A 60,948-nucleotide genomic window follows, 5' to 3' on the forward strand; every position below is an offset into this window, starting at 1 on the left:
ATATCACCATTTTAAACTTATCTCAATCGTGATGAATTAATTAATGACCGATTATATTGATCAGTGTCTCTCATTTTGTGCAATCCAGTGGATATATTTGTGTGATTGTGTAGGTGTGCAGTTTTCATTTAAGAGAACAGACAACAAGTCTGGCTGGTATGCAGCTCTCGGTAACATTATAATAAGTACAGAGTATTAAGCATTAAATACTGAATTCATCATTTATAACACATGAATACTCATATGTAGTTTATAAACACAGTTAAAAATGGTTTACTCATCATTGATAAGCACTAACTGTATTTATAAACTACTAATGAGTAGTCATGCTTTATAAATGAAGAATTTGGTATTTATTAATGCTTATAATGCTTAATAGTGTGTACTTATTATAAAGTGCTACCCAGCTCTCTAATACATAATTGTGTGTGCTTGGAAAGGTCTAGTATTTGGCTTCACCCGTGGGAATTTCACCAAACTAATGACATTCAGAGTAATGAGTGAAATATTTATAACACATTTAGAGGACATGCAGTTTTTCTGAATTTCCCTGAGGGGATCGATAAAGTATATATCCACCTCTTCAGTTTGTCTAGTTACAGCTTGTTGCAGGCTTGACAAATACCACTGAGCACCAACGGCAACCGAGAGCAACTAGCTGACTTTATTCCTTCCTTGCTGCAGGCAATTAGCTGGGAGAGACTTAGTGGGCCCAAGACCACATCACTTAGGCTAATAAATACTTACATAAAACCAATCATAACCATCAATAACAACTAACAAATCTTAATAAGTAATGGAGCCCCTGGTTTCTAATACAGAAAATCTCTAATACGCAGGCAGTTTGCCCAGTGCTGTTGGAGAAAAAACTGTTTTGTAAATCATCTCCCCCGGTTCTCACGTCCTAAGCAGGTGATGGCTTTTCAACCGCCTCCGTCTGTTGAAAGGATTCATGAATTTTTCATGGCTGTTATGATGCCCTGGTCAGGAAAGCTTTCAGTGGAGAAATAAGGCGTATGTGAGTTATTCTGTGGGCTGACAAGTCTCTGGCTCCGACATCCTGACCTGACCCTGTATGTATGAAATTATTTGCCCAAAAACTGAGTTCATCATTGATGCCAAAATAAGAAACGTGGTGGTTTTTGTTGTGAAGCTGACCCCAGGCTGAGCTCTGCCCTGCTTTAAGCCTGTAACTGTCACTGACCGTCCATTCGTGTGGGACGATGCAGAGACGCAGTGCACACAGCTGCTAGCTTGTCATTGTGCATCTAATCAAAGTTAGCTAAGATGATTTCAGTTGTTTCAGTCACATGAAACCTCAAAAAGATTTTTTTTTCCCAATATTATATAGGCCTATAAAAAAAACATTGTTTTGTCTTTTTGGCTCTTAATGGTTTCAGGAAATTGCACTGACACTGAAAAATTAGGGTTGTAGCGTAAATGGCTAATCAATAGCTAGACATTGAGAGAAAACTACTAATCACTTAGCATTGAGTGGAAATGTTCATTATCTGTTAGGGTCAGAACGCAGAATTAGCTGTTAGCACTAATGATCTGGTCTGAACTCAGGAACTTCTAACCCTACACTTCAGGTTTACGGTGGGGCTAACTTAAGCTAGTTGAAATTTTGATATAAAGCCAGCATAAGCATTAAATCTGGGGTAGGCAGGATTTGTTTTAAAAACTAGATATTAATTAATTTTTATCAAGAAAATTGTGTTTTCCTATTCAGCTATCAATAAGGAAAGGTCTGTGTGTTTGGGGCAATCACAGTGTTTCTCTATGTCTCTATATGCAACAGCCTGAAAAGCCTACAGCTCCCAGTATCTTTGAACACAGACAGATAGGGCCGACCCTTCAACCAATCAGGAACCCCCAAACCACAATAGATTTGATTGGTCAAAGATACCGGTAGCTATAGCTAGGCTTGTTTTCAAAACAAATCCTGCAGCCTACACCAGCTTTAACAGCAATCTATGGAGCGGTGGATAACTGGAGTTGGTCCCCGGGCGCTGCACCGTGGCTGCCCACTGCTCCTCAGGGATGGGTTAAATGCAGAGAAAGAATGTCACTGTACTAGCTGTATATGTGACAAATAAAGTACCTTTACCTTTACCTTTACCTTTACCTTATATAATCATATACAATATGCGCGTTTGTGACGAGATCTGGGACACCGGGTCGGAGGCTCTGAACCCGCAAGGTTGGTTTTCGGCCAAGAGACGCTGGGTGGAAGGCAGAAGGCCTCTCCCTGCAACAAGTTACGTCATTTATTTAACCATTACTATTACTCAGAATCTGTTTAATTAAGGTAAAAATGTAGCATAGTTAAGGTAAACATCATGCATAGTTCCTCTTTAACATTAGGGTTTGGTTTCTTTCTGCCACTGCACACCACTCTTGGTGAGTAAAGGACACAGACACAAACTTACAGTTTTTCCTGCAGCTCTTAAGGCTGATGTTGGCTCTATTAGCAACAGCAAAATCTACATTAAGGTGTTTGGCTGGTTTGATTAGGGCTCTGTGTTTAATAATATTCAAATAGGCAAACAACTCTTTAGAATTCTGTGTGGATATCCTGCGGTGAAAGTTTGTTTTCAGCTTCCAGATGCAGTCAGAATTTAGGATAGACTGTTAATTTATGACATGCAGCACCTTTAAGATTGAGATGCATGTGTGGGTGACCAGCCTGCCCAAAGGTCCTGGTGAGACTGTAATGGATTATTGATCTGCAAGATTAAATGTGTCACTGACCTCTGGATTCACACAGGGATTTTCTGTCTTTGTCTTGTGCCCTGACCCTGAAGTAAACAAAGACAGTATTCCTCCTCCTCCTAATAGAGTCAGCTGAAGGTCAAGGAGGAGCAAAAAGGGTCAGTAAGACAGTTGGACAGAGTAGACCATAGCTGCGGTGAGGATTGAAGTAACAGCCTTTTGTCCACTAGGCAGTCTCCCAGGCCATCTGGTCTTCATACTGTAAAGCTGATGGATTAGAAAGACGTTTAGACTGGAGCCTGCAAATTTGAGAAATGTTCAAGAATAACACAGTAAAGTCCACACTTATACCAAATTTACCAAACTGCCTGATTTATGTTGTTCTTGCAGATTACTTCTCAAGCATTTTAGTGCATTTTGTTTAGTTTTTTTCTCTTTTCACTATATGTAAGAAGAAACCTTCCCTTCTATGTTTGGGCAGATAGAGACTTTTAAACATTTTTTTGTTGGCAGACAAATATTCTGTTTACCGCTCTACTAACAGCAGCCATGACGGCACAGTAGCGGAGGTAAACAGCTTAACTAGAATTAGAGGTAGACTGTGGACACTAACTGGGTTACTGAGGGACAATAATCAGTGGAACACTGGAGTGCTGCAGGGACTCACATTTGTGGTACATCTAGTTAGCATCACTCTGGTTCCTCTGATGAAAAGCCTATGAGATTTTTATATTGGCTTTTGAATAATTGCAGAGATATAAGATGTGACAACATATTTTGTTTGTGTTTGGACTCATTCCTGCAGCTGTCTCTTGTTGTGTCTGTATGGTTTGTATTGTGGATGTGAAATACAGAATTCAGAACTTAAAAAATATAACTTGCAATATAGAAAATGAAGCAGCGACGTCAGTTTAAAGGGATACGGCAACATTTGTTTTTCGCGTCTTGACGAAAGACGATTTATTTTTGTTCAAGCTAGCTACATCGAGGGTAGGTTATTTCAAAGTAACCTATTTCCTGGTTTTCTGTATGTAAAGGGCAACGGGTGTTTTGTGAAAGTAACCAGAAGTGCGTTGGTCACAACGGCTAGCTTGAGTGCCGAATTCGTCCGAACACAATTGTAAACAGCTGATATTTAGACAAATTAACGACACTGCTGATCTAAACGGCTACTTTCTCGCCTAAAAATGTTTGAAATGTCAATAAAGTGATATATTTACAGAGTTTAGAGCTAAAATGAAATCAGTTTCTGACTGCTGATTTCAGCTGGGGTAGGAGGCAGGCTAACACTACCTATGCACTTCCAGCGTTTGAGCTAAGCTAATTACGGGCGATACGGCTCTATCTCCCTTACTTACTGCAAGAGACTGTTACTGCACGCACAGTCGAAAGAATGGTGCTTGTCATGGACTCGGGAGTGAGGCAAAACACGTAAAAAAAATGTTGGCGTATCACTTTAACCTCTCGGAGACAGTTTCATTGGCAAATTGAAATTCTTTTCATCGCTGTCAAGTTTTATTCAGTCTTCCAACAGAACTGCATCTATGCTTTCAAGGACAACTTGATTGTGTCAGAATCAATAGAAGGAGCCTGGGTGCTCGTTGTGATCCCACAGTCAGAGAGAAAAGACGCCCACTTGTGCGATGGAATAAGTGTGTGGGCAGAAGTTGGCAGTTCCTCCTTCTCTGTGGTCTCTTTTACCTTAATAAAGTGATCAGATTACTTAACTCACAATTTCCCAGTAGTTTGCACGCCCGTTGCTCTGCAGGTTTTGCCGAGCCTGTTATTTGATTCTCTGCACCAACCTCTGATTTAGCACCCACGCCCAGTTTGAGAGCAGACTGCAGAGGTCGCAGCCTGTCAGACCACCACTGCTGCAGTCCACAAACATCCCTCACTCCAAACCGCACAAACACTTTCAGGTGGCCCTTTTTTATTTTTATTTTTTACCCTGATCAATCAGCTGAATCTTATCACATCAGGACACTGCAGTCTGTTTTACATGCAGCAGCAGCTACATCTATTTCCCTTGCCTCTCTGTTTTTCCAGTCTTTTTTAGGTGTTCCCCTGTCTTTCCTTATTTCTTTGTTCTTTGTTCCTTTGCCTTTTTTTTTTCCTTTGACACAACCATAAACTGTAGATCATAATCATACAATGTATTCCTTAGGTATCACTTTACATTAAGGGTCCCTTAATTAACATTAGTTAGTACATTATTAAGCATTAATTAACTATTTACAGATATATTAACAATCATTATTATGTATTACTTTGGATTAGGAAACACATTCATTAATGTAGCCTATTAGTAAGCAGATAATTAATGTTTACTACTCAAAGTTAGTTTTAAAAGTTGAATAATGTAATTATGTATGCATTACTCAGCATTAATTAACACATTAGTTTATATATTAATGCTTAATAATGTAACACTAATTAAGGGACCCTTATTGTAACGTGTTACCATTCCTTCTAATAGAATAGATTTTTTGTTAATAAAATAAATCACAATTATTGATGTAAAAAAAAGTACTAATCTCCAGAATATAAGAACTTGTTTTTCAAAACTAGAGTCACGCAGCACATTTTACCTTCCATCATAATTTCCACATGATAAAAGCACTTTATGCACCATTAAGTATTCTCCTGAGTAGGTTATTTGTAATATCTCAGTGAAAGATTGTGGAATATTAGCTGAGTTCATGTTTCAAAATGGTGAGAAATATTGCAAAATGCAAAATAAAATGTTGGCACCTGGGGTGTTACATTGGCAGCAGCTTATAAATTAGCACCGTGAACTACTTCTAGGAAGCCCTTTCAAAACAGCAAGTTTACAGTAGGTGTGATCCTCACTGAGATAAAGCTCATTTAATTTTAAATTTAAGTATGATCACAAACTAACAATAGAGACTTATACTGGACAAACCAGGCTGGGACAGTGGACCTCTCTTGTCAAACGCACACTGACTGGATAAGTTGTGTGTGTGTTGGTTTCCATTACTGCACATTTTAAATCAGACACTTTGCCTTGGTCCCACATTTCAGAGCAACATTGCATGATACAAAGATTCAGCATCTGGTATATTCTTCACGCATGACTAGCATCTTTCTGCAAAAGTAAACGGAGAGCAAACCAGCAACATAAAACAGGATCATCCCTATGTTCCCTGGGTTTTATGTTCCCCGCTCACCCGAAAAAGGGTTCTATGTTCCCCACTCACCCGAAAAAGGGTTCTATGTTCCCTGCTTACCAAAAAAAAGGGTATATGTTCCCAGCTTATCCAAAAAAGGCAGGAAACATAGCAGTAGCATTAATATATTGTTTTAACATCGCTAAACACACACAATGGAACATAATGTGGAGATCGGAAACTTACCCTTTGGACGATCTGCTATGTTTCCTGCCTTTTTTGGATAAGTGGGGAGCATAGAATGTTTTTTTTAGTAAGCGGGGAACATAGAACCTTTTTTGCAGGGGTAAGAGGGGGACATAGAACCCAGGGAACATAGACACACTCCCAAAAACATTTTTTAGCCATTGTTAGCAGCTGGATGTAGATTTTAGTGACATTTTCTCACAAAAAATAACCTGAAATTCATTTATAATGATAAGAAATCTATCACTGGAGTGATGTGCAACATAAAGAAAGGTTCACTGCAGATGAATGGTTTTTGGCAGCTTTTATGGACATGTTTTTATCAGTAGGACCATCCTATAAATACAGTGTGTACATGCAGCAGACAGAGAGTGTGTAACAACAGCAGCCTCCATTATTCTTCATGTTTGGATGTGTGTGTGATGTGTTGGCACCGCATCCATCTGTATGAAAACCTGATATGTGTGTATACCACTTATGTGCATACACAGTGTGTGTCAGCATATCATGTACCTGAGTTAGAATGTGAGTGGCTCAGTGTGTGTGTGTGTGTGTGTGTGTGTGTGTGTGTAGGGATAGTAATGGTTAATCTGTGTCTGTCTCAGTGTGCGGGCCTTCCTCAGTGAGCTCTGAGCTGTAGCTATATTTAGAGAACCTCGCTGTGGGGCAGCCAACACACACACACACACACACACAAACACTCACTGCACTCACACACACACATGCTCTCACAGCACGGTTGATAACTGAACACACACTGTACAAACAGAGCAAAACAGCAGCAAATACACAGATGTAGCCTACCTGCTTGTGTTCACTGGAGACGTTCTGTTGGCCAACACAGGTGTAACTAATAACAACACTAATTGCTGCATTGCAGTAATAACTGGCACAGAGCCACAATCAAGGCTGTTGGTCGCACCTGTGCATCGATCTGTCAGTGGTAAGAGCAATACAATACAATACAATACAATACAATACAATACAATACAATACAATACAATGGTATTGGTGTGTTACTCGAGATTGGAATTCTGAGCTGGGAATGACGTCAAGTTGACCACATCCCAGTCACAAACTGGTAGGCTAACAACCCTTTTGTTAGCTATTGTTGTTGTTGTTAGCACTGTTAACTAATGCTAGCTGATAAAACGGGTCCATGGCACTGGTCCGACCTCCCATTAGTCCGACCTCCCATTAGTTCAACCTCCCATTAGTTCAACCTCCCATTGGTCCGAACTCCCATTGGTCCGACAATCGGAGTAATGAGAGTTCGAACTAATGGGAGGTCCTCATTAGTTCGAACTGGACTAGTTATTAGCATTTAGTCCAACTCTCCATTCTTACCGTTCACTATGCATTTATATAATTATTCATATAGACTCCACCTGTCAATAAGACACACGTAGAAGAAGAGGTGCAGTTTATTGTGTTTCACCAACGAGGAGCTGTCATTACGCACGACTTTTACGCACTGCTGCGCACTCATTAGTGTCCATAATTAAACCTTGACACTCATATCAAACCAAACTTACATTACAGACAGGTATACAGACAGGTGGATTGGGTTCTCTCTCTCTCTCTCTCCCACTCCGAACAGACAGACGGACGCAATCAGAAAGGAAACGGAGGCTGCGCATTGATCCTTTTTTCCTTTCTGGGATCAAATCTTTGATTATCAGTTTACACATCTTGATCAGCATTTATGATGGTTGTGCGCGATCTGACATGATCTGGCTCCTTTCTGGGCCGCGTGTGTGTGTGTGATGTGCGTTTCTGTGTGTTTCTGAGAGCTCTCTCTCTTTCATTAATTCTCGTTATTTTGAGAGAGAGAGAGAGAGAGAGAGAGAGAGAGAGAGAGAGAGAGAGAGAGAAAGAGAGAGAGAAAGCTGCATGCTCGTATCAATGGAAGAGCTTGTCACAAAGTAGCGATGACAGTTTGAACTAACAGGACCACCCATTGGTGGTCCGACTTGTGGTTGATTTTGTCGGAGTAACGGGAGGTCGAACCAATGGGAGGTCGGACCAATGGGCAGTTCCCGATAAAACACACTACTATTGTGTGTGAAAGCGACATGATAACATGTCTAGTACTGATAATAATAATCATGTGGCTTGATATTTACATTATTCCTCAGCTAAAAAGAGAATTTTATATCAAATCTGTAGCCTACCATATCTAATTGAAACAAAGGATTGAACAGAAGAGCACAGCTCAGAACCTGCTAAAGTCTTTCCCACTTTTAACACTGGTACAACCAAGTTCTTCAGATGGTTACACAAGCAGTCCAGCTCGACCGAGGAGACACATAAAAATGTAGTTGATCTGAGACAAGACAAAATGTGGTCTCAAGACGGCTCTCGAGTACTACAACACTAGTTTCTGGGTTGGAATTCTGACTTCAGGTTGTGTCTGATTGACGTAGCCAACTGGAAACTTGGAAAATAAAAGTTCTGAGTTCTAATGAAACACACCGTATCGTCATAAAATTGTGATTTTAATCCCTATAGTGAATGTAACCATAGTGTATTGTGTTCGAGTTGGTCGGCTGTAGGCTACTTAAAACATTTGAATTTGAATTTGAATTTATTTATTCAGGATAGCCCCTTGAGATGAATCATCTCATTTTCGAGGGGGTCCTTCCGCAAAAAGATACAGTGATACAATTTACCACATTGTTATTCATTATGCAACTACCATCAGTTTTTAGGCGATCAAGACACTTCCTTTGAGGATACTAGCTGCAGCATAGCCTACATGTTCTCTGTTGTTGTTTATCTCAACGTACTACATGTGCCGTTTTGGTTTCCTGCAGCAGAGGCCTTTGACTTTGCTTGATACAAACTGTATTTAATGTGCCACTTTGTAAGTGTCGTAGTGCAGGTTTGGAAGCATGGCCACTGATACAATGTTCACTTCACTGACAATTTTAGGTAGGCTAGGAGATCAAAAAGCACTCCTGAAAAATTGGTTACACACCCAAAATAACTCCAAAGCCAAAGATGGCCACAGCAGATTATAATGTGTGATTAATGGTCCGTAGCCTATAATAATAATAGAAAACACTGCCCATTCTGGAACATCTTTACCTCATAACAATGCTGCTCTACAAGCCCAGGTATTTTTAACCACTGGGTTTGCCTGTCCTTTCAAACAAAAGTTTTTTATACTCTTTGATGAAGTGCCTCTAAATAACACTCTGTTATATCAAATTATATCTGACAGAGAAGCTTCATCGCTCCACTGAAGAGTCGCGGCCGCGTGTGCCCTGGAACCTTCTTCATTTATCACCATCCTCAGCCGCAGACTGCTGAGAAATTACTTAGTGTGATTTATTTCACTGAGAGGGAGTTGGCCCTTATATGCAAGTTATTAATTTTATCATGTGCTTAAGAAAGGGCTGATTACAGATATTAAATGTGTGTCAGGTGCCAGGCTGGAACTGGTCAAAGGGCTCAGAGTGGTTCCTGTCATTCGGAGCCTTGTTTGTGCTTAATTATGTTTATTCATGTTATTCTATAAATTCCAAAACACAGCTTAAGGTTTGACAATGCACACAGAGCTGATACATTTAACTGCAGAGCTCGGCTCATATTTCACTCACTTGGATGGAAATGTAATTGCAGTGAAGCAAATTCGTTTGGCATTGATTTCCCTCATATTCCGTGGCAAGTTCCCAAAGCTGAGCTGAGGGTCTGAGAGGCTTCACTGTAAGTGGCTAAGATTGAAAGTTTGTTTTTATCTCAGTTATTTCCTAATAGTGAAGAAGTTGAGCGTTATGTGTGCTTTTATAATGGATGTGCTTTCCAATTTGTGCATTTGGCCAGGGGCGGAGCTTCACAGGGGGGTGGGGGGGCTGGGGGGGCGGCCCGACCCATGGGTGTTGAAGCACGAATTTGTCACAGCTCCACCCACTAGCATTAATTCTCAACACAACTTTTTTTTTTAAGACTGGCGATGCTCTGGTCTAGAAAGTATTTGTGCATCACCAGCAGTGTTATGAGTCTGGTGGAACCTCTGTCACCCAGGCAAAGCAGGCTGCATTTTGTCTGCTGCATGATGGGGTGTCTGAAATGGGATAGTCTAGTCACACTGCAGTGTTTCAATCAGTCTTCACACGCAACCTCCAAAGGATGCAACTCTTGAATTGAGAGTCAGGTAAAGTTGCAGGGTTACAATGAATCTTGCAGAATAAAGAAATTAATCTTTAGCTGTCGAGCCTCACAGAGAAAGAGCATTCCACAAGTTAGATGGTTAAGATTCCCTAGAGGTCTCACCACAAGTCTTTAAATGCGTATGTGGGACAGACAGTGGATTAAACTCTGAGAGAGTGAGCAATAGAAATAGAGATAAAGCAGATAATTTAAATAAGCAGAGGTTTGATGTTGTACTGTATCCTGAATATAACATGGAGCTAAGGATGTAACATTTTACCTAGTTAGAGGCCGAGTGGGGGTATGCTGGATTTCTTATACATGATCCGGGGCAGATTTAACAAGGGAGGAGAAAAGTGCATTACTATAATGAATATGGGTGGAAAGAGTGAGTGTGGAAAATATGAGCGTAGAAAAACATGCACCTGGTTGAAAATAACCCTTAAATTATGCAGGAGGGACTGAGAGGCGATGGAGAAAATTCTAATAGGCTATTTTGCTTGATAAGGGAAACAGACTTTTCTGGAACAACACTCAAAACGTCTTTGAAACTGAAACGTCTGAGTTAAAAGACACTAAACTGTGAGAACTGAGGAGTTGGGTGACAGTGTGACCCATTCTTCAGCAGAACCATATATATTTATAGATTAGGCAGCGGACCCATCATCGATTGCCAGTGCAGACATCCCCGCAGGATGAATAATTCAAAGAGAGATGCTTGGAACCAGAGGAATATGTAGAGCGAGTTGCATCGAGTGACCGCAGCGTTCGTCTGCCACTCCCTGATGCTGCAGTTTCACACAGCACACTGACGAGTGGGAGGAGGCACTTTCTGAATAATAATGAAAGAGGTGAGAGATTTGTTACGCGCTCAAAGGAAGGAGGCGATACAGAGTTTTATAATGATGATGGGCCACCAGAGAAATTTTGCTGCAGATAACGACATTTGCTGAGGTGAGGCGGCGCATTGAGCTAAATTGATTTCACATGAAGCTCTGGGACAGTTTCTTTCTATGACCAAAAGACATGTGTCTCAAAACAAGCAAATGTAACTGAATGAAGAGTCAATGTCAGGCAATGTCAGTGATGTCCATTGAAGGGGCTGTTTGTACATTGAGCTGTTGCATAGTCAACATTAACATTAACAGCCGTGTAGAGGAAACGTTGCAAGTTCAGCATCAAACATAATTTCTTCCACATTCCCACAACAGCTGTGTCCAGAGGTGGAAAGGCTAACCAGCTAGCCCCTTACTGTCTTAATAATAAAAGCGTTTAACTTACTTAAAGGGATAGTTCAACATTTTGGCAAATTGGCCCATCATCCCTATAGTCTTAGGAGTAGGTTTGTTACTTTAATTGTCGGTGCAAGCTATTTTTAGAACGGCGGAGCAGAGCTGCGAGCTGCTCAGAGCTACGCCACGGAGGCTAATGGGATTCCTTGGTTTCCTTCATCAAACTCATCAAATACACAATCCAACAACTCCAAAACGCTCTGGTGGACAAGTTGTGACCTGCACATTCACCACGCTATGAGATTTTGTGTGAATTTACCTCAAAGACAACTCTGTTTAATAACATTACATTATTATCTCATATCGTGGTGATTGTGCAGGTCACAACTTGTCCACGTGAGCGTTTTGGAGTTGTTGGACTGTGTATTTGATGAGTTTGATGAGGGGAAACCAAGAAATTCCATGTGTTCTTATAAGCTATCCAGACAGTGCAGAAAAGGCGGCTGAAGCTGAGTTGTTTCAGTTAGTCAAAGAAACTTTGATCAGCTGCAGACAAACTGCAGCAGCACACCTAAAGACAAGAGAAACTGTTTCATAAATACAGTTTTTTCATTATTGAGGTAAAGAACAAAGGTGGGAATCAACCAAGCAATAAAAAGAGACAGCAAGAGGGAGGGACTTTTTTTTTTTAAATTGGGCTGAATTGACTTTATTGTCACAGGACAGTCAATGTTATGAGGTCCTGATGATGATGATTATGGGGAAAAGGAACATATTTCTGCCATAGAAATGACTGGTGTGTTTAAATGTTCTGATTAATGATGTAATCTCTGGTCTTTTATAGGTTCGGGTTCTTCTGCCCCAAGATTAAAGAAATAGTTCAACTATCACTGTAGTTAGCCAGGTTAGCTGTTTTGTGCCAAGCAAAATGAAACTCATCTACTCTAAGCTAGATGGATTTCGCCTTGGTTAATCTTTTTTATCCCTTGGGGGCAAATTGTTGCACAGACAGCAGTAAATACATTTTGTTGATGAAAGTTATCACATGCACCACTCTACACTCAAACTATACGATAAAGAGCTACAGAAAGCCAGTGGTAGCAGGGGCAGCTTTTGATTCTATTCTAGACACAATAAAGCTGGGGCCAGATGGAAACAGCACACCCACACACATGAATATGACAGGTTAAGCTAAGCTAATAGGCTGCATGCTCCAGCTACATATTGCAGATGCAGACATGTGAAAGTGGCACCAATCTTTTAATCTAACTTAACCAGATAGCCATAGAGTGTATTTCCCAAAATGTCACACTATTTCTTAAATACTTGAATTTCAGGCCAAGCATTCACGGCACATGAGAAAAAAAAAACCCTCCCATAAAGATATTTTATCTGGAGTTGCACAGCTGGTGTTGAACCAGTGTGTATCCCTCTTCTGGTCCTCACGAGGCAGCTTAGAGCTTCCTCGAGGCGAAAGGTAGACACGGCTCTGCCCACAAACTAGAGCAGGAGAGAAAATATACAAGACAGCTGATGTTAACATGTGTTTCCTATGATATTGTTCCACTACCTGTGATGTTCTGTCTGTTTGAGCATGCCAGCTAACGCAAACCTGATCCAGCCCTAACAGAACTAACAGCAGGAGAAACATAAAGCAGTAGGCTAACAGGACTCAGAGAAATTCAGTCAAATTCTTCTAACAAATACGGGATTTTGTAATGTTTGATTGGCTGTAATGAAATCACACATCACGGAAAAAGGTCCCAGTATTCCCATTATGGTGACCTTGATTTCATCCCCGTCCCCCCTTCCATCCATTGACAGTAAACATTCACCCATCAGATCATAAAACCAGCAGGTTCTTTCCTCTGCATCCATGTCTCTTACCACAATAAGACACTGACACTTTGTCTCTAATGTGGGAAAGATGATCAGCACTGTATGTTTGGCATGGCACTCTGCATATGGCTCACATCATCATACCACTACCAGATATGGGGTGTGACTTGGAAATGTGTCAATATGGCAGTTAGAAATGAAAGAACATAAAAAAAAAAAAAATGAATGCACTCTAAGCAACCCCCAGCTCTGGCTTGCATGCACGTCACCATCCCAACTTGCAACTTGAATGCACCTTTCTTCAGCCACCACAGCTTCGCACCTCAGCCCCAGCAGCCTGCTGCTCTAAGATCCCCCCCCCCCCCCTCTGTCTCAAATACTGTCTTCTGTCCTTCCTCTCTGCTTGCCTACGCTGGCGCCCACAAGGTCGTAATATTTTTCAAGGTATGTATGGATACACACTTGTTAAACTCTCAAATCGAGCTGCCATCTTCCTCATCATGACTATATCTGCTCTAGCGTGCTGTCTGTCTGTGGCTCTCTCGCTGGAGAGTTGGTGGTATAGAAGATGTGTGTTACTGCTTTCAGCCCCCCTGCCTGCTGCAGGCTGGATAGCTGGCTAGCACCTACCGGAGTCAGGCAACCATATACACATAGCGGCAAACCCTAGAGTGTCTGGCGCCATTGCAACCCAATGCCTGAGCTGCAATGCCAAAGCTGGTGTCATAATGCTGACTGAATGGAAATGCTAACTCATTAGCTTCCATCAATCAAATCCCCTTGTCGTACTACTACAACTTGCACAGAACATGTAGCGTCCGAAGCCCTGAACAAAATGGATTGGTTCCAGTAGGAGCTCACCATTTTGATTCAGGTGGCAGGTAGTCTGATGCCGAGGTAACCTAGTGAGGTAGATTGGTATTCCGGCACATTAGTCACTAAGGTCTTACAGGTGAGATGAAGATTGAGATTTTCAACAGATTTTGTATTTGTACCACTTGTAGGCAACAAGTGAAGCGATGAGTTATAACAGAAACTGTGGCCAACGTGGAGTCGCACAGTTACAACGGATTCCATGGTACTCCAACAATTAAGGAGGGACACATCATCATCATGCTACTAAAACAAGCTGAGACATGATCACCTGACTTTTCCACTGGCACCACCATGACGTCATTTTAAGAAAGAATACTTCCTTGGCTATTAAATCCATCATGAATTCAATTGGTGATCCCCTTGAATTAATCTGGCAACATCGTCCAGGTGTTTGTGAACCAATGTGTGCAAAATTCCCATCAGCCACAGCTGTATTTTAAGAAACATTGTCAATGGAGATGGTGAACATAGCTGCTAAACATAAGCATCTTCTCTTCGCTGCTTTGGGCATGTCAGCTGTTAGCATGCTGTTGTCTGGGAATTTATTGTGTCTCAGTGTAGCATTCATCAGGCTAACCAGGAAGTGGGTATAGACAGAACAACTCTGATCAGCAGTAGCATAATGGGGGTGAATATGTGTTTGGGAACACAACAAGGTCGTGGTATAGAGAACCAAGATGGAGGCTTCTGTTTGTATCCGGCCCTGTCTTAGAGGAAATATTAGGTAATAAGACATCAGCTACAGAGTCAGTCAAGAAAGTTTTTGGGTTCCTGTTAAATAATGATGACTACTTGAGCTTGGAGGTTAATTCTTGACCTTGGAAACTGTTGTGTTATCTTATGTCAGTATGTATTTTGGAAATTGTACCATATTGAATCTCATGGTCTCTATCGGTGAATGGTGTTAGCTCAGTTGTGATCTCATGACCTTGCACTTCAGTGGCCTTAATCTTTTTTTCGGGCTCTTCACTGACTCAACAATTTGGTTAAATGGTGTCTATGGACTGTGGGTCCTCAGGTGCAGTAAAAAGCTCCAGAAACGCCAGAGTGGACCTTGGACACAAGAATATTTTGCCACGGTGACAGAAAATATGTGAACACATAAACACCAAAGTTTATTCCTACTACTACTATTACTTCAGAGTTGAAAGAGCCGCCATCTCTAGAATTAAATTTCTTGGGGAGAAAAGCATTTGAATGACTGACCTTCAGAAACTATTTCCCAACAAACACAGTTTGGTTAGGTTTAAAATAAATATTCAATGTTCACTATTTTCTAGGTTACCCAGATGCTTTCTAGGACATGTCAGTTTGTATTCTAACTATTTGGTGGCGCCTTGGCTCTTTACTCCCCTCTGGATCGTCCATATTGATTTCTGTGCCACTCTGCTGAAAGCAAACCGCCTCATCTCCATTACCACAAAATGTTTTTTTTTTTTTATCATGTATCACATTTGTTTTCTGTTCCATAGAGAGGGTTGTTTTTCATTCCCCAGTTTGTGGCACACCCACACACACAGAAAATAGTTCTGTTTATAGTCCATAGCAATATTTAAAGATATTTAAGTTATACTACAAACATGTTCCAGGTATCTCCAATGATATTTTGACAAATTAGAGATATTCTTAAGGAAATTTGACACTCACACTTAAACCTGTGAACTGACAAACACCTCTGTCAACGTGTCGACATCCCAACCCATGAGTCCTCAGTTGCCACTAGTCAAACCTTCATTTTGATCTCAGCTTCACACCTAAACCTGTCCTGCATCTTAAGGACCTGACAAACAAGTACTTAGCGCTGATCTTCTCATACTTCACATTGTTGAATAGATCTAGGTCTCCTACTGCACTGCAACTTCAGTGTTGTCCCTCACTTGTAAGTTACTTACTTTTGGTTACTCCAAAATCAGGAGCTATGAATGTAAATATTTCAACACAGAATTGCGACACATGGTCACAATCAAACTCAAAGCCTCTGTAAGTGTCACTACATTAGGTGTCTCCAGAATACTAGTCTGTCGTACCTGCTGGTGATCTTTTGACCTTTGAGCTTTGCACAGCGTTGCAGAATTTAAGTGCATTGTTTTGGTTTTATGAGCTGTAACTTTAATTGTGCCTCATTACCAGAGCTGTTACTGCCCTCTCGAATAAAGCTCTGGTGAATCCAATATGTGCTACTTGTTGAGCTGGTCAACAGAATATTATGCATCTCTACAACCACAGCTCTAAATTAAAGCTCCTTCCTCTACAGTATGTATAAATAGCCAATTCTGCATTTATTTTATTATATTATAATAGATTTAAAAAATATTATTTTGTTTGAATAGGTATTATTACAGCCATCAGAACAAAATACAAACATCTTAAATTGATTTAGGAATATTATTTAAGTGGACACAAATGGTGGCAGATTTTACTTCTACCTTCTATGTAATTTATCATATTTGATAATGTAGCTTTTTGTGTTCTTGTATTGGCTTTATGGTCCTTGTCCTATTTCAGCTGAGCTGTACATGATGTTTGATATAAGTATGATGAATAATACTGCCTAGGAATTCAATGACCATGACAAAATCCTCTCTGGGATAATAAATACGACTATAGACAAGGAACGGTCAGAAGTGATATTTATCATGAGTGAGGACCCCTGTAATCCTCCCTGACACACAGGTCTTGCTCCGTCTCACCTGTGTCTGGCCAGACTACAGGGGTGAAGATGATGTGGGCGCGACGCCAGTACTGCAGTATTTTCCATCAGTTTGTCTCTCTGCCCCTGCTCTCCCACCTCCCACCTACACTCTCTTTCAATTTCTACATTGATTCACAGTTGTGCACAGAATATTGGTACTTATGGGTGTAGGTAGCTCTTATATCACCGTTTCAATCCCACTGGATTTTTTTTTCTTTCTTGCTGAAGATGATTATTCTGATTTATGATTATTTTATATGTGCATTATGATCCTGTGATAGACTGGCAACATGTCCAGGCCAGGCTGTACCCTGCTCTCACCCAACGTCAGCTGGGATTGACCCCTATAAGGATCAGCAGTGTAGCTGATGGATGGATGATTGAGGATTGAAAAATGTGCTGTCCACAACAGGATTTATGTTATATATAGACATAATTAGGGAATAATTACAATTTGGATAAGTGGTCTCAGACGTTTGGGCCACACTGTATCTACCTGGATCTCACAGATTTTGTCTTCCATCTTCAGCTTTTATCCTGATGAGACAAACTGAGAAGCATTGGGTTTGTGTTCCATTTTGGCAGGAGATGACACTCATAAGTGCTGATCTTAAATTACTGCAAAGCCAGCAGCTTTTACAGTGGTGGATATTTGTTGATATGCCAACTGGTTATTATAGATTAACATTCAGAAACACAGTGACTACAAGAGAAGTGAATATGATAAAGTAGCAAAGAAAAGTAGCATGGTTGCATGATTGCCTGAGATACAGCACATCTGCTGTTACAAGAAATGACAAAAATTATTCAAGTAATTAATGACAGTGTTCAGCTTTTAATTATGACTGAAGCCAGCTGACAGGTCACCAGTTTGTGCTGTAGATATAATTTACCAGAACAGACTCATTGCAACCATCACTTTGACTGTCTTATTATGACAGAAATGTACAGCTAAGTCAATGCTCATCTTTGAAACATACATGACTCAACATGATTTCTGAAGCTCTGGATTAAACTGATATAATATTTTGAAACTTGATGAGTTTGATGAGGGAAACCAAGAAATTCCACGAGCCTAGTGAAGCTCTGAGCAGCTCACGGCTCTGCTCTGCCGCTCTAAAAATAGCTTGCGACGATAATTAAAGGTAACGAATATACTCCTAAAACTATAGGGATTATAGCAATGGGCCAATTTGCCAAAATGTTGAACTATCCTTTTAAGGTAGTCGCTTCCCCCAATTTTAACCACCACTATGCTGACGATACCCAGTTCTATCTGTTGTGTATAGCAGCCATCATAATGAATAGCAAAATGCTGTATTTAAGTCTTGGTGTACAAGAAAACTGCGCATCTGGATTGGAGCCTACTTCACTCAGCAGTGTCACTCTGCATGATATAACATCAGAAAGATCAAGAGCATCAGAAGTTTCATCAGACTGATTTAGCTGCCAACTCCTTGTGCAGGCGTTGGCCATCTCTTGCCTTGATTAGATTAATGCTTCTCTGGCACAGCTGCCAGAAAGTGCTGCAGCACGTCTGGTTCACTCTCCTTTGGCTCTCCATTTGCATTAAATTCAAATCTCTAAGACTCATCTACAGAGCACAGCACCACATCCTGTCTGTATTTAAGAAAATAACAAGGAGAAGCACAAAGTGTTGATCTTAACTCTATTAGTCTGTCAGCAACAAGCAATAGTCACCTCATGTGCACTTAGTTTTTTTCTGTGGCTCTTTCTTCAACAAACATTAACTGTATCCTCCCAGGCCCTCGTGTCTTGCTTCATGTAGCTGCAAGCCTTGCATCAGGTGAAGAGCTGAGAGTTCAGGTGTTTATTTCTCTCTGTGGTCTACTGCAGCTCTGGCTGTGACTCATCTATGCATCTGTTTGACGAACAGCATCTGACAAATTAGACACGGCAACTCACACCCAAGTGTTCCTCAAAGGATGTTTTACACAGCGTATGGGAGTGAACTGCTGTAGCCTATTGTTTCAGGGAACACAGAGGAGCCTATCGGTGTCCGGTGTCAGTGTTATGTGTTGTGATACATCATATTTACAGGACGGTCGGTCGGTGGGTGTCTTTCCCCGCCTCGCAGGGACAAAACGACCGAAAACAATTTGCGGTGGAGTAACACTTTGCTGCCTCCGAGGAACGGAGCCATTCCAGTTGTACAGCCTGATAAATTGTCAGAGCCTCGGTCTGATTGCTTAATGCAGTTACCATGGTTACCACTCCGTGTGCTCAGGCTGCAGTGATGTGCATTGGAATTCCTCTCTGTGCCGAGCCCCCACGGTTGAGTTTTTTTTTTTTTTTTTTTGTATCTTTTCTCCTCTGCGGCGGAGACGGTTGTTCTACAAAGGCTTCTTCAATTCGTGCCGAAAGGAGAACATGTCAGCGTGTCCACGGTCGACGTGAACGCGAATTGATGCGCTGTCATTCTCCTGATCTGATTTGAAAAATTCATACCTCTCTCTCAGCTGGACTCATTTCCATTTTGATGGAAAATAATCTGACCTTCTTTGAGCATTAGGAGATGCTGAAAGATGAGGAATTACATGAATTTGTCATGGAAAATCTGAATCAGAACGGAGCATGAGCTTTGATGCACAAGTGGTTCAGTGGCTGTTTCATGACCCACATGAGTGAGATCAAACTGAAGAGTTTGGCTTTTTCTTATTGGTTTTATTTAGACTATTCCAAAACATTATTGCCAATCTGTCTGTCTCTAACCATCTGGTGGTGATCAGAGCGCTCATAAAGCTACCAGTCATATCACATCTTGGCATTGTGATTTCCTTTGGTAACACTAACAGGTTGCCTGTTTCTATTCTTCACAAGCTTTGAAATGAAACATTCAATGATTCAGTTTTCGGTTCTCCGGGAAGTTGTTCACTGTCTTTCTGGCAAACTGCACAATTAAGAATATTCCCTCAATGTAAAGAGACTATCTGGGCTGTGAGAAGGGTTAATGTGTAAATGAAGAAAATATAAAAATTCTACTTTAATCTTATGTGAACAATCTTCCACGCACCACCTCACATCAAGATGTTCACCTGTCTAATTATAGCCTGTAGGTGAAGCCCCGATGAGTCATCCCTCTTGTTAACTAGACCTCTGGTTGAATTAGATGCAGAGGAGGAAGAAGTGGCATTAATTTGGAGATGCTATAAGTTCCTGTCTTTACCTACAGAAGAACTGTCATTACTATTAGATCATTGATAATTGGAACTTGGAAGTTACTGCTATCAATTCATGGCTAGTACCCTCTAAAGGAGTCAAAGATTAACCTGATTGTGACATATAAATATATAAATAAATGAACAGTTGTGGCCTTTAACAGCTGCCTCTATATTCAAACAAACTCTTTGGTGGAATGGCTTATAGATGACATCAGACAAAGTCAAACCAAACCCTGTAATTTATCTGTAATGAGAGTGAGAATGAAGATGTGCCATTGCTGTTATAGGTAAATTAGTTGCCTCTTTAAGTACAGTATGTAGAGTTAAAATCCTGCAAAGGTTTCTGGTTTTACCTCCTTGATTGTGGGTTTAAAGGGGAATTAAGTTTTGCAAACCAGGTGCAGTGGCGTGTACAGACTTTTTGAGGGGCAGGGGCAAAAAGAAAAAAAAGCGGACATACAGCGCGTCCTCGCCACTGAAGAGGGCACTTAAGCACGCATTTTGGCTCTTAAAAGGGCACTTCAATGCACGTTTTGGCTCCCAAGAGGGCACTTTAGAGGACACTTTTTCAACAATTGGGCCACCACCCTGTGCACACCACTGCCCAGGTGTACAGACAGCAGGTGTTACAAGAGTTCACTGTATGAATGAAGTTGTGTAAGGTCTTCTGTGGCTCCTGTAGAGCTGTGGGGGAGTCCTTGAAATGATGAGTCACTGTAGACTGTGTCTGTACAACAAGTCTGAAAATGTAAAAAGGAAAAAAAAACAAAAAACCTATGCATTCAAAATGAGTGAGTTTCTGAGCCTGCAGCCTGCTGCACACCTCTGTACCACAAAACATAATGGGACTGTCACAGTGTCACTTAACTGTTCATGACGAATCTCAGAGGTTCGACGATCATAGTATAAACATAACATTGTTAGGTTTTCTGCACCGCAGTGCTCAAAGTGGGTTTTTATTGAAACATTTTCTTTCTAACGTGATGTTTCACAATCCCAGAGTTCATGTTTGATGAACCATCTTTCAACAAATACACCATCTACTAGAATGTATCAGTCATTTTCAATATCTTGTAAACATCATTCTTCTCCTCCATCCTCCCTCCTCCTCCTCTGCCTGTCTCCTCACAGACCATGCAAGCGGCGCGATGCCCAACAGATGAGCTGTCGCTGACTAATTGTGCCGTGGTGAGCGAGAAGGATCTGCAGTCAGGACAGTGAGTAGTCATTATGGCCCATCCATCGTTGGGTTTGTCAATACAGGCTCACGTATGTGGGCATCGCTCATTTCCCCATCTGTTCCAACACCCATGCATCTACCTGCCCACTTCATCGGCCATCATTCATCTAGATTAGAAGGTCGCAGTCAATAGCAGATGATATAAGGCTTTCAGCATGTGATTATTTTTACATTGCATTGTAATAGTGATCATTAAAGCTGCATGGAAATGCTGTAGAACACAGTGTCCCTCCCAACACGAGAAATAAAGTAGAACTGACACTAGGCAACAAAATGGCAAAAATACTTTGTAATTGAATTTAAAGGGATAGTTCAACATTTTGGCAAATTGGCCCATTGATATAATCCCTATAGTTTTAGGAGTAGGTTTGTTACCTTTAATTCCTGCTCAGAGCTACGCTACGGAGGCTAATGGAATTTCTTGGTTTACCTTATCAAACTCATCAAATACACAATCCAACAATCACCACACTATGAGATAATAACAGAACGTTACGAGACGGACCTGTTTTTGAGGTAATTTCATGCAAAGCCACTGATGCACGTTCCTGTCGGTGCAGTTTTTCACAGGAGATGACACTCATAAATGCTGATCTTAAATTACTGCAAAGCCAGCAGCTTTTACAGTGGTGGATATTTGTTGATATGCCAACTGGTTATTATAGATTTACATTCAGAAACACAGTGACTACAAGAGAAGTGAATATGATGGCAGAAAAGTAACATGGTTGTGTGACTCCCTGAGATACAGCACAACTGCTGTTACAAGAAATGAAAAAAATATTCAAGGAATTAATGACAGTGTTCAGTTTAGGGATAGTGCAACATTTTGGCAAATTGGCCCATTGCCATAATCCTTATAGTTTTAGGAATGTTTTAGGAATGTTTTTCGGCAAGCAGTCTCTGCATTTACCTCGAAAACAACTCTGTCTCGTAACGTTCCGTTATTATCTCATAGCGTGGTGAATGTGCAGGTCACAACTTGTCCATGAGAGCGTTTTGGAGTTGTTGGATTGTGTATTTGATGTGTTTGATGAGGGAAACCAAGAAATTCCATTAGCCTCTGTAGCGTGGCCTTGAGCAGCTTGCGGCTCTGCGCTGCCATTCTAAAAATAGCTTGCACCGACAATTAAAGGTAACGAACCTACTCCTAAAACTACAGGGATTATAGAAATGGGCCAATTTCCCAAAATGTTGAACTATCCCTTTAAAAACAACCCATATGTGCTTTTTGACCATATCTCTGATCAGTAAAACAGCAAACATGGTTACATTGGAGTTAGGGTTACATGTATCATTAAGTGTACATCCCTTGTGTACTCAGGGTAATTGAAACACAGCACAGAAATGGCAACACCAATGAAATCTACTCAGAAGATATGCAATAACAGAATATGAATTTATCAACTATATCTTGTATAAAAATACAGACCATGAATATTATAAAAATGGGTTTGGTTATTACATTACAATATAATCAGTGCTGTGAGACATCGTCAGTTGTACTTTCACTCTAAATCAAAGGTTATTATCCATAAAAAGCAAAAACTCGACATATTATTCCACCTTGTAGAGAGGTCTGTAATTATGTGCTCCACACTTTCATTCTTCATTCAAACAGACATGGCTTCCATGTGGATGGCCTAACAAGGAAAATGCTTTAATGCAGCTCTGATAATAACAGTTAATCTCAGTGATTAAGCATGTCGTCATTTTCAATCTGGAGTCAGTAAAGTGAAATAAAAGGTTCAACAATGCATTGTGCTGCAGTATGATACACATTCAGACGCTTCACATCTCTTTGTGTTGCTGTTGTGTGTGCTGAAGCAGGAGATGTAAAAACCATCTCAATCACCAGTGCTTTTAATCTCAGATACATTTGATTGACATTGATTTCCTAAAGATTACCCAGTATGAAGACAAGTAAACTGTAAACCTGCTTTAAAGTAGAAGCCATCAGACACGACTCAAAATAAATGTGTCATTACAGTTTACTGCCATGGCAACTGCAGCCTTGTCTTTATCAGTCAGTGCCACTTAACAGAGGTGTTGGTCTTACACTGCTGCCAATAGTTTTCACACCTGGGACTAGGTTTTCACTGGTCATTTAACCTTTTTAAAGTATTATTATAATTTTATTATAATTTCTATCATGTGATAATCCACTAAACTAGCCTATTAGCTTCTCTACCTTCAGGAAACATCACTCTTTAAAATTAAGCTATTAGTAAATATTTACCATATATAATACTGAAAAATAATGTGTTCTGCAGCATCGACATTTACAATATTTACTAATTAAAATCTCTTTTGACTAAACTCATAATAAAGTCTTTTGTTGAGCGTTGTAAGACAGAGATGCTGGTATCCTAGTAACCATCACCATCACAACGTATCAGTAATGTCTCTATGAAACTGTGCACAGTCTATGCACGATACTTTCCACAGAGAACTGACAATAAAAACCTTTGTATCTTTAATCTTGAATCTTGAATATGACCTGGAGTACAGTAACATATATCAGTGCTGAAGGGATTAAACCTGCATTACACTGCAAAAACTCAAATCTTCCCAAGAAGATTTGTCTTATTTCTTGTCAAAATGTCAAATTTCTAGTCAAAACTAAACTCTTTTCACTTAAAATAAGACTCATCACCTAAAAACTTACTTGTTTGGAGATAATTTTCATTTGTTTCAAACAGATTTTCACTTGAAATAAGTAGAAAAATCTGTCAGTGAAAGCAGGTTCTTTGTAGCCTGATGCATCAGCCGCTTACTTCATTACATTTCATATAGCGTCTGAACACGAGCCATAGGGATTCGTTTGCTTCCGGGAGGCGGTTGCTTACATTTGCTTCAACTAATCGCTGCTGCTTGGTGGTCACGTGTGCTATACACCGGTTAAGCTCATAGGTTAATCTTGAGCGCTTGAGTTCAACGTCATCGCCTTCACTTACCCGTCTGTTCGCTGATTGGTCCGTCCGCTCTGGCGGACGGAGCAAACCGAAACGCATTGCTAGTGTCCTGACTACATTGTTGAGGCAAATGAAATTTGCCGGAACCAGTAGGCGGCGCTAGCCTGGCTAGGTTCTTTGTGCTTGAAGGAAAACTTGCTCCACTAAAATATCCTTGAAAGAAGTAAAAAGTGTCTAAAAACAAGCTATTTTTTAATGTGATGAGTCTTATTTTAAGTATAATGAGATTTGTTTTGACTAGAAATTACATTTTGACTAGAAATAAGACAAATATTCTTGGTAAGATTTTGAGTTTTTGCAGTGTAATCAAAACATTTTGAGTTTTTGCAGTGTAATCAAAAAATACAATACAACTATGAAGGATGATGGAGACATGTCCAGTCCATTTTATAGTCTGTATGAAAATGACATGTAACAATCATCTGTCTCCGTCCTCTGCAGACACGTGACTGTGAAGACGACGCCCAACCACAAGTTTGTGTTTACAGTCAAGACCCACCACACCGTGGCACCTGGGAGCATCGCCTTCAGCCTGCCACAGGTACACTTACGCAAACTCTCTCTCTCACACACACACACACACACACACTGTTGGCTCAATGCTCAGTCTTTCCTAATATTTCTCTCTGTTATCTCTCTTGTAGAGGAAATGGGCCGGGCTCTCCATTGGCCAGGAGGTGGAAGGTATGATATCCTGTATTTGACGGCTGCATCAGATAATTAACTAAAGAGGAAATCATAGTCCTGTCGCTGGGATCGATTGGTCATAGGGCTACACCCCATTAGTTACTACAGAAACACCTGTCAGACTGTCACATTCCTCACAACACATATTCATTTTACTTGGAGAACAGTTCTCAAGATTAACCAACTAGTAATTGTCTGTTATTTTGAAAACAATAGCTTCAGGCAGATGCTGACAAAAGAAGGTTTTCATTCCTGTGTGGCAGCCATTGATTTTGTGAACTGAAATTATAAACGTCACTGATGGAAGAGCTGTAGCCACCTAGCTGAGATAATATTAGCTCCATGAGCTCCTTTTATTGTTTCCAGCTGACTTATATTAAGAAGCTTGTAAATTAGTCATACACTTAATGAGTACATACACATTGTACTCAAAGCAATAACTCAAAGCTGATGATCTATAAGGAGGACAATATCATAGAGATAAGGGAGAAGACTTAAAACCTCAGTATGTAGTATTGGGGTTAAACCGTGACATCCAGCATTCAGATTCTAGATTGCAGCATTCACTCAGGCCGAGGACATATGTTCGCAAACTAACCACTAACTGATAACAATATCTTTGACCAATTACTATTGGTTTTTTTTAACAAACGTGCAGACTTCCACTTGAGGACAAACATACTGGACATACGGTATGATCAGCTGTAACAACGGCGCTGCTTTAAAAAAAAAAAAAAAAGACGTGGGCCGCTGTCCCTCTCTCTTCAGCCTGGTGTTTGACTGCACTTTGTATAACAACAGTTCAACATTGAAAGATGTAGCCTAGCTGCTAATGCTAACTAGCACCGTGTGTGTGTTTAATAACCACAGAAAAAAACAAAAACAACTATGTCGATCATCCTCCGGGCACAAGCCTAGTCACAGACACTCAATAGTGCGTTTGAGCCAGGTTTGTCCGCTTTCATGTACCGTATTTAAAGATGGCGATGCAACATGGCAGCCTCCAGTGGGTGCACCCACCGCCACCTATGTATTTGTACACAACTTATTCTAAGCTACGAGACAGCTTTCATTTGTATGCAGTTGTGATTAGACTTCGGTAAATACGTATTAAGCAATATTTGATTTTTGCTAATAAAAAGCCAAATAAGCTACATAGGCTACTGTCCCTTTAAATATCATGTTAAAACCTTAACATTTTGGTTTGTATTTTTAAATAGCGTGTTTTCCCACCATAAAAATGGGTTAGAAGTTGGTTTATTGTTAATAATACACTACATTTTGAATTTTTTCTTCCTGAAATAATGTATAAACTACTGTAGATGAACACATCTTGAAATAGAAACAGGCTAAAATCTGAATTCAAACTCTTTCATACTGAGCTGAGCTCTTGTTGCTGCAGTCCCTTCAGTGTGTGAAGGGCTTTTTACATGGATACTCATGATTTCAACAGGAAGCTCTGACTGGACGGATCAGTAACTGTTACAGTAACATGCTGCCTCCTGCTGGAGCAAACATGTCTGAACCTAAATCCCCACCAGTTCATGATCACCTACCATCCTGAAATCAGCTGATACTGTTGAAAGACTGAATTTTATTCTACTTCTTCCATCTGTTACAAATAACCACTACTGCTCCAGTCCAAGAGGTTGTGTTCACTCACTGAGCTTTGTTCAGTTGTTTTTTTTTTCAATCCTCTCCTATTGTGATAACACACAACAAGCCTCTTTGTTGTAAAAGACAAACCCGTGTCTGTCCCGTCCCCTCAGTGTCCAACTACAACTTCGACAAGTCCAAGCAGTGCATTGGCGCCATGACAATCGAGATTGACTTCCTGCAAAAGAAGAGCACCGACTCCTCTCCCTATGACTCAGACAGGATGGCCGCCGAGTTCATCCAGCAGTTCAACAACCAGTCCTTCTCTGTCACCCAGCAGGTTGGTATTCACACACACACACACACACACACACACACACACAATTTTGTTGTTACTCTGTAGGATTTTTTAAATTTTTTGTAATCCTCCTGTTTCTCTGTCTTCCAGCTCGTGTTTAGTTTCTGCGACAAGCTCTTCGGCTTGATGGTGAAGGACATGGAGGCGATGGATGCCAGCATCCTCAAGGGAGAGCCGGCCACTGGAAAGAAACAGAAGGTACATGAGCTTCACACTCACTGAGATTCATCATCAAATGTGTCACTCCTCTCAAGCCTTCGATGTGGGTCATGGTCATGTTGGACTGGGAACGGGATCCAGTTCACCTTTGATATGAATCTCACTTGGATTGATTTCTGCCACCTGTGGGATTTTATTGATTGTTCTGGACACACACACGATTAAACACTAATTAATACAGTACATTAACGACAGAGAGAGGCAGTTTAGGCCTAATTGCTTTTGGGAAATGGCGCAGACTGGTGCTGTTCTATAAATCAAGACAAAGGTGTCTGACATATTGTGAAATTATATCATATATCTCACACACTGCTGCAGTTTAACAGCCTCTAGTAGAATAATCCTTTTTTAATTGAGTATAATCTTGATCCTTTCACACTACAAAATAGAGTATATAAGTGAATACAAGTGCAAAAGGCCCTCTGAATGAATGAATGAATGAATGCAGAAATGATTTCTCTGAATCTCTGAATACAAAATATGATGTGTTCAAATCAAACAATGCAAGATATGTGGAAATATAGATAAAAGTGAAAATTATGAAATAAATACAAATCTTGACCCCATTCAGAAATGCTGAAAAAAAAGACACAAACATGACTGAGAAGTCAAGTTAAGCTCCATTAGAAAATCAATGAAATACACAAACGTGTACATGAGTAAAAGTGAAAGCATGAATGCTTCAAACATGAAACTACCAAAAACTATGATAGATGTCTTTCAACAGAGAGTTTGACAGTAATTATTAAAGGAATAGTTCACCAAAAAATGAAATTCAGTCATTAGTGACTCACCCTCATGCTGATGAATACTCCGGGGTATGGAGTACAATCATGGACGGGGAAAAGACAAAGAAATGAGCTGCTAAATAATCTGTCATCCCCTTATTATTATATTTGTAATACTAACAATCATTATTATGAAGTATCCAATCATGTATGTTGTAAATGACATCTGTCTTTGTATTTGTGATTTCACTCTGCGTGTATTTTGGCCTCAGGGGCCACTGTACATTAATGTTCTGAATGATTTGTATCAAATGAGTTTTATTAGGGGGCTGAGTGAGGTTTTTCTTGATGTATTCGTACATCAAGTGACTAACACATTTGCCCATGTGTATCCTGCTGCGATGAGTTAATGAATGAGTGTAATCATGTCACTGTGTTTTCTCTGACAGATCGACAATGGACTGATGGTCGGCAACAGCCAGGTGGTTTTTGAGAAGGCAGAGAGTTCTTCCCTCACACTCGTTGGTACGTTCCCTCTCTCTCCACACAGGAAACAAACCTGACTGATGCCAGAATCTGGATTTTACTAGAAGTTAAAAATCAACGTCATAACCAGATTAAGTGTTAATTTGTAAATGCAGAGTGGAGGTAAAACAGATCCACCTCAGGACTGAGTGAGGAAAGCAGTGGAGCCATCAACCACAAATCCTTTTTTCTATGTGCTCCACAAGATGGCAGTAAGAGGACGTCACAATTTCCTCTCACAGCTCCATGTTTCTGAGAAGAGTTAAACCTCTGGCCTGTTCCCCCCCCAACATAATTCAAAGACACAAACATCCTCAAAAGACAGATTACCTGCAGAAACTCACTCTGTCCTCCTGTAGTCAGTGGGTTTAGGTTAAAGTCCCCTAAAGAGACATTTTAAAATGTGTAAAAATGGTCTGCTATGACTATTTTTCATGAATATTCATGAGTATGCAAATGCAGTGCGCGTTAGCGGGGGCAGGGGAAACGGAGGAGCGATGTCACAATGCAAGGTTTACACCAGGATTCGAACCCAAGTCTCCCTTATTCAAGGCGGCAACTATACCTCTCGGCCACGGTTATTATGATATTATTCCTGAACATCTAGCTGTACAAGTAGATCACATCACAGTGAACAACAAATGAGATGCAAAACAAATTCAACGGGATTGGTTGCTATAGGGATTCTGACGTATTAATCCCGACTGTTTGCTGAAAAACTGAATCCAACTTTTTCAGACTCTGGCTTTGAAACTGCATTTTCAAATCTAAAACTACTCAGTTGTGGCTGCATTAGCAACTTCGCTGCTGAAATGTCTTGTAACAGAACACAAACACTACATTGACATGTTAATAATTTCAAAAAGTCAATGTTTTGGTTTAGAGGGACTTTAAGTCATTGTCCAGTGTATTTCACCAGGTAAGGCAAAGACCAAGGAGGCAAGACAGACAATCATCAACCCAGACTGGAACTTTGAGAAGATGGGAATCGGAGGTCTGGACAAGGAATTCTCTGACATTTTCCGCAGAGCCTTTGCTTCCCGAGTCTTCCCTCCTGACATCGTGGAACAGATGGGTGAGAAACCGTCTCTATCCTCACTGACTGCTGTCACATTCCAACTACTGTACGCTGCCCTCAATTTTTCACCAACATTTTATTGGATGATGAGCCAATTTGTCTCTGTATTAAATCTATTCATGGACTTTAACATTTTTTTTTAAAGTGTAAAATATGGGACCTTTAAACTATTTGAATTATAATTGTAGTAAAAAAAATGTATTTTATTGATCAGACACTATTTGGATTACTTCTCCTTGCATGTAGTTTTAGTTGTGTATAATGTTATACCCTGCAGTAGCAAAATCTAATATGCAATAAAACCAGGGAGGAAACACACACACACAAACAATAACATATTTTCATTGGTTTTATGATTCATTTTATTAATGCAGCTTCTTCTCCCTCTGGCTCTGAACACATAAAACTATTTTATAACATTCATTTATCTTTTTTTCTCTTCGCACTGTTTAAATTTTTTTTTTTATCTCTTCTCCTGCTCTGCCCTCTGACTTGCTCCTTATGTCTTCCATCCATCCTTTCTAATTCATCCTGCTCTCCTGTACTTCCTTTCTTCCAGGCTGTAAGCACGTGAAGGGCATCATGCTCTTCGGCCCCCCAGGTTGTGGTAAAACACTGATGGCCAGGCAGATTGGAAAGATGCTCAACTCTCGTGAGCCGAAGATCGTCAACGGTCCAGAGATCCTCAACAAGTACGTGGGAGAGTCTGAGGCCAACATCCGCAAACTGTTCGCCGAGGCAGAGGATGAGCAGAAGAGGGTAAGGGAAGCTCACTGGGTTTAACCTTCATCTTGTGTTAGCTTTCTACTGCCATCTATGGTGTTCGGGTCAATTTTGACCCGTGTTTTAAATCAGCTGTAAAATACACTAAAAACATTTTTTTTCATCAAATTTGTTTTTCTTCTCTTGGTTACATTGTTAGGCTTCTTTATCCATGAAATTATTGGTTTTAATATTTTTTGGTGTGGGTCCCTGGGCATTTTTTTGGCTTGGCTTCAATTGAACCTTCCTCTTGTCAGCTTTCTGCTACCATCTCTTGGGTTAGGGTCAGTTTTGACCCGAGTCTTAAATCAGCTGTAAAACACACTAAAACAATTATTCATCATCCCATTTTTTCTCATCTCTTGGTTATGTTGTTAGGCTTCCTTATCCATGAAAAGGTTGGTTTTGCACTTATGATTTCAGTTTTAACTCTCATTATTGTTTTTATAGTTATAACCGGGTCAAAATTGACCCTAACACCACAAATTACATCATTTTAACCAGAGCATTTTAGAATTTTGTGGAATTTTTTTTTGTTTGTTTTATTTTGTTTAAATTGAGGTCCCTGACAAAGTCAAAAAGCCTTGATGCTATAAACAAATTTAGGTACTTGTATACATTTAAAACCTAAAAACGGGTCAAGAGAAACACAAGTGAAAGGTTAAATCAATAATAATAGTATTTAAAAAAAAACTTAATTCATCATTTTAAAATGCTACCTGTCTCCAGCTGGGAGCCAACAGCGGCCTGCACATCATCATCTTTGATGAGCTGGACGCCATCTGCAAGCAGAGAGGCACGGGCGCCAGCAGCACGGGCGTGCACGACACCGTGGTCAACCAGCTTCTCTCCAAGATCGACGGCGTGGAGCAGCTCAACAACATCCTGGTCATCGGTGAGCAGCATCACATCCACTGTTGGTTGTAGGCAACAAAGCCTGATATGTAGAGGGAGGAGTCCAGAGGACCTGACAGTGGACATGACAGGAAAAAAAGATGTGTCCTGTCCTGGCTGTAGAAGACAAAATATTCTTGTAGGAGTGTCTCATGTATGAGGCCAGTCGTTTTCAATTATATGTGGACATTTTAATCTTTTTCTCAACAATGTCTTATGATTCCTGTATTATACATTTGAAACATTTTATTACATAATTGATTCACACCTGTGATGTTCTCTATCTGTGATACCTTCAACTGCACCTCTGTATCCCATTGGAGCTTAGTTTCTATTATTGCATACACAGATGTCACTGTGACAGGTTCTATCCCATAATTCCTCTTCTTCCCGTCCTCTTTTTCTCTCTCTTCTCAGGCATGACCAACAGACCTGACCTGATAGACGACGCCCTCATGAGGCCTGGCAGGTTTGAGGTCAAGATGGAAATCAGTGAGTATTTCAATAAAACTCTCTCTCTGTTCAGCTCCCACTTTATTTATTGAGGTAATAATAATAAACTTTATTTATAAAGCACTTATCAAACAAAAGTACAAAGTGCTTAACAGAGAAAAATGAGGATCACAGTTAAAACAAGAGAGTGTTTACACACACAGTTAAAACAAGAAGATAAAATCACAGAGGATAAAATAACAAAAAATAAAATGACAATAAAACTAGCAGGGCTGGTTAGAGGAAATAAAGATAAAACACAGGAAATCAGATAAAATCAGGAAAAGCTAAACGAAAGAGATGTATTTTAAGTAAAGATGTAAAGACGATAAAATAGAATAGAATAGAATAGGAACTTTATATATCTGTTCCAAATAAAAACAGAAATTTGTCTTTTAAAACATCTCCATGAGACATTAAAAACACAATTAAAATCCACACAAAAACACACACATCACAACAGGTAAAAACAGTATACGTCTTTAGTTCCTTTCCACACCTGTTCACCCTTGGCTTCCTGGTCCTTTCACCCCCAGGTCTGCCTGATGAGAAGGGCCGTGTCCAGATCCTGACCATCCACACCAACAAGATGCGGAGCTTCAATCTTCTGGCCGGGGACGTCAATATCAAGGAGCTGGCGACCGAGACCAAGAATTACAGCGGTGCCGAGCTGGAGGGGCTGGTCAGGGCCGCTCAGTCCACCGCCATGAACCGACACATCAAGGTCAGTCAGCGGGCATTTACAGTAATCAAGCTGACAGGTTGTCACTCTCATCCCTCAGGTGAACTAACAGACTCTGAGCAACTGTAGACTTCATATTTACACCCAAAAGCATGATGGGAACTGTGGTGGTAAATTTTCTAAGTTTGAATTTGAATTTATGTAATCAGGATGAATCATCTCATTTTCAAGGGGGTCCTTCCACAAAATGATACAAATAATACAAAGTTATAGTAATACAAAAATTACTTACACACACACACACACACACACACACACACACACACACACACACACACACACACACACACACACACACACACACACACACACACACACACACACACACACACACACACACACACAGGCTCTCCTAAACTCAGCTAGTCCACAGACAGCCTACAAACTACATTTCTATCACTCACAAATATATATTTACATGTATTATACTTAAAACATTTTTACAGTAGTCTTTCTTATTTTCTTTGGTAACATTTTACAATAAGGGTCCCTTAATTAACGTTAGTTAGTACATTATTAAGCATTAATATATAAACTAATGTGTTAATTAAAGCAGAAGTAAGCGATCCGGTCGTTTTGGGTAATGCTGCGTTCCAGGCAGGCTTTTGAACCCGTAAATTACAGCTTCAAGTCACAACTTACGACTTTGTAGCGTTCCAGGCAACCCGCAACTCGCGTTTCTCCGACCTGTTTTACCTGTGAAAGTCACTATAACGGCCACTCGTAACTTCCGACCCGTGAACTCGTACCAGATTGAACTGGTACGACTTCACAGGTCGGAAAAACACGAGTTACGAGTTGCCTTGAACGCACCATAACAGTCCTCGTCCCTACGTCACCACATTCAGGCGCATCCCTTGGCTGCACACACAGCCCTTCATGCCGTTCTCTCTCCTCACTGGATAAAAACTGTAGGATACGAGAAATGTTTTCTCCTCGGCTCAGAGCAGAGCAGAGTGACTGACAGACCCGTGTTTCGGTCCAAATACTCTATGTAAGTGATTGCTGTCGGAAGATATAACTATTTAAGACTTATATTAACACAAAAATATCGCTTACTTCTGCTTTAATGCTGAGTAATGCATACACAATGATAACTAATTACATTATACAACTTTTATTATTACTTAAAATGTATTAAAATTTGAGTAGTAAACATTAATTAACTGCTTAATAATAGGCTACTGTGTTTCCTAATCCTAAGTAATACATAATAATGCTTGTTAATATATCTGTAAACAGTTAATTAATGCTTAATAATGTACTAACTAACGTTAATTAAGGGACCTTTATTGTAAAGTGTTACCACTTTGGGTAGTAAACATTAATTAACTGCTTACTAGGCTACATTAATTAATGTGTTTCCTAATCCTAGGTAATACATAATAATGATTGTTAATATACAGTATATGTAAACAGTTAATTAATGCTTAATAATGTACTAACTAATGTTAATTAAGGGACACTTATTGTAAAGTGTTACCCTAAAAGTTAGTTAATAAATGATTAAGTAATAATAAAAGTTGAATGTAAAATGTATACTGTCATATATATGCCACTGTTAGAATAACAAAGTTGACTGAATGGGGGGAGATGTTGATGTCAGACATGTTTTATATGTACATAGGGCAGAGACAGGTGAACTGTTGTCTCGACGTTGTTGTGAAAAAGCTGTATGTGTCCCCCCCAGGCTACATCCACAGTGGAGGTGGACATGGAGAGGGCGGAGAAGCTGCAGGTCACCAGAGATGACTTCATGGGCTCCCTCAACAACGACATAAAACCTGTACGTACCTGTTTGCTTTGTTCCCAACTGCAGAACGCAGTGTAATCCCATCATACTAACACTTCCTCTTGGTCTTCTCCAGGCGTTTGGTACGAACCAGGAGGACTACGCCAGCTACATCATGAACGGCATCATCAAATGGGGCGACCCCGTCACCCACGTCCTGGATGACGGAGAGCTGCTGGTGCAGCAGACCAAGAACAGCGACCGCACACCCCTGGTGGCCGTGTTGTTGGAGGGTGAGATCTCACAATCACTTTCACCACTCAGCTCTGAAATGTTGTAAATGATTTGTGCTTAATTTCCTTGAAGGGGACATGTTATGGAAATATCACTTTTTGAAGGCTCTTTAACATATATTTAGGTGTTTGTCTTGACTTCCGGCCCCAAAATGTGAGAACTGACAAATAGATCTGTAATTTTCAGGTTCCCTACACTGCAAAAACTCAAAATCTTTCCAAGAATATTTGTCATATTTCTTGTCAAAATGTCTCATTTCTAGTCAAAACAAATCTCTTTCCACTGAAAATATGAGTCATCACCTAAAAATTAACTTGTTTTTAGATAATTTCACTTGTTTCAAACAAATTTTCAGTTGAACTAAGCAGAAAAATCTGCCAGTGAAAGCAAGTTTTTTTGTGCTTGTAATAAGGAAGAAAAACTTATCAGATTTATCTACTTATTTCAAGTAAAAATATGCTTGAAAGAAGTAAAACGTGTCTAACAACAAGATACTTTTTATGTGATGAGTCTTATTTTAAGTATAATGAGATTTGTTTTGACTAGAAATAAGACAAATATTCTTGGTAAGATTGAGTTTTTGCAGTGTAGGTTGAAATCCACGTGGTTTTACGAGCTGTTCCCTCAGTTGTCTTCCAGTGATGTAACTAGGTTTTGAATTTGACTAACCCCACCCCTACCTGTTGGTACCAGTAGAAGTAGAAGGCAAGTAGTGGTTCATTTGCATTTAAAGGGACAGACACTGAAACCAGCCGTTCTGAACAGGGCTGTTTTGAGAGGATGAAAAGAGCTGTGATGTTTGATCCTTGGGGTATTTTGACCAAAGTATGTCACAGACATGTCTTTAAGACACCTGGGGACTATTTTAATTTGTGGAAAAGGGACATAATATGTCTCCTTTAATGATAAAGCAGCTGCATGTAGACTAACACAGACACGTGCAGATGGTTACTTGCTCCTCTCCCTTTCTCTCAACACACACACAAACAGGTCCACCCCACAGTGGAAAAACAGCGTTGGCAGCTAAGATTTCAGAGGACTCACAGTTCCCATTCATTAAGATCTGCTCTCCAGACAAGATGATTGGACACTCAGAGATCTCCAAGTGCCAGGCAATCAAAAAGGTAAGTGCTGTGACAGGGTTTTAACCCTCCCAGTACGTTCACAACAAAGCCTTCTGGAGCTCTTTTATTTGTTTTTATTTAATGGCTGCCTCTCCCTTTCACCGCTCCAGTTTTTCCTGTCCATTAATCCTCATTCTTTCCTTCCCCTCCCTTCGTCCTTCCTCAGGTCTTCGATGACGCCTATAAGTCGCAGCTCAGCTGTGTGGTGGTGGACGATATCGAGCGTCTGCTGGACTACGTCCCCATTGGTCCTCGTTTCTCCAACTTGGTCCTTCAGGCTCTGCTGGTGCTGCTGAAGAAAGCTCCACCCAAGGTCAGACCTCAATAGATACTGGTGGTACTACACTGTTGTTTAGTTTAGTTGGTTTAGTGAGTTTATTTCAGGCTTTAACTTGTGTAATCAAGTACACACATAGATAAACAACAATATATACACACATGATTTAAACATAAATAAATAAGAAAAAAAGAAAACTTTCGCCTCAAGTTAAAAATCTCAAACAAATGTACCTTGACCAAAAACGTGTAGGCTGAAGCTACAGCTTATTTTGCCTACCCTTCTTACATTAACAGTTTCAGCTCATTTTAGAAGTTGCGAAAGAACAAAATAGTTGTCAACAAATCCAACAATTAAATGATTATCTACCAACAGTTGTTGTCTTTGCATTCAAATTGCCCCTTTGTCCTATAGCTTCATTTAAAATAACATAGAAGACACAGCTTAATTTCAGTGGTCATACGCAAAAAAAATCCAAGAAGCACTGCACGGATCTACTAAGAGAAGTCGCGCTAAATTGCGTGCTCCTAGTAAAATTTTGTGTATTTGGTTAGCGCACGCAAAATTATCTACTGAGTGTAACCCGCTAAATGACAACACGCACAAACCGCAGTATTTAAATGAGTGTTTTGCATGTGGTAATCGTTTCCGCCATGGAGAGTGTGGACAGAGAGCTGGGTGACCACAAACGCAGAATGAAAATTTTATCCGATAGATAAGATTATAAACATATTGTCGAGCTGCAGCAGAAGAAACAAGGGAGATTCTAGCCTATATGCGGTTGATAAAACAAGAAAAACCTCCAGTAGTAACCGCAAAGCTGTGCCAGTTAAGACTTGCCTTTCAAACGTACTAAATAAAGACACAAAAACTGTCACCGCAATCTGTTTCAGGTTTGGTACTGTAAATCATATTGCGTGCGCTAAATAAATCTATTTGCATCTACTCTACAGTACAATATTTTGCACGTTCTGGCAGAAACGCCCATATTTGCATATTCATTCAGACAAACACGCTAAATTGCATGTGCAATCAATTTTGCACACGTTTTTATACACACAATCCCTTAGTAGATCCACCAGCCCCAGATGTGTAACAATCTGTTGCTGAAATCAGTCCTCAGAAAGTCCTTTATCAAGCACGATGCATATATATTTCAAGGACAAATAAAGAGCAGACTGTGTGGGGGAGGTGGAAATTAACAGATGAACTGATGCATTGTTGGTTTTGGAAAATATAGAGGCAAAGCAACAGTTTAGCATGATGGGAAATGTGGTGACTTTCTCTCCTACAGAGAGTTAGATATAAGATTTACTGCTGTAACAAGTAAATGAATCAAGGTCGACTCCTCTGACAAATATCAAATAATATATTTATCTACTCATTACATTATTCACAGGACGATTAACCTTCACTCATCAGGGCAAATGACTGGAGACTGTGTTGTGTGTTTAGGGCCGGAAGCTGCTCATCATCGGCACCACCAGCAGGAAGGACGTTCTGCAGGAGATGGAGATGCTGGACGCCTTCAGCACCACCATCCACATCCCCAACATCTCCACCGGGGAGCAGCTGGTCGACGCCTTAGAGGTTCAAACACACACACACACACACACATACACACAATCACAGGTGCTCATTAGCATTTAGCTCGACATACCATACACATGTGGATGCTTAAAGGTAGAGATGCACCAACACAAGGACACACACACACAGATGGATGCGATGAATTATACATCGCCAGCCTCCATCCTCGAGAATACATTAATGCGCGAACACAGCCTTGGAAAACTATTCACAAGAGCTACGACTGAGAATCTGTGAAGATGCTTAAATGTAATTAGCAGGGTGTTTTTATTGGCACTCTTTCTTTATTTCTGAGGTTTTTGAAGATTGGCATTAGAAATCCTCACCACTCTGATGTGTCTGTTGTTGATGTTGTTGTTGTTGTCGTCGTCGTTGCAGCTGCTGGGGAGCTTCACAGATAAGGAGCGCACCAACATCGCACAGCAGCTCAAAGGGAAGCGAGTCTGGATCGGCATCAAGAAGCTCCTCGTGCTCATTGAGATGTCACTGCAGGTACAGACCATCTACCATGGCAGTGATTAATGCTAACACTTTCAGTCAACTGCTGTAGCCTATGTGTTTGGATCAAAGACAAGATAAAATGGGTCATTTTTTTGGACAAAAAGGATAAAAACTACATTTTACCAATAGCTGATTGCCCTAACTACTCTTTTTTCTACTATTGTTTACTGCATGTGTTTCCACTGTGTTAAAAGAAAGAAAAGAAATTTCAATTGATACAGTACAATATAATACAATTCAATCAGATCATTTTGATTTTTAAGTTTCTGAGTAGGCTATGTGATGATTCAATTTCTTTCAGGGACACAATGTCTCATATTTGTTGTATCCACTGGTTGCTATAGCATAAACCATGGGACGTTACTGTTCCCAGCCAAGAAATTCATACGTTTTCATAAAACCATTATTACTAGGGCTGAGTATTGCGACTTATGTCCCCCAATTTCAGGTCACAAGACCCTGATTTAATTTCTGATTCAGTTCAATACTGCACAGTTAGAGATATTTCAGTTCCAACAGTCATTTTGCTTGGATATGAATGAGATTCCCAGAGAACCAGTTATTCCTCTAACCTGGTCCATTGTTAAATCCTAAATCTTAATACTGTTGAACTGTTCATGAAGTGATCTTCTAATCAATCTATAAAATCATTTGATAACCAAAGGAACAATATAGGCCTACATATATCTTGGGCCTGATCTTATGGGCTAAACTACTGCACTATATTGAAAATAGTTTAGATGGGAGATGAATAAATATTTATCTAATCTAAACTTTATATGAGAACAAGCTTTTAAAGAAGAGTGTTCAGTCAGGTCAATGTTATGGTCTGTCCCCACCCACTCTGTATGTCCAATCAGCACGCGAGCTGTTGAGACACAAGGTTGTAATAAGATCATAATTTATCTGAATATCATCATGCTGTATTTTCTTGTTGTGAATTTGAGCACAAGATTCTTTCCCACGTCTGTGCAATAAAAAATCAGTTTTTTGGTTTAGCTTAGCACCGAGACTGGAAAACCTGCTCACTTGGCTTTGCCCTAAGGAAACAGAATCTCCCTGTCAACACCTCCTCAGTTCAGACTGACTTCAGCTGAACTGACTGCACATGTGAGGAATGTTGGATTCACGTGTCAGTGATTTTGACCGTTGCAATTCAGTCTGGCTTCATCTTAAAGAAAGAACTAAAGGGATTCGGCCAAATTTATATTGGCACCAACTATAATTGCTGGGAGATTGGTGGTGTGACCGTTGGCTCCACATTGACTCATGCCGATTATTTTTACTACCATTTAGTCTACTGTCAACAAACTGTTCACTGTGCTTTCTGCTTCTGTTTCTAGATGGACCAGGACTACAGAGTGACCAAGTTCCTGTCTCTGCTCAGAGACGAGGGAGCGTGAGTACAAAACCGCAGCACCAATTAACTGTCATTTCATTTTCATGGCTTGTAGGCAGTCTCCCTCTGTTTAAACTCTTCTTTTATTCTTTCATCTCCTTCCCTTTTTATGTTTCTCCATTATCCTGTCAGCTTGTTTTCTTTACACCATCGTGAGTCAAAGATGGCTCAGTTACAACACAGAAAAAAAAAAACATGATTGATTCTGAAAGCTCCAGTCTTGTATTCCCACACCACACACACACACAGAGGGGATATTCCCATTTTCCTAACAGAAAAGTACAGAAAAAGGCTAATAATCAGTGACCTCTTCTCATCCAGCACTGACTTTAATGGCTTTATTTTGCCATCCCCAGGTTGAATGAAGGAGATCAAATCAGAATTTAAGGCATGCTTCGCTCTCACTATGCACTGGTAAGGTCAACAACAAATCAATGATTTAGACTAGTGCCTGAAGGCTAAAAAGAATAATAGCTGTAGCTTGCTAGTTAGCTAGTAGATTTTCCTTTTGAAAAGGATTTGAGTGATTTTGTTGGTGTTGTAGTGTGTATAATTTATTTTAATTATGAAACATTTACATTTATTGTACAAGTTTGTCATTTTGCACAGGTAATGCTTTACTTGTTTAAAAGCCGAAGACACAAAAATCTGGTCCTGTCTAGCAGATATGACAATGGTAAATGGTAAAAGAGATGTTACCTAGCATTAGCTACCTGTCATAAATCCACCTAAGATAGACTATATCAGCAAAAGAGTAAACACTGAGCACATACTTGCCCTCATGGTTACCATTATTGTTATCATTCATCATCTTTTGAACCATTGATTTATTTAATTAATCTTCCCCATCATCTTTATTTAACAGCCCCAGTCTATCTTATGACACTGCATTACGTATCATGTGTATTAATTTTTCTCTATCTGGAGTTGCCAGAGGTGGGTTCCCCCAGCACTCTGTAAATTCAAACTCATTCTAGTTATGAGCTAATTAGCAAAGTAAAGCTTTCCCAGGCCAGCCAAGTGACATAGTCATTCCAGCGTGTCCTGGGTCTTCCTCGGGGTCTCCTCCCGGTGGGACATGCCACTGCTCCTCTCGATGTGGAGGAGCAGCAGCTCTACTCCAAGCTCCTCCCGGGTGACAGAGCTCCTCACCCTATCTCTAAGGGAGTGCCTCGCCCCCCTCCGGAGGAAACTAATTTCGGCCGCTTGTATCCAGGATTTTGTTCTTTCGGTCAAGTACATGACCATGGGTGAGGGTAGGATCGTAGATTGAGCAGTAAATCGAGAGCTTTGCCTTTCGGCTCAGCTCCTTCTTCACCACGACAGACCGATACAACGACTGCATTACTGCGGCCGCTGCACTGATCTGCCTGTCAATCTCGCGCTCCATCCTTCCATCACTCGTGAACAAGGCCCCAAGATACTTGAACTCCTCCACTTAAGGCAGGAACTCTCCCCCGACCTTGAGGGCAAGCCACCTTTTTCCAGTCGAGAACCATGGCCTTGGATTTGGAGGTTCTGATTCTCACCCCAGCTGCTTCACACTCGGCTGAAAACCTCCCCAGTTCATGCTGGAGGTCCTGGCTTGAGGGAAGCCAACAAGACAACATCATCTGCGAAAAGCAGAGATGAAATCCAGTGGCTACTGAACCGGACCCCCTCGGGACGAAAACCGCATTGTTCCTCCTGAATCTGAGGTTCGACTGTTGGTCAAATTCTCCTCTCCAGTACCTGGAATAGACTTTCCCAGGGAGACTGAGGAGTGTGATCCCCCCATAGTTGGAACACACCCTCCAGTCCCCCTTTTTGAATAGAGGGACCACCACCTCGGTCTGCCAGTCCAGAGGCACTGTCCCCAACTGCCACATGATGCTGCAGAGGTGTGTCAGCCACAACAGCCCCACAACATCCAGAGACTTGAGGTACTCAGGGTGGATCTCATCCACCCCCGGTGCCTTGCCACTGAGGAGCTTCTGAACTACCTCAGTGACTTCAGCTTGAGTGATGAACGAGTCAACCACTGAGTCCTCAGCCTCTGCTTACTCTACAGAGGACGTGTCAGTGGGATTGAGGAGATCTTCAAAGTATTCCTTCTACTGCCCGACATGTCCCCAGTCGAGGTCAACAGCTCCCCACCTCCACTGTAAACAGTGTTGTTGGAGCACTGCTTCCCCCTCCTGAGGCGCCGGATGGTTTGCCAAAATTTCTTCGAGGCCTTCGTAGTCCTCCTCCATGGCCTCCCCAAACTTTTCCCAGAATTAAGTTTTTGCTTCTGCAACCGCCCGAGCTGCTGCACGCTTGGCCTGCCGGTACCCGTCAGCTACCTCCAGAGTCCCTTGAGCCAACCAGGCTCGGTGGGACTACTTCTGCAGCTTGACGGCATCCCTTACTTCCGGTGTCTACCACTGGGTTCGTAGATTGCCGCCACGGTAGGCACCGGAGACTTTACAGCCACAGCTTCGAACAGCTGCGTCAACAATGGACGTGGAGAACATGGACCACTCCAGCCTCCCTCGGGATCTGGTCAAAGCTCTCCCGGAGGTGGGAGTTGAAGACCTCCCTGACAGAGGGTTCCGCCAGGCATTCCCAACAGACCCTCACAGTACGTTTGGGTCTGCCAAGTCTGTCCAGTTTCCTCCCCTGCCAGCGGATCCAACTCACCACCAGGTGGTGATCAGTTGACAGCTCAGCCCCTCTCTTCACCCGAGTGTCCAAGACACGACCACAAAGTCAATCATTGACCTCTGGCCTTGGGTGTCCTGGTGCCATGTGCACTTATGGACACCCTTATGCTCAAACATGGTGTTCGTTATGGACAAACTGTTACTAGCACAGAAGTCCAGCAACAAAACACTGCTAGGGTTCAGATCGGGGAGGCCGTTCCTCTCAATTACACCCTGCCCATGTGAGCGTTGAAGTACTCCAGTAGAACGATGGAGTCCCCAGTCGGAGCACCTTCCAGTACCCCTCCCAGGGCCTCCAAGAAGGCCCACTGCTGTTCGGCCCGTAAGGCGAAACAACAATGAGAGACCTATCCCCGACCCGAAGGTGCAGGGAGGCAACCCTCTTGTTCACTGGGGAGAACTTCAACAAATGGCAGCTGAGCTGGGGAGCTATGAGCAAGCCCACACCAGTTTGCCGCCTCTCATCACGAGCAACTCCAGAGTAGAAGAGAGTCCAGCCTCTCTCAATCCAAAAAGATATTCTGCTATTATCAGAAACTAAAAAAAACATCATTTGGGTTAGCATAATCAGATGTTTGTCACTCAATAGGAACTCCATGAGTTTTGCGACTTTCGAGCAACCAAAAGCTGCACGACTGAAGTCTGTATTGTCTATTGATACATTTGTTGTGCTGTGTATGTTTAATACTACCATCTATCACGTGTAGTGAATGTGTTTAAAGATAATCCTCATGCTGTGACTGCAACCTAATTTAGTGAATCACGAAATTTTGTTCCTAAAAAGTAATTTCTGCTGGGGTTTGAACAATGTTCCCTTATGTCTCTAGAATCTGATGCATGGGTCAGAAAAGCACTGTAGCACCATGATGCTTCATTTATAATGTCAAGTCAAACTTAGACTCTACCTTTACAAACTTTCTTATGTAAACAGATGGTGCAACCCAATGCTAGTCAACACTAATGAGAATCCCAGAGATAAAGGCCAGTCAAAGTCCATAGGGCCAAAGAAAAATCTATACAGTAGGTACAGTAGGTTGGTGGCTGACGCTCAGCATGGCATCATAGCAACATCAAAGTCAGGGCTGGCGCGCATTCATTTATTATACAGAGTAACATGGTAACATGAATAACAGACAGTGTTTTTAAATGTGAGTCTTCACTCATATTTTACTCATTTTACAGATGTGTCCTGTTTTGAATTTTGTGTCCAATTGCGGCCCAACGTTAAAAAAGTCTCTAAACCTGTTTGTTTGCAACAAAGCAAATCTACCTGACATCCCATACAGAGGATCAGGATTTCAGTGGTGCCAAGAGGACAAAGAGTGATGGCTCTCTCCTTGTGTCATAGGCCATTAAATCCTGCTCAGCGCACTTTATTTTGCCCGGCTTTGTGCTGGTGTCGTGTGAGTACACAGGCGTTTGTTGGGGGGTTACTAATGATGGCCCCTCTTACAAAGGACGGCTATCCACAGAATATCAAAACAATTTTTGTCTTTCTTCCTCTGTTCCTTCATGTTTCTAGTGACCGCAGCTTCTATGAGTAGAGAGGCTCAAAGGATGGAGCAACCATCTTGACATCGCCAGGTCATCCAAGGGACAAACTGAGGAGGAGGAAGAGGAGGAGGAGAAGAAGAACAACAAGACCAAGAACAAGAAATCTTCCTCTGTACACCTACTGATCCCATCCACCCATCTACTGTACCTAAATACACACCTGGTCTAAAAGAGGAACACACAAGTCCTCTTTATCTCAGCATGATTCCATACACTGTAACACCTTCGTCCTACTCATCTTCGTCAGCTATTGACATAATCACCACAAACTACTGGACGTTATACTGTTACAATCTGTTATCTGTAATGAAATTGCAATAGATGATTGTAAAAAGTGCTGTTTTGTGCATCATGCATAGAAATAGGTTTTAAAAAAAGAGCCGTATGTTTTTAGCTATAGTATTTGATGTATTTGTTGCATATCTCTTGTCTGGCTAAAGGTAGTTATTGATAGTACAATATGTATCCTCACAAACACAAGCAGTATAAACAGACTTGATCTCAAAGTGACACAGATCCCAAACCCGTTTGAATATTAAGAATCTATGAGAGGCTTTTAGTGAATATGTAGTGGCTGTAAAAAAGAAGCTGTCCATGTGTAAATGTAATCCCTTTAAATATACAGTATGTCCATGTTTTGTAAATAGTATATATAGACAAAATGAAGTATATCATGAAAAGAATTTAAATGATTGGTCTTAAGTCTATTTGGTACTTTAACAGTATGATTCCTCTTCCCTATTGCTCTGGAGATATTGAATTTACCAGGTGACTGTAACAGTGAAAGTAAATGTTGGACCGTTTGGATTGTTGGCCTGTCTGTCTGTGTTGCGTACAGTACAGTTCAGTTGAGCTAGTGTAGCTATGGCGTCGTCAGTGTTAAGAATAGAAAACAAAAAAAAAATCTGCACTTTTAACATCGACTCAAAAACCTTTAGTACTTATCGCAATGGTTCTTTGTGGGAACTCCAGCTTGTGTCCGTTCATGTGCATAAATGCTGCATGTGTCCAGTGCGTATGTGAGCGTGTGTGAGTTGTGAGTGTGCTTTTTGAATGTGAGCATGTGTGTATTTAAGAACATGTATGTGTGTGTGTGAATGTGTGTGCATCTCAATCGGGGTTTGGACAGTCGGTGGTTAATTTGTGGGTTTTTTTCTCATGTCAACGTGTTTAGTGCTTATTGTCCAAAGTTCTTGTTTTGTTCTGACCATTGTTGATGTGTGTATGTGTGTGTATGTGTGCGTGTAAATATATATATCAACATGCAGATGTATTATTGCAATAAAAAAAAAAACACGGATGCACAAGAAAAGTACACTTCCAGCATCTTGTCTGGTCACATTTATTGAAGGATCCCTGTGTCGGTGCAATGGCAATATCCACTTTCTTTAAGCTCCGTTTTTGGTCTCAACCAACTAACATCTGAGTCTAATATCTTATCTATATCTAACTGTACAACTATCAGAAATTGTAATGATTTATGTGAAACCTACAAGTGGAGACATAGTATGTTACAAAAAAATCCAAAGACTATTAGGCTAATTGTGTTAATATAACTAGATGTGAGTTTTTTTCAAAATATATACCTAAATTAGATATATAGCCTAGGTAAAAATAAGATATATCATGAACATCCAAATGTAAATACTATACATAAAAATCCCAAGAATTGTTTGAATCTATGTACATATTCATAGTTTACAACTGGTTATCAATGTTATAAATCTGTATTTTATGAATCTAGAGGGCATGAATGTGTATGACAGTAATATATCTCCTTAGAGGGGACAAATATGGCAACATTGTATGACATAGTGATAAATACATATCACTTTGGGCACCATACAGACAATACAGCCTGTATGTGCAAAGCAATACAGTACACCTTAGGTGATAGAAGGGAATAGAAAGTCTCACAGTCTTTTCAGTGATTAAATTGTCAGTTAGTGTTTCTTCTGTCCCTACATTGTTTACAGCTTCCCTCCAGGGTAAGCCTGCATTTCCATGTTTAATGAGATTCATGTAACGTTCTCAGAGTTAAACTAAATCTTTCTGTTTGGCCATAACAACGTCATTAAGTCTTTCCAGTCTCTAAAAGCTCCTTATCCACAGTCTCATTAATATAACGTCCATTCTTTTCCAACACAGTGTATCTTTCCTAAATCCATCAGTTTATTATAGCATAGTAGTATATCATATTACTCCAAGATTATTAGATGCAGGAGCCATGTCAGGGTGTAAATTATTCCCTAGCCCTTTATCCTCGCCCTAAGTATCACAACTAAAAGCATAACTCCAACCCTGATCTAAACCTTACTCCAAACCTTATTCTTATCCTAACCCTAAACCACAGTTTAACTCTCAAGCGGCTAAAATGTCCTATACGCTGTGATTTTAGGATAGCCTATAATTTCCCCAATTTTACTCATATTACAATGCATCACATCATATGATCCGGAATCACAAGTGTGTGATTCAGATTATATAAATTAATTTATAAAATTGTCTGATAGGCTACATACAGTACAGAGCAGTTAAATGTAGGCTACATTTCTCTCTGAAAATGTCTCACTAAAAAAGGAAAACATGGACACAAAATGAAAAGGCGAACATAAAATGTAAAGTGTATCACAGAATTGTAGGCTACATAACCCATCGTTCTCTGTGTGTTTAGTAGGGAAACCTTTTCCCACCACTCAATCAAAAACGGGTGACATTCCACTTTAAAATTCCCCAGGATGTCCGGATTATGCAACAACCGCCACACGGGCGCGGTACCGCTCTCCTGCCGGTAGAGGGCGCTGCTGAGCCGGCAGAACGAATCACCCCCGGCGGCAGCTCCGCTTCTCCTGACCCGCATTCACCCGTACTGTACAGGCAGGAGGGGGGAGGACCGAGCAGCACAGCCACAGCCACAGCCACAGCGCAGCACAGCGAGCTAATAAACGCTGTAGAGTTCCCCTGAAGACCGCGGCCATGGCCTTGGCAGAGCTGGACGAACGCGGAGCTCCCGTCAACACACGCACCTGAAAGCGGATTGAAAAGGAAGGGGGGAGGGAGGGGGGCTACCACCGGGAGAGGCACCGGCTACGCGGTTTTGACACGGTAAAGGAAAAAGAAAAAAAAGAAAAAGAAAGAAAAAACACACAACTAGATTCGCTTTTTATCCCGCTTCGTGTTTCTTCTTGCTTCTTCACGTGTCAGTTCGACTGTTTATGTTGACGGAGCGAGGCGGAGGTCGGACTACGCTGCTGCTGACAGTGCTGTCATTTTTATTTTTTTATTTTTTTAATCGCAGTTACTCCGGAGCAGAAACACAGTGAGGAGCTGAGCTGAGCTGAGCTGAGCTGGCTGGCGGGGGACGGCGGAGCAAGGTGAGCGCTGTCCTCACTTCAACCCGGCCGCTGCGCCGGCCTCATTACTACTGTACTCAACCTATAGAGGCTAATGCAAGGGAGCCTGTCCTCTGCGTGTCATCTGAGGAACTATCAGTGCCGTGGCTGCCATGTGCTCCCTGTCCACTGTCGTTTACACTGAGGGGGGGCTCTGAAGTGCACTGTTAAAGTTAGGAGCACTATTAGGCTACGTGTAATCATCGCAGCAAGAGAACCTGTTACCGTACATGGCTGCACGGACAGGGTAAAGGCATGATCCTGCAGGGGTGAGGTGAGGGTACACACGCCGAGATGTTGGCAGCACATCGGGTATAAACATGTATACGTTTCCCTCCCCAGTGTGTGATTTACTGCGCAGCCACTGTTCACATTCCTTTACTGTGACATGTAAGCAGGTTTGTGTAGTGTAAAATGTGCTTGAACTGGACCAGGAGACTTGATATGACTCATGCAGGTGTTACAGGACACAATGAAACATGAACTGTTACCTACCTATAGGCAGAGGCGTGGTGCATGTATGGTTTATATGCATGGTGTTACAAAGGCCTATGTATGTGTGTGTGTGTCTGTGTGTGTGTGTGTGAGGACATGACAGGACTCCAATATGATTATTATTTAATTCCATGATGACGGCAGCAGCAGCATCATCTGCTTCGACCCAACAGATGTGGTTCTGTGGTTCATTTTTGGTCCAAGACCTGTTGTTCATCAGACCCTGCATGGTTCACAGCTGTGACCAGGGGGTAAACATCAGAGCAGCGCGCTGAGGTCAGGTAATGATATAAGTAATGAGCAGTTATCTCCTGCTAGGGGAGGGTTCAACGTTCACGTGAAATGTGCACACAGCATTCCGATCGGAAAGGTTCATCTGCCTCAAAACGCCTATCACGCAAAGACGCCATGTGCCATGTGACCCGCTGTCACCCCTCTGTGTTTTCGTGAGTATGGAATATTCAGGAGGGAGGGAGCATGACTCTGTCATGTGGAACTGTCTGTTCCGTCTAATGTCTTTGAATGCAGGTTCAGATATGTAACATTTTCAAACAAAAATATCCAACGAGAGAAAAGGCGGAAAACTAATATAAGCATCCCTGCTGCTGGAGCTCAGGAACAAGGCCTGAACTAATTACACAGGAGCCACTCTCTCAGCTCACATTGTTTACAACATAACCCAGTTATCCCTTTGGTCACCAGCCTCCTGTTTGTTTATTAATATTCAGCTAGCTCTCAAAGATTTATGTCTGTGTGAGTGCTTCCTTCAGACTTGTTTTTTTTTTAATGATGTTGGCATTATGATTTTTTAACAGTTTTACAAGCAATGATGATATTTAATAAATCCGATTAAGTCCAATAATCCTAAAACTGTAATTAATTCATGTTAAGCAGGTAGCCTGCATGCCAACTGTCTGGATTTCTCCAGCATCATTGAAAATAAAACATATAAAATACACAGTGTGTGCAGATAGATAGATAGATAGATAGATAGATAGATAGATAGATAGATAGATAGATAGATAGATAGATAGATAGATAGAAGTCAAACTGAAAATGCTGCTAAAATGTGAAACCAAAGTGAGTCCATGTGCAAACAGTGTGCATATGTATAAACAAATGCATGCAAAGCTGTAATCAAACAGCCAGACGTGACCTGCTTTGACATCCATCCCTAACACCCCACCCTCCCCTTCCCTCCCCTCCCCTCTGTTCCCAGAGCTTGTTGCTGCAAGGCAGTGTCCTGGTTTTTCCGCGGCAGGCTGAGGCTTAATGTATAGTGAGCGTGGAAGGGGAGGGGAGGAGGAAGGGGGAGGGGACGACAGGAAAGAAAACCGGTCTCTCCCTCTCTCCCTCTCTGCGCCGCGCCTGCCTGCCTGCCTCGTTGTGAGAGAAATCAGTTACATAACAGGGGCCGTGGAGGCAGCCACTGCTCCAGTCCCCGAGGTCCCACGGCACGCTTACATCACACAGATGTAGAGACGGAGCACAGAGGAGGAGGGGCTAGCGCTCATATATGCAGTTAGCCTGTCCTGAAAAACACTGTGTCTGCCATAACAGACACAGGATACCAGAGCCTGGAGCGACATGCCTCCGTCCTCACACAGGTTCAAAAGACTTAATGAGGCAATGTACAGTGATGTCAATTTTAAATCCTCTCTGGTTAGAAGCTGAAACCAGTAAATGTTTGGCATTTTTTCTTTATTTTGGCATAGAATAATATTGCAACTGTTACAAGCCCAAATTTAAACATTCGAGTTGGGGATGGGTACTGAATTCGGTAATTTTATTGGTACCAACAGAATTCCCACGAAAGTATTGACTATCGATTCATGTGAAGTAGGGGTGTACCCGAACCCGAATACGTATTTGGAAGTACACAAATAATGCTTTGATCCCGAATAGTTTTGCTGTCCAAAGTTTCTCCTCATTTTCCGGGAGCTTTTTTCTAAAGAAAAAGAAATGTTTGGATCAGCAACAGCACATAACCAGGTGATTCTGGTTCACACTCCAACACAGTAGGTGGCGGTTGGTGCGCCCGCCATAAATGCCAAAGAAGAAGAAGCACAACACGAGTAGAGTGCCAAACACGAGCAGGCAGTCACCCTGTTTCATTTGTGTCTAGTTCACGTTAGGTTTGCTAAGAAACAGCAACTCCCTGCATGCATTGCGTTACAGTAGACAGGAAGTGCTCACCGATACTTCCAGGGTCACCGTTCAACAACTTAGAATTTTTCTCATAGACAATAATGGGAAAAGAAGCAGCTATAAAACGGTGGATAATTTTTTTTGAGTGTCACAACCCCCGCTCACTACCAGAATTTGATCCATTCAGTCCGATTACATTTGGAAAGTCTAGAAGAGCCGCATGATTAAATTATTTTATTCCTGTTCTAGTTAGCTGAGAGCTAAAGCGGAAGTTAGCCGACAGGACTGTAAACTAGTAGTAGCAGTAGTAGTAGTAAGCCTTTATTTAACCAGGCAAGAATTGCTAAGAATACATTCTTATTAGGGCAATGGCCTGGTAGGAGGTGAAAGACCTCCTAAGGGGCAAGGGAAAGGGGGAGTATAACATTAAAATATAGACAATAAAAGCACATATGACAACAGTGACACAAGAGAAAAGAATAATAGAGACAGTAGACCTAACATATAGCAATGACATAACATATCACAAAGTAACAGTTTATTTGACGTACAGTGACATACAACAAGTTATGTAAGACAGTGATACTAGATGTAAAGACAAGGCGGTCGCCACTCACCAAACAAAAAGAGGCAATTATTATTTGGCCAGTAGATTCTTTTCATCTACCGGCCCCCTTGGCAGGTGAGCCAAAAAGTTAGTTTACAGCCCTGCTTGTACAAGTTCTCTATTGCAGAATCAGAGCTGGTGAAGTAACAGTTGATCTACAGGATGACAGACAGAAGGTGGGGCTAAGCCTCTCAACATTTTTGACACAGTTTATCAAAGAGATGTGTGAGTCACAACTAGGGATGGGTACCGAATTCTGTAATTTTATTGGTACCGACTGAATTCTCACCAAAGTACCGAGTATCGAGTCACATGAAGTCAAACGGTTATTTATTTACTTTTTTTTTTTTTTAATTTTGACAAGACAAAATAACTTAAATTACCACACACATGGAAAAAGTACAGAAAACAGGTACCGTTGTATACAGTGCTTAATTTGTAAATCATAAGGTGCCGGAACGCAAAGTACTATGACAGCTCAGGGACGACGAGACGGGCACAGGTCCCGGAACGTATGCGGCGCACGTCGGGGGGAGGGGGGGGGGGGTACATGACGGCGGACATGCCATGCTGTGGGACACAAGCCTCAATTTCAAATAATAGGCTTGTTATGACGATAACTTAAAATTATTTTAGACTATAGCCTACTCTGCACAGCACAGGCAAATGCCCACATCACCACAGGCGGTGCTTTACAGTTTTCTCACCAGGTCTAACTTGTAAAAACAAACAAACAAACAAAAAAAGAGCTTATAATAAATCACACAAATCTTCCTATTATTCAAAGATTGGCACGGCGGCCTATTAATAGACAGTATGCTCAGCTCAGTTGTGCAGCAAAACCAGAATTTTCCATAAGAAGCCAGGGGTAATAGTCTGCTTCACTTTGAACTGAGCTGCTGTCCAAACAGTTGTTTGTCTGACCTGTCGCTGGACGTCCCACACTACTCTCCGCTCACTGCGCTCTCCTCTTCTTCTGATTCTCCCTGCTGTAAGCAGGCTGATGCCAGGGTCCTCGCCTGTTGCTCCGGCCACTGTTTCAAATAAATTCCCGCCACGAATAGATTTTTCGGCAATATCTTTCCGTTCATTCATCTCGCTCTTTCGCCGTTATTGGCGCACGCACACACGCACGCACGCACGCACACACACGCAGAGAGGGGGGAGAGAGAGAGAGAGAGAATGGCGAGTGCAGCAGGGCGTGCGCGGTAAAAGCGAAACTACGGCCCGATCAGTGCGTCAGCTTCAACAGATCTCCGACTCTTTCAAATGACGTTAAATCTTGGCCCTGGTTGTATACCGGTACTGGTTCCCAGTACCGAGTATTGATTCAAATGTGAAAGGCACCCATCACAACTCCCAAATTTTGGATTATGAAAGAAAAATCAGATAAAAAAGTGAAGGGTGGGTGAAGAGATAAGTGAATCGGCCTTTAGCCTGACGTTAAAGTGACAAGCTGTGTGTCCGTTTAGACAACTAATTGTGTCATCGCAAGTTCCGCAAAATCTGTGGGAACAAGTGTAACTCAATCATGGATTGGGAGTCCACCCAAGAGCAGATTGTCTATGATGTTTTGACTGGATGACCCACTCTTGGGTCCACCTAGAACAACAGACCCTGCACTTCCTCTCAAGCCTCTTCAGTTGGGGAGGTGTGGGGGGGGGGGGCAGCTGCTGGGTGTCTCATGGGGTCTCAAGACTTCACTGCTATGGAAAGTGTAATTAGTCCCACCCGTCAAGACAGACTGAAGAGTCGTAGAGATGCCATGCGAACGCCGCCTGTACTTGCCCACAGAGTTCTGAGAGGAGGTCAGATCAACCAAAATAAATGAAATCACAGGCTTTTAAAAAACAGATCCTCTTCACATCAGACATATTGACAAGTCACAGCAGGAAAAGTGCACCTGTGTGATTAATAAGATCAGTGATGGATGCATACCACTGAGTGTGCCAGCTCCAGATCTCCTACATTATGCACAGTCGCTCGATGGCACACTGGAGTCCTTAAATAGAACAGAGCCATCTTCAGTGTAATTAGTTACACGTGTCTCCTCTGCTGTGACAGGTCAGAACGTCTGCTGTGTGAAAAAAAACCCTCCATTCAAGTCTTTGAGCTGATTTTTCGGCTGATAGCTCCATTAAATACCGTTTCCTCCACCGTGCCCTTCCTTTGTCCTGGAAGAAGAGTGCATGATTGCATGAAATTGTTCATTCACTTCTGAGTTCAGCAGCAGAGAACTTTGTTTTGCTCTCTGTCAGTTTTTCCTGACATGCACTAGCGGCTTCCTGCAACAACAAGGACGTCTTAATTAGAAGCGTCATCAATCCTCATCATCGGTGTTGGCAAATCCTGTCAAACTGAAAAAAGGTGGATGAGAAAAGTGATGCTCCCTCGTCGGTAACCTGCAGCGGGCTCTGGGAAGGCGCTCTGCTGTGTCCATGTTGTCGGCAACTGAGCCAATTATCAGAGGACTCCCAGCCGAACAAGAAAACAGCTTCCAGCCTATCAGTGTGGAGTTTCCATGTTCTCCCCGTGCCCCCGTGGGTTTCTCCCACAGTCCGTGACATGCAGGTTAGGATAATTGGTCACTCTAAATGGCCCATATGTCCATGTGAGTCCAGTGATCGCCTCCTGTCTGGGCTCTGCTCTGACTCTAAGTGCCAGCTGGAATTGGCTTCTGCACATCACGTCTCAGGGCACAGAATAAGCAAGGTTTTAAATTACTATGGTATTGTTTTTGTGCCAAGAATAGCCTTCATTTGATAGTCATGTAGTGATTAGGAATGTTGATGTTGATGCTCGGTTTTTTTCACGGATAAATTCTGCTCAATTTGAGGTTGTGTAAATACCTAAGAGTCCAAAGGGATTTTATCATTGGCTGTGACAAACAAAGGTGTGTGTGTGTATGCAGCGTTGGTAATTAGCGAGGGCCACAAATGGCAAGAATGAAAAGAAATGGTAAGCTTTTCATTTATTTGGGTTCATGACTTTAGGCATTTCAATCTTTAAAAAAATAATAACTTTAACCTCTAATTATTACCATTTTTTATGGCCCCCAAACATTTTGAAAATACCCTAATACTCCATCTCTGCTCCATTCAGTCTCTGTTGTGCTTTGTTGTGCAATTCGTCCATCACAGCTCTGGCAGAAATACACCGCAGGTCTATTTTTTGCCAGCGTGCAACAATCCATGTGGATAAGATCATCCCAAACGCGCAGAGCATCCAGTAAATTTCAAAATATAACACAATGGACAAACTCCCGACTGTAAAATCATCACTTTGTCATAATTCATCTTGACAACGTCAACTTTGGAGCGAAACCGCAACGGAGAGGGAATATGTGGAAATCAGGGGTTACTTGCACACTGAGTTGAGCAACTTAATCTTCACATAGAACACCACTTTGCTGCTTGAAGCACAATCACCAGCAATAAAATGCTAATATTAAAGGGATAGTTCAACATTTTGGCAAATTGGCCCATTGCCATAATCGCTATAGTCATAGCAGTAGGTTCATTACTGTCAGTGTAAGCTGTTTTTAGAACAGAGAGACAGAGTCGTTTGCGGAACTGCTTGCTGAATAACTGTCCCTGAAGGCAACGCGCATCAGCGGTTTTGCATGAGTTTACCTCTAAAACAACTCCATCTCTTAACGTTCCGTTATTATCTCATAGCACCAGAGCGTTTTGGAGTTGTTGGATTGTGTATTTGATGACTTTGATGAGGGAAACCAAGAAATCCCATTAGCCTCCGTATAGCGTAGCTCTGAGCAGCTTGCGGTTCTGCTCCGCCGTTCTAAAAATAGCTTGCACTGACAATTAAAGGTAACAAACCTGCTGCTATGACTATAGTGATTATGGCAATGGGCCAATTTGCCAAAATGATGAACTATCCCTTTAAGTTATAAGATAACAACTTCACCACCACTAAACTTCAGTTTGTTGTTTCATTAGTTCGTCATACTGTAGTTTGCAAAGTCCCCGAGAACCTCAGCAGTCTCATGTTTTGTTTTTTTTAGCAACCGACCTTTTACATAACAGTTTAAAGAAATCAGGTATGGAGTATTTACTGATGTATTTAAGTCATAGAATAACACATGAATATGTCTTGAGCATGTGTCACCACAGATCACATGTCAGTCATTAGACTAAAAGCTATAGACTTTGGGATGAAGGAACCTGTGGTGCTGAAATGCACCTAGTTTCTGTTCAAGACTCTATTAGCTTGAGTGTTAAAGCACCTAAATTCAGATTTATCATCATGATCACATTTTCTTGCATCCAATACTGATGCGTACTGAAAAGTAGTTTCTGGCATGCATTGCAGATGGTGTAAGTTATATAAGCTTCACGCTTTGTCAGAGTGAGACTTATATAAAAGTGTCTTTTGTGTTGGTGGCCTGTTGTGTGCTGGAGCAGTGAACAAAGTGGTTCATTATTCTCTGATGTCAACCTGGCTGACTTCCTAATAGCAGAATAAATGACGATAATCATTTGTTTTTAAAGGACAATCACCAAGAAGTTCTGCTCTGTTGTGTAACTTGTGCATTGTCTCATTGTCTCAGTAATGCTGTCTGAATCGAACGGAATACTTTATGAGTTCCGCTTTGATAATGAACGGATTAACGGATAAATAGTTCAAAAGCATATATAATCATTATGTATCATTCACATATCATTGGGTTTTGCACTGGTGGTTGGAAAAAACCTGTTGTCATGGAAATAGTAATGTATTTCTCTGCTATTCTACAGAGTAAAATATAAACCGTTGATGAAAATAAGAAATGTGGGTGAAAAGGTAAATGTGGTGGTGCTCGAGTGGTCAAGTGGTTGGAACACGTGATATATGGGCACTACGACCCCCGAAGCAGATGTCGATCATGTGTCTCTTTCCTGTCTCTCTCTTCAAAAAAAGGGGCAGATGAAAGAAAAAAAATAGGAAGAGAGAAAAAGGAACAGGAAAGAGATAAACGGTTTAAGAACCTGCAATGCTAATCGCTTGCTTTTAACTGTCAGAGGGATAGAGAAGTTACCACCTGCTGTATGGACATGGTGAACATAATGTCTGACTGACTACAATATAAAACCGGCTACACAGCTCACGCACACACAGCGTTATAGATATAGAAAAGCCTCGGGGCATTTCCTGGTACAGGTTTCTTTGGAATGTTCTGTTCTCCCGTGTGTAACGTGCCTCTGTTCGTTAAGTGTCATAAACCAGACGAGAATGAGCATCTCCCACACGCAAAATTAAACCTGGCAGAGTCAGTCAAGGACAGTTCTATTTCATGCTGCCAGGAAATAACTTCTAAAGGGCTTTGATTGGGCTTGAGAATCACCAGAGGTCTCCAAACATGTCGATTTACTGTAAGACCTGGAGATAATTCTGCAGTTTTCCTCACATGATTGAGAAGAGTCTTCATAAAATCAGGACGCATTAACAATCAGAGCAGTAAGATACACTTATTACAAAATGAGTAGTTCACTTTAAGGATCTGCTAAAGGTGCTTCAGCTGAATCTAAGTACGCATCTTCATACAGTACTTATGTCAATGAGATGTTTTTTTTCTTTTAAAGAAGATTGTTCAGATGAACTTAAAGGGAAGTACGAGGAAGTGGTTTCACACTACATTTCCCATGAGCCTCTGAGTGCATGGTGAAATCCTTGGACTGGCGCAAGACGGACGAAAGCGAAAACATTTGCCAAGAATGTTTTCATTAATCAAGAACGAAAGTCAGAGGTTGGAAGACGATCAGATAGCATCGTAGTTCCGACCATAAGCAATGCCAACTAGCGATCCGGCGGCGTTATTCCCATGACCCGCTGGGCAGTGTCCGGGAAACCTCAACTAGGAAATGCTGGGCGAGCCGACCACTAAATAATAATATCAAAATAACGATAAAGACAAAATTATATATTTATAGAAAATGGACACATTAACAAGTGGGTAACGTAGATTCATCCACATTAATATGAGACTCTTTATAACCAAAAGCAAACTCCTCAGGGTCTCTTTAAAAATCATGGAACATAGGCTAATAAAATATGAAAATACCAATACACCGGTAAACATTAGTTTTTGTTTGTTGTGCATTCATGCAGTCAATACCCAAAACATAGTATTTATTTGGTAACACATTATGATAAGTACATACTATTAAGCATTAGTTTAGCATGAATAAATACTGAATTCTTCATTTATAATGCATTACTCATTAGTATATAGTTTAAATACAGTTAGTGCTTATCAATGAGTAAAACATTTTTAACTGTGTTTATAATCTACATGTGTTATACATGATGAAATCAGTATTAAATGCTTAAAGGGATAGTTCACCCTAGAATGATATTTCGCTCATTATCTACTCACCCTCATGTTGACTAAGGGCTGGAAGAATTATCAGAGTCCACCGTCCCTTCTCTGAGTTACAGGGGGTCTCGGCGTAGCAGTGAATTTCAATGCAACGGTTGCAAAGGGACACCGGAGCTCTTCGTAAAAAAACACACACAAAAAAACATCCAAATACCTCCATGATGCTCGTATGTAATGTCCGTCTTGTGCTGAAGCCCCAAATTGCGTAATTGTCCCGAAAAAAAATTTAATAAGTCTATATTTTAAGCTTGTTTGTAGCGGAAGCTTCTCGAAGCTCCTCTTCCTGGTCCGTCCAAATATCGCGTGATTTGCGCCGGCGTCAGTGCGGTTACTGCGAATCACGCGATATTTGGACGGACCAGGAAGAGGAGAAGAAGAAGAAGACGAGAAGCTTCCGCTACAAACAAGCTCAAAATATATAGACTTATTTAATTTTTTTCGGGACAATTGCGCAATTTGGGGCTTCAGCACAAGACGGACATTACATACGAGCATCATGGAGGTATTTGGATGTTTTTTTGTGTGTGTTTTTTTACGAAGAGCTCCGGTGTCCCTTTGCAACCGTTGCATTGAAATGCACTGCTACGCCGAGACCCCCTGTAACTAAGAGAAGGGACGGTGGATTCTGATAATTCTTCCAGCCCTTAGTCAACATGAGGGTGAGTAGATAATGAGCGAAATATCATTCTAGGGTGAACTATCCCTTTAACTAATGCTATTTATTTTTGTGCATTTCTTTTTCCCTTTATTTTGATAGGACAGTGGAAAGCAGGGAGAGAGAGTGGGGGAATGAGAGGGGAAGAAAAACAAACCTTCTGTGGGTGTGAGTGTGAAATTATTACCCACACTGACTGCTCACAGTGAACATCTATTACATTTATAGGCTTGTGGTAGTTGCGGCTGCAGATGCTTTTCATTTTTAGTACTGACATTTAGCTAATCTGCAAATTGCTGAACATAAACTGTGTCACAACAATTTATTTATGTATTTATTTATTAAGCCTTTATTTAGACAAGTAATCTCATTGAGACATGGGGTCTCAAGTAGGCCTGGGACGATCAGCAATCAAATCGCGTATTGGCGATTGGACGGTTGCTAGGCGATTTACTGGATATCAAGGTGATTTTGAAGAAAAAATACAAAAACGGCGCTCTACCGTGCATTAAGAAATGTTTCTGGGGAATAAACATGACTGTCAGAGAAGCCCCGTTTACGAACAGACCTACAATCCACTTTCTCTCCTCTCAGCGCTCAGCCCTGCACTGACAGTGACGGTGCATCTCTTTGATCTGAACGGACACAGCCCATTTTCTCATGCTTCAGGGTCGTTCAATAGAGTAACTGCAATGAAATATTGTTTTAATGTACTGAAATATTCACAAAGCCTTTCATAAATTCCTACAATGTTGCAGCGTTGCCGCCTTTGCAGGTTAAAAGTTAATGAAGCAGCTGTGCTGTGCTGACAATCTTGTTCACAGCAAATCAATCTCATATCAGTATAGACCCAATCATTATTGCTGATCATATTGTGGCATTTTTCTTTGCCACCAAAGCCACAGCGTTGTCAGTGCTGGCTGCCATTCTGCCTGGTAGTGATCGACGTAGGACACATGCCAAGGCCGTAACCCCCGCGTGCCAAGGACGTAACACCCCCCCCCTCCCTTGGCGATTTAAAGGGACAATGCAGAGCTTTGGAAAGCAAAGTGTTTTCACACTACATTTCCCATGAGCCTCCGTGCGCACGGTGAAATTCTTGGACCGGTGCAAGACGGACGAAAGCCAAAGCATTTGCCAAGAATGTTTTCATTCATCAAGAATAAAAGTTGGAGGTTCAAAGACAATCAGATACCGTCGTAATTCTGACCATAAACGGCAATTCGGTGGCGTTATTCCCATGACCTGCCGGGCAGCGTCCTGGAAACTGAAAGTAGGAAATGTTGGGAGAGTCAACCACTAAATAATAATAACAAATAATGAGAGGCCCCAACATACCATCTTATTCTCCACTCATGAACCAATAGACCAAATAGAAATTACATCATCATTTTTAATATTCATTTTTTTCAGCAAATATTTATTGAAAGATAAGTATTCACTTTTTTAAATGTTTGTATCATTATATTTTATTTCATTTTTTCTAGTTTTTTTATTTAATTCATTATTTATTTCTTTGTTGTTTTATCTATGTGGTTTGATTTATTTATTTATTTAACCATTCCAAGTCAAATTGTGACCCATACAGCAACCGTAATATCAAAATAAATTAATAAAATATGAAAAATATGAAATTATTTTTATCTGTAATTTTTTTTTCAATTACTAGACATTTCAGGCGACCCCATTTGAATTCCAGGCGACCCCACGTGGGGTCCTGACCCCAAGGTTGAAAAACACTGCTCTATAGCATGATGTGACTTAGTACAATAAATGTTCTCCTGATTGTCTGATTAACCTTGTATATGATTAATCACGTCACACCTAGATTACATTATAGTCTAGTGAGTTGTGTGTCTGTCTGACCTCATCTATTTTACAGCAGAAGCTGCTTTGAGTGTTTTGTTGACTTTGCTTTGTTGTGTGAGTCCAGCGCAGCCTGTTCTCTGCCTGATGAGGTGACGTGAGTGAAGGAAATGGCAGCGTCAGACGGGGAGGGGCAGGGGGTGAGGGTGACGGGGCTGGCTATAGACTACTGGAGTAAATGGAGTGAAAACAACACAGCCTGATAGTGAAGGTCAGTTTTGGGTCAGCGTGATGTTTGTTCGGTAATTTCAATGTATTTTTAGCGGCGGTGAAGCTGTTGCCGCGGGCCACCGGCTTCACGCAGCTTGACGCATTTAAGCGACATCATTAACACCCGCTGTTTCACTATGGTTGGTAGATTGTGTGTGTTCTCCGCTTTCATTAAGTCGACGGGTTTAAAGTCGGCCGTGGATAGTAGTTTTGTTTGGGAAATCCTACCTGTTATCAGAGCCATGTGATTTGACTTGAGGCACAGGTTGACCTACTTCTACAGGGATTGAACCTTCAGACTGTTTTTTTTTTTTTTCCTTTTTCATTTAAACTTAATCAACCTAACAAGTAGCCTATATGAAAGGCACACACTCACACAATGCTGTCCTATATATTCACGTGATTTAATACAAAGGGAAGCTGGAGGAGCTTCTGTGGCCTTGTGGGTCTAAAATGATAATGAGACTGGATCAATAGGGAGCAGTCTAGGCTTTGTCTAGTCTAGACTTAAACAGGTCTGACCCCTGAACTTGATGGTGTCATTAGACTCCTCCCTCGAAAACAAGAGCACATTTCTGGAGCAACGAGGAGACTGTTAAGAAGTTTGCTACGACGTTTTTCGGAGAAGTGAAGCTTCACCAGTGTCACAGAGGCAGCAACCCCGTCTCCTGAGCTGCTTGGCCGGCCAACTTCCATCGTCACCCCGGGGGACAAAACGATCGGTTTTTAGAGGTTTACCACCGGCTGGTTAAATTATTTTTAGGAGATAAATGCTGGTCTCATTGATGAAATATAACAATTGTGGCAGTAGCATTAGTTTGTTTGAATGAAAATTGAAGTTTCGTGTGTGTATTGGACAGAAGAGCAGCGCTGCCTGGGGGTTCTCTTTCAACATTCGTTTCGGTATCTCACTATGGGACATGCCCCCTGCGCTTGTCCCCAGAAGCAATTTTCCACTACGCCAGTCCTGACTGGTAGACAGACGTCGGTACTTCAGTCTAAAACCTCTTCTCGCTCCTGGAAGCAGCTCTCGGACAACAGGCTCGGCTAATATTAGCATACTGGTCATAGAGCGAGCTCACAACTCGGTCGCCAGCCGCTAACACGTTTGGTCCCTGCTGCAGCTGCAAAGCTACGAGAGCCAGCTAGTCTGTTCACAAACAGTAGCTGTTTTCCTTGTGTGAAAGCTAGTCTGTCCCCAAACAGTAGCCACTCAGCTAGCCTGTCTCCAAAAAGTAGCACTACTCGCGTTACTCGCGTTGGCCTCGGCCAAGCACGTGAGTGACATCTATGCATTGTCGGTGAACCCGGCTTGTATGCAGTTCTTAGCGGGGGATTCTAAGGTTCTACTGAAGCCTAACCCCGCGTTTGTGCCGAAGGTTTTTAACCCGGCAATACCATATCGCCCTATTGAACTGTCGGCGTTCTCTCCTCCTCTTTTCTCATCACAGGAGCATGGACGCGTAAATACGCTCTGCTCGGTGCGCACGTTACATGCCTATGTGGACAGAACAGCTGGATTCAGGCAAATCAGAACAGCTGTTTGTATCATGGGCTGCACCATACTTGGGGAAGCCTCTTACGAAACAGCGGTTGTCACGCTGGATTGTGGAGGCTATTGCCTTGGCCTATGAGATTAGGGGGCTGGGCCCCCCCTCATAGCTGCGCGCTCATTCCACT

At 41.3% G+C, this 60,948-nt stretch overlaps 1 protein-coding gene across 1 annotated transcript; it reads left to right on the plus strand.

Annotated features, from left to right (window-relative positions):
* Positions 1–21,202: 21,202 nt before the first annotated feature.
* nsfa (N-ethylmaleimide-sensitive factor a) lies at positions 21,203–39,668 on the plus strand (the record flags this gene model as incomplete). Its single annotated transcript, XM_083977448.1, has 19 exons — positions 21,203–21,285; positions 24,725–24,824; positions 24,928–24,967; positions 26,740–26,906; positions 27,015–27,122; positions 28,321–28,396; positions 29,316–29,471; positions 30,034–30,233; positions 30,966–31,131; positions 31,548–31,622; positions 32,159–32,346; positions 34,055–34,150; positions 34,233–34,389; positions 35,381–35,514; positions 35,681–35,827; positions 37,247–37,381; positions 37,760–37,873; positions 39,226–39,281; positions 39,638–39,668. The coding sequence occupies 19 exons, from the start codon at positions 21,203–21,205 to the stop codon at positions 39,666–39,668; spliced, it is 2,229 nt and encodes a 742-aa protein (XP_083833574.1).
* Between the last annotated feature and the right edge of the window lie 21,280 nt (positions 39,669–60,948).

The sequence above is a fragment of the Trachurus trachurus genome (assembly GCF_905171665.1).
Source record: "Trachurus trachurus genome assembly, chromosome: 8".
Classification (NCBI taxonomy): Eukaryota; Metazoa; Chordata; class Actinopteri; order Carangiformes; family Carangidae; genus Trachurus; species Trachurus trachurus.